The sequence below is a fragment of the Danio rerio genome, chromosome 22 (assembly GCF_049306965.1).
Source record: "Danio rerio strain Tuebingen ecotype United States chromosome 22, GRCz12tu, whole genome shotgun sequence".
NCBI classification, from domain to species: domain Eukaryota; kingdom Metazoa; phylum Chordata; class Actinopteri; order Cypriniformes; family Danionidae; genus Danio; species Danio rerio.
Genome location: NC_133197.1, coordinates 38,443,559 through 38,515,647, shown reverse-complemented (window position 1 = coordinate 38,515,647; position 72,089 = coordinate 38,443,559). Strand labels below are relative to the sequence as shown.

The 72,089-nt window shown below is 40.4% G+C and overlaps 1 long non-coding RNA gene across 1 annotated transcript; it reads left to right on the top strand.

The window, feature by feature from the left end:
• The first annotated feature begins 34,163 nt into the window (after positions 1–34,163).
• LOC141380244 (uncharacterized) lies at positions 34,164–48,753 on the top strand. The gene is made up of 4 exons (XR_012397923.1): positions 34,164–34,261; positions 34,862–34,909; positions 35,791–36,640; positions 48,590–48,753. It is a non-coding gene; the product is annotated as an uncharacterized lncRNA (long non-coding RNA).
• Positions 48,754–72,089: the final 23,336 nt, after the last annotated feature.

Here is a 72,089-nt window from a genome sequence, read left to right as displayed (position 1 = left end):
TGTAATTAGCTCTTATATCTCAACACACACACACACACACACACTGGCAGTGTATATACTGTAAACACCACAGACATGTGTTCGACTAAAACTGGCCCAGAACATTCACAGCCTTTAATGTTCAGGAAAGCGCCGCCCTTTAAACTTTAATCTTGCTTTTTAACTCCAATAACAAAATAATCGCTCTGAAACTCAACAACACACTGAGAAAACTGAATTCTGAGCTTTATTTTTGAAATAGATGTATTGGTGTAAATATCGATCTGTAGGGGGCGCTGGAGTATTTCTAATAGTCAATATTGAATATGTCAAGCTGTAATATCTGGACAAACGCAAACTCGCTGTTATGAGCTGCTTTCAGCGGGAATTTCTGTCTAATAGTTTTATATCATACAGGGGGTGTTTATATCTCGTTTCTTTAGATTTATTTAACACTTCATTCTTTTAAAATACTCTTTTGAGTGTCTGGTATAGGTTTTGGGCTGTTTGTGTTTTCCTAAATATGTTCGTTTTACTTCTCTTGAGCTAAATATTAATCACAGTACACTTTTATACTTGCATTCAATCTAATTACACTGAAAGAATGACGTTTGCTGTTTGTTCAAACTAGTTACTTTCTTAAACAAATTTAATTGTTTTATGTTCAACCCACTTAAATTTGTTAATGAATTAAATTTCTTCATTTTGTTTCAACACAAATCGATTGTGTGGAACCCAGCATTATTTTCAGTGTATATACAGTTTTTATGTCTGTAGTTTTGTGTTTTTTTCTTGTTTTGTTAGGAAAACACAGCTTTTAGTTTTATTTAAACAACGTAATACAATTTTTTTCAGTGCTTAATTTAAAGTATGTTATTTCCTCAAAAAGAATTTTATTTTGCATTTCAACAGTGCAAACTTGATATTCTTAAATCTATTTTGTGATGGTTTTAGCTTTTTAGGGGCAAAAGGGGACAGTTTGTTTATAGGATTTATTGTTTACTAGTTTTATACATGTTATTCCTATTTTTTATGTTTGTGTGACTAATATTTCTATATGCTTTTTTAGTTTTGGGCCTATTTGTGTTTTCCTTTTCTTTCTTTCTTTCTTTCTTTCTTTCTTTCTTTCTTTCTTTCTTTCTTTCTTTCTTTCTTTCTTTTGTTAATTTTTGCAGATTTTAAAAAAACAAAAAATGATGTCTGCTGTTTTGTTCAAACTACACATTTAAAAAGAGTTGAAACAACACAATTTTGAGTTTCTTTTTGGGACAACTTATTTGTTTTTTCAATCCACTTAAATTTGTTAAAACTAATAAGTTAACATAATTTCTTCATGCTGTCCCAACACAAATAAATTGTGTGGAACCCAGCGTTTTTTTTTTACAGTGAAGACAATGTCATTTTTTTCTTCTTGGTTTATTTTTATACACTTTATTTAAATTGAAATTTCAATATGCATTGGGTTATTTTGATAAAATTTGATACAATTCTGGTATTACTATTGCTACTATTACTAGTACTAACATTAATTGTATAATTATTTACATTTTAGTTCCAGACACTTTTGTTAAAATAAATCAAGAATCACGAAAAACGAAGAAACAGATTAAAGTGCAGACAGTTATAAACTGTGCAAGCAGAAAATCGTGTGTTGATGGAGCAGAATATGGAGCTCTGTGTGCTGCAGAGGCTGTCCAGCAGCTGCAGCAGGCTTCACTCAGTGTTCACAATGTACAACACACTTTAACCACATCCAAACGCTTCTAAAAGATGGTCTCGGATGGTGAAACGGATATAAAAAACACGACACCGGGAGGTAATTTGATAAAACATAGTAACAATATTATTTTGTTGTAGCTTAAATAAACTTTTTAATACAAAAAACTAAATTACGCGCACATTAATACAGCTGTTTTGTGTCAATTAAATCAGTTTTAATAACTGGTTAAGTTATTAAATAATTAACCAAATAAAGGTTAAAAATAATCCATCAAAGCACCAAATATGTAACTCAACTAGTTGATTTATTAATAAATAACCTAATAAAGGATAAAAATAACCCAACAAGGCACCAAATATGTTTAACTCAACCTTTGGTTAAATGATTTTTAGAGTGTGTGTGTGTGTGTGTGTGTGTGTATGTGTATACACATATACATTTATTTGTGTATTTAGCTGCTTTGTAACTTTAGATTGTAATATAACCATTTTGTCCATTTTATATAACATTTTATTCCTAAAAAAATGTGAAAAAATTCTATTTTGTGGCTGTTGAAAGTATTTAATAAATGCAGAGTAATTCAACTAAATATCAAAAATCCCCATTTTATCTATTAATAAAATTAAATGAACTATTTAACTTATAAATGTTTGAAATTCTGTGCACATTTAATTTAAATCTTACTTTTTGTGAGCACAATTCAGAGAACTAGCACAAAAACGGTGCAATTCCTAATAAAATCAACAATTTGTAGGCGTATGCTGTAAAAAATATCCATAAATTAGCAATTTTCCATATTTTGTGAATAATGTTTTTATTTTTTTTTCCCAGAGATGGGTTGCTGCTGGAAGGACATCCGCTGCGTAAAACTTGCTGGATAAGTTGGCGGTTCATTCCGCTGTGGTGACCCCAGATCAATAAAGGGACTAAGCCTAAAAGAAAATGAATGAATGAAAGTTTTTATATTTTATTGTTTATTTATGCTTTGAAATTGCATTTAGCCACCTTGATATCTTTCTTCCTAAACTTTTAACTTTAAAAAAAGTTCAAAAGTGACTTTTAGGAACATAGTTATTAATTTGCAGTCATATATTGTCTGTGCTGGTGTTTTATATTACGCTACAAAAACCTTGTAATAAACTGTTATTACATTTACTGTCATTTTACAGTCTTATTTCTCTCTGTATTATTTCCTACACATTCTATTATTTTAAATGTCAATAAAAGTCAATAAAATTTAGTTGAACTGTACAGTTGAATTTTCAACATCAAAAGTCGACAGAGCAGAGATCAGCATCCCATAATACCATTTACAGCTGTAAATAAACTGAAAACACATAAAGTGTATGCTAAATACTAAGACATCTCTTTCATATTTAAGTAAATATTAACCATTTTTATCATCGTTTTTCTTTTGACAACCTTTAAAAGGATATGTTACTCGTTCAGACCTCAAATACCAAAGTTTGAAACTCCGACCCAGTGAATAATAATCCCAGCATAGTCTACTTTTAATTTAATTAGCATTTATGAGATGGTTGAATGTGTAATGTTCATATTAATGGACATGGATAGTTAAATTCTGTCTCCGTATATTGCATAATGAATGGTGGAGATCAGTAGGTCATTTGGGAATGAAAGATGGAGGACGGGATTATTCAGAGAGACGTGGAACGAAGCCCAGATAAATGTTGCTGAAGCCGTTATTCAGACTCTGAAAATGCAGATTCACGGACAAAATTTTATTTATTAATTTTTTTTTGTTTAAAATCATGTTTACATTTCAATTTGCATATAATACATTATAATCAAACACAGAATGCTGACACTACCTGACAAAAGTCTTGTTATTGATCCCAGTTGTAATCATGTGGAAAAGTGGCGGAAGGTGGATTTTTCTGCTGGATCATCTGTTGAACTGCATCCTGATCATCACAAATACTGCAGACCTACTGGAACCTTACGTGTCGTGTCACTTAGGAGATAACAAGACTCAGCAACAGTGAGTGTTTATGTAGTGCAGTAATCAGTCCAGAAGCAGCATCAGCTGTGGGAGTCTAATCAGTGGAGACTTGGAGCTGGTGTGTGTGTGGCATGACTGAATATGTAGTCCATAAATGGCTGATTTGTAGTCCTGTAGCGATCTGCAGCTACTAGAACGCTGGTGATCATGACAATGATAGTTCAGCCGTGAGTTAAGTCGTTGTTTGGGAAATGCACCCCTTGACGATATGATGCCGCCAACTTCTGTTTCTTTTAGCGCTTCCAGCTGACCACTTACCTCCATGTGGATGGCTTTCTCACACAAAAACTGCAAAAAACTTACCTCTTGGGATGTATTACAAAATCTCCAAAGATGTATATAGGGGTATGTATCAATAAGGAAACTGGGTTGCAATATTTGTAACTTTTTTTTTTCATTTTTGACTAAAAACGTGTTTATATTTGGACTATAAATCAAAACAAGAAAGCATTTTTTTTAGTGTATCGTCAAACATTGTGTGCTGTGATCAAGGCAAACACAAAATAAATTAGTTATTAAAACAATTATGTTTAAAAATGTGTTCAAAAATATTGGTTCCTTTTATTTTTGGATTGGTCCCTTTATTAATCAGGGGTCGCCACAGCGGAATGAACCGCCAACTCATCTAGCATATGTTTTACGCAGTGGATGCCCTTCCAGCTGCAACCCATTACTGAAAAACAACCATACACACTTATTCACACACATACACTAAGGACACTTTAGCTTTGTCCCACGCAAACACAGGGAGAACGTACAAACTCCACACAGAAATGCCAACTGACCCAGCCGGGACTTGTACCAGCGACCTTCTTGCTGTGTGGCGATCGTGCTACCTACTGTGCTGCCCTGTTCAAAAATAAATACACTTAATATTTAAAATAATTAAAAGTCCACAGAAGGGCTAATAAATATATAATAGATGCAACGTCTCCTCAGATCCATAAATACTCTAGTAAACGTACTCCTAAAACAATACAAACTTTACATCCAAATAAACAATCCGTTCTCAGTGAATCTCTCAAAACCAAGAAAGAGTGCTGGACAGTTTTTCCTCTCGATCGGCCCCCAGGAGCCCCTTTGTCCGGCCTCAGGTCTAAAATCTCCCACTGCCTTGCCAAAATCCCGTCATCAATCCAGCAGACGCTCTCCGCACGCAGCCTGCGGGCCCACGCCAGTATAAAGGTCCTATTAACCTCTTGGCAAGCTTATATTGCTCTTAAATAATTAACCCCCCTCGCCACGCAGGAAAACCTGCTCCATTATTGATGAGATCGGGGCTCCTTTTTAGGTGAAAGTGCCAGATTAATTATTCAGAATGAAAATCATAGTAAAGACACCTGTTACAGCCCTGCGCTCCACTACACTTACACACGTCAGCCCAGAGCAGCTTTTAGGGAGAGTAAGATGTTTATACCCACAAACTGCTTTTGTTTATTGGACTATTTTCAAAACGTTTCTGCGGAATTGCAGTGAAATTAAATGAGAAAACAGGTTGTGCTTTGGTTGCACTTTTTTTTTCCAGAAAAAACAATGGGCTCTTTTTTAATGGTCTAAGCGCAAAGTCTAAAAAGCAAAAGCATTAAGGGGGCACAAAAAGTACAAAACATACTCAGAAAATCACCTTTGAAGTTGTTAAAACAATGAATATTACTAATCAAAAATTTGGTTTTGATAAATGTTGAACACAATCTTTACTTTAATATCTTGATTTTAGAGACTATAGTTGTGGTTCAGGGTCACATTTAGGCCGTTTATACAAATGCATTTCAGTTTTGGCTTTAAAGAGACTTTAAAAAAGGCCTTTTTCATTTGGAAAGTCTTATGCTGTATCTGAGTGTGGATGGAGCAAAACTGTGACATCCGAAAATCCCCCCTTCCACCCCTGCTCCTCCTTTCCTAGACGGGTTGCATGGTGGCTCATTGGTTAGCACTGTTGCCTCACAGCAAGAACGTTGCAGGTTCTAGTCCTTACCAAGCCAGCTGACGTTTCTGTGCGGAGTTTACACATACTCCCCATGCTCATGTTGGTTCCCCCCAGGTTCCTTCCACCTTTCAACATGCAACTTAATTTCAAGAGTTCACACTTATCTCATGATTAATACATAGCTTGTTTGGCATGCTGTCCCGGGAGAGAGCCCTGAGCTCAAGAGATCCTCGAGCCCAGGGCTCCCCCCTTTTGCAGCGGGAGTGGAGATTGAACTCAGGTCTATCTCAAACTCCCCCGCTGCTGAGGCCAAGGCGAACTTCCTGAGAGTAAGATATTATAAAAAAAGGTTAGGCTTATTTTATCTATAATATAGAGCACATTTGGATGGTGGGAGGAAACTGGGGAACCCGGGGGAAACCCACGCGGACACGGGGAGAACATGCAAACTCCACACAGAAATAACAGATGGCTCAGCGAGGACCCAACACCATTGGTATTCTTGCTGTGAGGCAACAGTGCTAGTCACTGGGCCACCGTGCCGCCCATTCTGGATAAAGGAGGAAGAAGGGGAGGAGGGGGGTTTCTTCCAGACGAAGATAGTTGTAGAAAGGAAATGAGGATATATATATAGTGATTTGGGATCCTTTGATTGGAGGATCATAATTAGCTAATGTGGACCAGCTGGGTCAATCATGAACACATGCTCCTCTCGAAATTAGTTTAAAATTAAACTTCACTTAATTGACTAATCCAATTTGACACCATAGACATGCTCCTAATAAGTAGATAGCTCTTAAGAGCAATCACTATCTGTTCATTAGCTACTACAGCAGGAGAGTTCTCGAGATCTACCAAAGCTCAAACTCCCCTCTCGCCTTGCAAACGGGAGGGAGCCCTGGGCTCGAGAGTCTTGAAATCACGAAATGCCTCCTCAATTATTTGTCACTTTGGACAAAAGTGTCCACTAAATGTGGGTGTAAAACTATTTGCAAACTAACACGCATCAGAAATTTAGTCGTTTTCACAGATGTGTGTGAACATGGGTCATTTTGAAAGATCATCTATATGAGCAATCTTTCCCAATGCTTTTACTACATGATCATAGTCAACCCTTGATGAGAGTTTGGATTCAATCCCAATCAAGACCAGAAAGCAGAACTTTACTGGACATGAAAAGTCACAGTAACAGTTGTCCACCAGCAGACCATCCTGCTGCTCGGTAGTTCCTGAAATGTGAGAATGACAGAAGCAAAGTTGCTCTTGAGTCTGACGCTGTGCTCTCCACATTTCTGACTGCAATAATGGGGCAAACTTCTTCCTCTGGCTGCTCGGCGCCGCACGACTGTGACAGTATAAAACAGGAGTCACTTCCCCTGAGACGAGGAAAGACTTTAACGAGAGTGTTAAAGTGATCGCGGGAGAGGGAAAGCGGTGGCGTTCCGATACGACTCCCATCTGAGGCGTCACAGATGTCAGAGGACAGTTTAATGCAAAGAACTGAATCATTCATAAGAGACGGCACTTTTCCATCTAGCAGGTTTCTAGCTACTTTCCTATCTATCAAAAAACAAGCACACAAGCACACACACAGGATGTAAAATGGAGTAGAAACAGTGACCCGAACAGAATATTAAAGCTAAAGTAATTAGTGCAGAGATATTTATTTATTCCTTTTCGGCTTAGTCCCTTTATTAATCAGGGGTCGCCACAGCGGAATGAACCACCAACTTATCCAGCATAAGTTTTACGCAACGGATGCCCTTCCAGCCGCAACCCAACACCCATACACTCTTGTATTCACACTCATACACTACGGCCAGTTTAGTTAATCAATTCACCTATAGCGCATGTGTTTGGACTATGATGGAGCACCCAGAGGAAACTCACATAAACACGGTGAGCACATGCAAACTCCACAGAGAAATGCCAACTGACCTAACCGGGGCTCGAACTAGCAACCTTCTTGCTGTGAGGCAATTGTGCTACCCACTACGCCACCATGACTTCTCCAATGCAGAGATGTCCTGGTGTTCTGCGTAATTAAATTCTGAGTAATTAATCAGCTGAGAGGGCATGGTGTATACCCTGTACCTGTAAAAACTACAGTATAGACGAATTACCTGTTTGTAAACATTCAGGATGCGCTAGCATTTACAGCAAGGGAATGACATCCGATGCGGTACAAAGTTTGTTGTTGTCTTAGAGATAAGTTATATTAATTGCATATAATATATATATAATTTACACAATGCTTTCACTGTATTATAACAGCTCGTCATCCAGTGATAAGCACAGTTATTCGGCAAAATTAACGTTAAAGTGAGCGGCGTTTGTCTGACAGGTCCATTAGCGATAGCTCCCTCCCAATGGATATTGGATAAGACGAAATGGCCAAGCATCCAGCCCCAAATATACAATCTCATTGAAACACCATGTGAATTTACAGGAGAGAAGTTAAAGGCCTACACGTATTTGGATGCCTGCAATTTAGTTCTATGTGGTCATGTGCAAGAAGTAATGCTCCATGATTACCAGATTCAACACTATGTAGTGATAAAAACCAAGACTCTGCCTAGCCAAAGACAAGGAAAGAAGATGGAGATGTACAACCCTGCTGAGAAATCCAGTTTAAACCAGCCTAGGCTAGTTGGCTGGTTTTAGCTGGTTGACCAGGCTGGTTTTAGAGGGGTTTTGGCCATTTCCAGGCTGATTTCCAGCCATTTCTTCGCTGAAAAATGACCAGCTAAATCCAACTAAAACCAGCTTGACCAGCCTGGTTTAAGTTGGACATAGCTGGTTTTGGCTGGGCTTCCAGTCTGGCTAGGTTGGTCAAGCTGGTTTTAGCTGTTCATCTTCCAGCCTGACCAGCTAAGACCAGGCTGAAAATGGCTGGAAACCAGCCTGGAAATGGCCCAAACCCCTCTTAAACCAGCCTGGTCGACCAGCTAAAACTAGCAAACCAGCCTAGGCTGGTTTAAGCTGTTTTTTTCAGTAGGGAATGCCTGGGTAATCATCAACAAGCAAAACAACTGTATTCTGACAGCAAACTGCACCTGTACTGCAGGGTATGTGAACTTACATGTTTACATTTCATTCTATGCATTCGGTGTCCCCAGTTTATTTCACCATATTCAACTGTTTTGCTGAAATTTTGCTGAACTGTCATTGCTGCAATCAAGTAATGTGTATGATTCAGCATAGCCTGCTTACCTGATATGAAATGAGAACTGCAAAGATTGAGTGAGTCCAGCATTTTTAATTAGGTCCTCACTCCATTCAGCTCTTACGATGGCTGTTAGCCAAAGACGTCTGCGGTTGGCATCAAAAGCGGTGTGATGTACGGTAAAATTAAGGTTTTCTATTTTTTTAGACTTGCGAATTTGGCATCCTACCACACAACACATGTTTGCTATTGCAACCGGTCTTTTTTCGCAACTGCTATGCGCGGTTGAACCCATGCAACGTCATGTGTGACGTGAATTGGTAATTCCTCTATTGGGCCATGTGTTTATATTGCTATAGTTGTTGTATTATCAAAGCAACTACAGCATTACCACAACATATTAAGTGTATTCAAGTATTCAAGTACTTTAGCATAGTTCAAAATCACGGTATTATTACTGTAGTATTTTTCTCATATGGGTGTGCTGTGGTAACATCAACGTGTCAAAACTACTGTATGCCATTTCAAAGTTTTGCTGAGTGAAATATTTAGATTAGTAAGCCTTTCCTGCTGAAAAAATCCAGCTTAAACCAGCCTAGGATGGTTGGCTGGTTTAAGCTGGTTGACCAGCCTGGTTTTAGAGGGGTTTTGGCCATTTTCAGCCTGGTCTTAGCTGGTCAGGCTGGAAAATGACTATCTAAAACCAGCTTGACCATCCTGGTTTAAGCTGGACATAGCTGGTTTTGGCTGGGCTCCCAGCCTGGTTAGGCTGGTCAAGCAGGTTTTAGCTGGTCATTTCCCAGCCTGTCAAGATAAAACCAGGCTGGAAATGGCTGGAAACCAGCCTGGAAGTGGCCAAAACCCCTCTAAAACCAGGCTGGTCGACCAGCTAAAACCAGCCAACCATCCAAGGCTAGGTTAAGCTGGATTTTTCAGCAGGGTTTTCTCTAAATATCATGATTAGCTTAGCATAACTAGCTTATTTCCCAAAAGAACTGTTTGACTGTAGTTAAAATGAGCCTGTAGCTACATGAACTGGTTACACTGCTAACGCCGTGTGTACTGTAAGCCTAGTAGAGATATTATTCGCAGATTTACCTGCTTGTCAGGGCTAATTCCCCTCTCCTTTGTATCTGACCTATACTCCGAGGCTTGTTTTGTTTGTTCAACATTCTCCGAGGCTTCATACTTGTTCCTATTAATAATTAATGCCATGGAACCTGCAATATTCATAAGTCTCAGAGCTCTGGGCACCTGAGGTTTATTTTAGGATTTGTGTTTGGGAGATAGAGGCGGTCAGGTTAACTAGTGTATGTGTGAATGTGTGAAGGATGACGGACAGATCGCATCATTATCATGCTGTACAGATCTACTGTCATACTGAACTGACACTGCATGTATACGGCTTTCATGAATGATGTATGGCGTGTGGAGTAAATTGGTTTACTAGAAATCAACAGCGCTGGATTTGTTCAACTAAATGCTGGATTGTTGTACTCGACTCAGATCTCAGATTTCATTAAAATCATAACTGTGAGCCTGGACCGCAAATCCAGTCTTATGTTGTTGTAGGATCAGCCAAAATCACATTGTATGGGCCAGAATTATTTAATTGGTCTTTTATGCCAAAAATTATTAGTGTATTTAAGGAATAATCCACTTTTTTTGTAAATACCCTGCTGAAAATCCAGCTTAAACCAGCCTAGGATGGTTGGCTGGTTTTAGCTGGTCAACCAGGCTGGTTTTAGCAGGGTTTTGGCCACTTCCAGGCTGGTTTCCAGAATGGTCTTAGCTGGTCAGGCTGGAAAATAACCAGCTAAAACCAACTTGACCAGCCTGGTTTAAGCAGGACATAGCTGGTTTTAGCTATTGGTTGTAGGACCTGTGGGGATACACCAGGGGTGCCAAAACTTTGTCCGGGAGGGCCGGTGTCCGGCATATTTTAGTACCAACGGCAATTAAACACACCTGAACCAGCTAATCAAACTCTAAGTAAATTAAAACTTCCAGGCAAGTGTCTTGAAGGAAGTTGGAGCTAAACTATGCTGGACACCGGCCCTCCAGGATCCAGTTTTGACACTCCTAAGTTACACAAACCATATGCCACCAATGGAAAGCTTATTTATTAAATGTTTAGATGACATATAAATCTTGATTTCTTGCGTCCTGGGGTCAAAATTCGTTTACATGATTCCTGTTCGTTTCTCCAAATTAAGTGCCTGTGAAAACCATGTTCATTTTTTAGCCAAGTGATCCCGGATAGGAAGTGTAACAAGAAGGCAACATGTTGTGCTAGTTTCACATGGTTTCCTGCTGCTAAATTCAATCTTTAAGCCAAAGTATCATGACTTTATGCATTATGTTCCTGCATTAATCCGTCTGCGATTTACATCTGAAATATGCTGCACTTGAACTGTGTGGGCTGCAGACAGACGTTTGTATGATCTCAGTGCTCTGATGAAGAGTTGCTCCATTCTGACTCAGTTCTTTTTTTTTTCCTTTCTGATGGATTCCAGAAACTACAACTAGATCTAAACCACAAATACAAACAAGCTTCACACAAACCCTGTTTTATTTCTTTCTGGCAGACAAGACACTTCTGACACACAGTCAGTGATTATAGCCGCTATTGGGGTTATTAAACGGCAGTGGTGTAAAGTAACTACTTACAAATACTCAAATTACTGTAATTCCTTACTTTTTCTCAGGAATTGTAATTTAGTGAGTAGTTTTAGACTTTTACTCTCACTTGAGTACATTTTTAGTGCTGTATCTGTACTTTTACTCCACTACTTTCCTTTAACCTGCAGTCAATACTTTATTTTTCTCTTGTCTACGGGGATTAGAAAAACCAGTCCTGTAATTCCCATCCAATCAAATCACACATAGAAGGTAAATCATAATGAGCTACTTCAAGAGATGGGTGATTTCTAAATACAGCAAACTGTTTGGAAGCAGTGTCCAAGAAGATGTCCAAAATCTTTACACGCATTGACCCAGAGACTGTTTAGATGCATGTCTCTGATGAGAAGATGACAGATGTTTACTGTATGGGGACCGAAATGGCCTTAAACACCCAGCAAGCACAAGACATCAACATGACGTCAGATTGACGTTGTACCCCAATGTCGTGGGGACGTTGCATTTTGTTTGGTATTTACTATGATCTTCTATGTTTACATTGTCAAAGCGATATACAAATAAAGGTGAATTAAATTAAAATGAAAATTGGGTTGACGTCAGGACTCAATGTCAGACCAACGTCAATGTCCTACCAAAAACCAACCAAAAATCAACGTCAAATGATGCCACAGCTTGAAGTTGTGAACAATACCACTATGACGTCTATCAGATGTTGGATTTTGGTTGCCATACCTGATGAATAAATATCAGTATGTGATGTCAATATGATGTTGGTTTAAGATGTTGGCTCAACGTTGGATTTTGGTCACTTTCTAACACAACCTAAAATCAACTAAATATCAACGTCATCTAACGTTGTTATTAGACATCAAAATAACGTTATCCTCAGACGCTGGCTAGACATTGAATTTTGGTCACTTGAGATCACAACCTAAATCTAACCTAATATTAACATCCTATGACGTTGAGTGCCTGCTGGGCAATAACTACATGCACTACAGAATGTTACGTTTACACACATCCACCAGCATTTTACAGCGTAATACTCAATACTCATGAGTACTTTTAAAAGGGCTACTTTTTACTCATACTTTGAGTAATATTTACAACAGATACTTTTACTCTACTTGCACTACATTCTTAGGCAAGTAATGGCACTTGTACTTGAGTATGATTTTTCAGTACTCTTTCCACCACTGTTAAACGGTTCATAAACACCATTGCTATAGAAGTCCATTTTAAATGCGATTTGTTGATTATACATGTCGTCTATGAAGGAAATGTCCTTCTCCAACAGGGGACACATCTTGTGAGCTACTACTAGCTTTGCAACAGCCTCTTTAAGATCTGAAGTACACTAAGTGCACATTCAATTCAATCAAGTGCACTTCTTTCATTTTACCAAGGGGAAGCCTAGCGACTTTCTTCTCATCGACACAGCCGAAATGGCTGTTTGGGAGTTTGTTGTCGTTCTCAGTCAGCGACGTCTTCCTCTCAGGGTCTGGAGCAGAACCTTCAGCCCGTCCCCACAGATCAATGGAGGGTGAGAAGTTCATTATCTCAGATAAATCTATACGCGTCTCCACCCGGCTCCCTCTCGTCTTTTAATTGCTCCTCAGTCATCAGTCACCGCAGACAGGCCTCCCTGCTCCTCATCCAGCTCTAACGACACCGAGGCTAATTTTACACCCAGCAATTGTTCCATTTAATTACTTACTGTCTTTGGGCTTCAACCTCAATCAATAATGCCCTTGTAGAAAATGAACGCGTTTCTTCCAGTCTTTCATCGCCTGTGCCGCTTCCGAGTGTTTGTAGCCGAACCGATGCCAAGTAGAGCAGAACGTGACGTTATTATGCAGACGACGGATCTGCATTCTAACAAAGAAGATTAGATATCGGGATGTTGGGTTGGATAATTGGTCCATGTGGGTGATGGATTATGCTCACCATGGCTAAAGTTTAAGTTAAGAAAGTAGCTTCCGGTGAGGGACTGGATTGGGATGTTTTTTCAGTTCTACCCACTGATCAGTAAACTCTGCTGCTATTTGGGGATTTCCGCCTGGATTTTGCCTACCCAAATTTAAAAGCTTCCCAAATCCACATAAAGAGGTGTAAATGCAAAAATTTGGTATCATTTTAAAGAAAACCCTTTGAATTTTCATAAAACACTATTGAAAGTGTTTAAAATAACTGTATATGTCATCTGTGTTATAATAAACACCTAAATAAAGAGTTGCTTTTTGTATTTTTTTATAAACTCAAATTTGAAAGTGTACCTTTTAGGTTCTGTGTGCTTTAGCGTGCTATTATTAATGTTGGTGGTTCCTGCACATGTCTGTAATCATAGGAAAAAAGAAAAATGTCTCCACCATAATCTATGCAAAAGGTATTGCATTCCAACTGATGAGAGGTGTTGTACAAGCCACAGGGAGCGATCATTGTGTTCATATTTCACTATTCTTTTGTTTGATCAAACATAATTCACTGTGTTTGGAGCACGTCAGACATATAAAAGGATTACTTATGCACATCAGCTCAAAAACAGAGGAGAATGGCCCTGAAGCGCACAGCATAAGGTAAGAGATGACAGCTGTCTGTGCTATCTGGGGCTGCTTATTGATCATAAATGTATTGTTTACATTTCTGCGCCATGGAAACACCGTGATTCATTCGACAACTGTTTGGCATATGAATATAATTCAGTAAAAAGAATGCTAGAACTGTATGAGCACAGGCTAGAGCTTTCATTTGAGCTATAACTTGTACATGTATCATATGAAAAATATGAAAATGAACCAATGTAAAATACCTTGCTGGGGTATCCAAAATACTGTGTATTTGAGTGTAAATAACTTTCATACAGTAGAATAAAAACCAAAGTGATGCATATGTGCATAAAATATAGATTCTACACTTTTAAACGAAACCACTTACGGGGGTCTGGTGCAATGCTAGCCCTTTAAATCTGAAAGCGAAAGTCGATGACGTCACAGACCGGGTACCGGGTCCGCAGAGTTTAAGTGGTTAAAGTACCCTCGAATGACCTAGAAGGTAGCTATAAATAATTTTTACGAGCTTTCAGAACTGCCGAAACTCCAACAAGGTGATTTTTCTCAGAGATTTTGAGGTCATATGAAGTTGTTCCATGTGCCTGTCGAATGCTTGATTCTGATTGGTTGATGAACATTCTAAGACGTGCCTCTGGCTGCGTCCGAAACCGCGCACTACTCAGTAGGTACTGCATTTGAATTTAAACGTACTACTCGGGCGTTAGAAAAGTACGTTCTATACAGTATGAATGTGAAAAGTATGGAATTCGGACGTACTACATCCGCCAGCGGCGTCAGTTGCGTCGCCTCACTTCCATTCATGAATTTTCTCGTGGAGCATTATGGGATGGCGCAGCGTGCATGGGATGCGCACTCCAGAATCTCGCCGGAAGTAGTAAGTCATCCGGGTACTTCTCGCAGACTGTTTTTCGAATTCTATGAATTCGGACATACTACTCGGCTCACATACTGATTTTAGCGTACTAAAGAGTATGGAAGAATGCGGTTTCGGACGCAGCCATTGTTTTATGTAAACAAACTGTAAAAATATTTGTAAATTAGCATTTTTCATATTTAGTGATTTATGATTTTTTTCCCACTTTTTAATTGCATAATAGGAGCTTGATCTTTGTTCCAACAACTTTAAAAACTTTCAAGGTATTCACCTTATTCTCCGCCTACGAGCGGGCGCTGCCATTTGAATCTTTTTGGCTCGAGACTTCAGATCTCATTCACTTCTATTCATTTTTTTGACGTTAAAAACTGCTCGTTATGCTGCTTGATGCTGCAATTTGATATTTTCTTATTCTTCTACTTGGTCTGTGTAGTCATGCAAACCTTTGTTTGTAGAGCAAGTAGTTTGACAATTTTCTGCTGTTTATTATTCCTAGTCATTTCTCCCATAGGCGACTGAATTGGAAGTTCTAAGACAATCGCGAAAACAGGCGCACTTCCGCATTTTAGAAATAAGGTCAGTAGTAGAGATGACATATTGCAGTGTTTCCCTTACCTGCCTAAGGGGGGCGCCCCGTCACAGCAGCTCAAATATATATAGATGCAGACATCCCAAGTCTCGCGACAGTTCCGGGAGTCTCCCGCAAATGCATAGAGACTCCCAGATGCCCGCAAACGAATGATAATCTCTCAGAAATCACGCGTCTCCCACCCAGTCCTCAAATACGTCCCACATCCCTCCCCGCTCTTCAGATACATCACGCACATACCATGCTGTGATGCAAGCGAAGCTATCTCCTCTATCTTGTATCTAGTTATGACCTCTCCCGGAAGCTCTGCATGCCTTTCGCAATTCATACCGGCTCCGTGATTCCCCAAAATGAATTAAAATACCCGGACATCAAGGCGACGAGAGTGAATGAGCAAGTGAACAGTGTGTAATTGACATCACTTGCATAGGAAGCGTAGTGCCTGAGGGTGCAAGCCCGAAGATGCAAGTTCAACTCTGCAGCCAGACTCTTCTCGTTCATTCTGCTTTGGTGACCCCTGGTAAATAAGGCTCTAAGCTCTTTTAAGCTGTTTCTAAAGCTGCTTCTGGCCATGACATGCTCACATCTACATTTTTATAAGAGACGTAATTAATAAATGACTCAAAAAATGGGCCAGATATTTCTGACTTTCCACACCAAGAGGCTCATGAAAGAGGCCCATAAAGTTACATTGCAGTGACAAAAGCTGCACAGTTTGTGAATAAGAGATAAAATAAATGTTCATTTATAATTTACAAACTGTTTATAACGGTTGTACCCCCCCCCCCCCCCCCCCCCCCCCCCCCCTCCATGATTTCCGCTACATTCATTCTTCCGTGGCAGGGCGGCACACCAAAATTCATCCCGCCACGGTTACATTTCAGCCTATTATTCAAAATATTCTGCTGTTTTTTAAATAGCGGGTTATAATCGCACCAAAAACGTCTTAAAAGGAAAGTGAATAATAACAGCGCAAACTTTTCTGTGACCGTAGTAGTGCTGTGTGTTCTGTTTAACCCTTTAAGGTGATGTGCTGACTGACTGAATGACAGGTGCGTGATGCGTGAGGCCAGCAAACACGGCGTAGCTTTCAGTTATGATGAACACAGTTTTCATAATTATACTTTATTTATAGATCAAGGTCTGTGGCTCTGCATATAATGACTTTATCTTGCTGGAGTTTATAGCCGTTTCACTTTACTTCAGGACGCATTAATGCCGCGGTTCGCTCCACACGTCTATCAAAGACATTCATAAATATTCCTAGCAAATTTAATTAAATGTTGGAGACATACTCGGTATACAAACGCACTAAATCACACTTCAGCCTCGTTTATTTGAGGGCGCGCAAGAGAATCTGCACTTGAGCAGAGTATATTTGAGGGCACGCAAGAAGTTTTGTACACCAACCAACACAATCTCACGACAATTCGTAACTTTTTTTTATTTAGTCACTAATTCGTATAAATTCATTCATTCATTCATTTTCTTGTCGGCTTAGTCCCTTTATTAATCCGGGGTCGCCACAGCGGAATGAACCGCCAACTTATCCAGCTCGTACTTTACGCAGCAGATGCCCTTCCAGCTGCAACCCATCTCTGGGAAACATCCACACATACACTACGGACAATTTGGCCTACCCAATTCACCTGTACCGCATGTCTTTGGACTGTGGGGGAAACCGGAGCACCCGGAGGAAACCCATGTGAACGCAGGGAGAACATGCAAACTCCACACAGAAACGCCAACTGAGCCAAGGCTCGAACCAGCGACCTTCTTGCTGTGAGGCGAACGTGCTACCCACTGCGCCACTTGCGTCGCCATTCATATGAATTCTTACGATCTAATTCGTACAATTTAGTACGACTTGCTCATTCCCTAAAGACGGTTGGGTTTAGGGGTGGGGTTAGGTGCCACGCCTCCTTTTTAAAACCGTTCAATTTCGAAGGACTGAACTCGTACGAATTAGCCACTAAACTGGCAAAACGTAAAATACTTATGTTTTCTTGTGAGATTAGGCTGCATTAACAGAGGGAATCGGCGCTTAAGCAGAGATTGACATGCTCGTAGGCTATTACATGAATGCGATCTCGACTTAATACTGCGCCCACGACATTTGTCAATGAAATAACGCCACATGTAGTGGTAGATCTGTGCAAAATGCCCAACAGAGTCTGCTGCCACAGTAGGAAAAAATCCTTAGGAAACACTGCCCTCCCCCTCCCACCCCCAAACTGTAAACCTAGGGGAAACACCACAGAATGTTTTCCCCTATGCTATTTAATTGGTTCAGCTACTAAATGTAAACGGCACATAAACACCAATCAAATTGCAGTTAATCACTTCTCCTGCATCGATTCAATGTCGATCCTCAATAGGAGACCGGAGTCATCCCATTACGTATTCTTCTTCCCGTGGTCATCATGTGACTCTCCCACACTGAGATCATGAGCCGATAACAGGCCATCGCAGTAGAGCAGGAGCATATGGACGGAGAATGATGAAGCGTTTTCAGCACGGCTAACGGTAATTAGAATGAAATGACTCCACCGCGAGCCGCGTCCCGTCCACGCAACTCATTTATCTTCATCTGCTTGGTGCTGGCAGGACAAACACTTCTGATCTTTCCTCCTCTCCCTCCATCCATTCATCTGTCTTTCATCTTCAGCTCTCTCTCTCTCGCTCCGTCATCTCGCTGTTTACCGCTTTATGGATGCCTCTTTTCCCATCAATGACTTCCTGTTGCCGCTCATTCATTTCCTGCCCCCGACTTTCACATTACTTTTCATTTCTCTCCCCATCGACATCTTCCTCTCTCATCTCTCAGCCACCGGAGGCCAACAGGAAGAGGAAATGCAGTCTGAAAGGAGAGAAAGAGGAGATCGGGGACATGATGAAGCAGGTTGGAGGAGATGAAGACTGACTGAGAGAGCGAATGTGCAATAAAACACGCACACACACACAGAGCCGACTCGGAACAATTTGCTGGATATTTGCTGGTGTCCCTCGCACTGCAGCCATTTTCACCATGGATAATGCGAACAGAAACTGCATTGACCTTATTCTGCAATGTAGAAGCAAGCTTTTTTTTTTACTTTTTATTTGTGCTGTATTTCAGCAAGTGCTCAGGCCATGCTTCCTTGCAAACTGTTGCCAGTTCACCTGCATACCAAGCATTGTTCCAAGAGACTTTCATGACTGCCTGCCTGTGTATGACCCTGCCTGCCTTGATCAAGTGCGTTATCTGTCTTTGCCCTCTTGCTCAGTTTTGGACAGCTCGTTGTTGCCTTGAACTTTTGCCTGCCTTCTTACCACGTCTTTTGGATTTGCCCCTGTGTATCTTGATCTGTTTTGGACTTATTGTTGCACTGATCCTCTGCCTAAAGCCCCGTTGACACTAATGCGTTTTAGGTTTAAAACACATACGTTTTGCTACGGTTTCGCCATCCGTTCACAGTACGCTAGTAGCATCGAAAACGAAGCAATTAGGAAACGCTGGAGAGCCCGGTTTCATTCTGAAACGCTGCTGCTCCGTCTCAGTGTGGATGAGGGAAAACGGAGACATCTGAAAACGGAGACGGGGCTGCTGAGATTTGCTACCTGGGGCCTGTTTCAGAAAGAAGGTTAAGTGAAAACTCAGAGTATTTTAACCCTGAAATGAGAGAAACTCTGGGTTTTCTGTTTCAAAATGGCAGGTTTGTTAAACTCAACAAAGCAGGGTAAGTCAAGCCTGTTTCTGAAAGAGCTAACTTTAACTCAGAATCAGTTACTGTGGTAACTTACTCTGTGAATCTAACCTGGTCCGGAGCAGGTTTTATTCTCTAAACTCTGAGTTTCTGTCGGCCTCCTCTCCTTTTTTAAAGATGAAGCGGTATTTCTCGCCTTAGCCTTACGTCTCTGCACACCTATTTTAGAGCTCATTTTGGAGATGCGCATAAAAACGATTGATGGAAACGTTGTGATTCACATAACTTTTGAAAAAACGCATAATAAAACATGTGCATAACTGAGTAGGTTAAATTTTTATTTGATAAGAAAAGATGCGCATAAACTACGAAGGAAACACTTAACAAATTACAGTATGTGCATTAAAAAAAAGGTTTGTTAGAGATGATGATGAAAATGTGTGTGAATGGACAAACCAGCAGACTGAGCACACTTTAGAACATTTTCATGTTGTTTTTGGTCATTCTAAAATGCCATAACTGTTTCAGTATTAGTGTATATTATTAATTACCTCCGAGCGTCTGGAGCGTGTCAAGATCTCCGCGTCTCATGGCTTCAAACGCCATTCATTGTGTGTCAGCATTGTCTTCTGAGGTGCAAGTACATTTATTAAATAAAAAATACTTGGCGCAGCTTTTTCTACCACAGTAAATTCTGCTTTTACTGTTGATATTTGGCGCAAGTTATTCAGGAAGTGACGATTGTGTTCTCTTTGACTTGTTGGATGTAAACGCTGCTTTATTCACATCTTTTAGGCGTTATTCCAGCTTTGCACAAATTTATGTAATATATTTTGATGGAAACATAGCTATTGCCTACATTTTTGTCACACAAAGAACAAAGTCATGTACGAGAATGGCTTGCCTTGTTTTAGGCGCCATTGTGCAGTTATTCATTTGTTACGTTTAGTAACAACTCGACCTCGTCGTCTGTCCACAAAAATACCTCTCTTGCTTTCTTTGCCATTGCAATTATTGTTCAACCGGTGTTTGTTGACTAACAATAACCAAATGCCGAACGAGACACGTGCTTCCTGTTTATACTCGAACGTGCATGGCCAGAGTGCGCAAATTGTCACGTGATATACGTTTTTGGTGGCGTAGTGTGGACGGAGATATGTTCACAAACGCTAGGTGAAACGCTAGTGTGGACGCGGATCGTTTTTGATCTAAAATGGCGTTTTAAAACTAAAACGCACTAGTATAAACAGGGCCTAAATTACTATTACGTCTCCTGAAATTGCACCTGTGTTTGTTGTTTGTTTTGGACTGCTTACATGTTGCAGAGTCTCTGCGCTTGTTTACCCGTTGATGTCTCTGTCTAATCCCATTAAATAACTTCAGCATATGGATTCTAACACAGACCCCTCCTTACAGTTTTTTTTTTAAGCTAAATGTTTATGTAACTTATCCCCTACTTAAAAAGATTTGTGCATCCACTGCTTTAAAAAAGGTCAGCGTATACTAACATGTGCAGTATTTACTTAAAAATACTTTAAGACAGATGGACATGAAATGGCCGGCTACTCGCTTTCATTTCATTCCTTCAATTTCATTTCAATGCCCATGAAATATGGCATCCTTTTGCAGTAAACCGAGGCATGTCTCTGGCCAGAAGAGCTTTGAACGTGGAGCTAAGTAAAATCATATGACCTTTCCTGTTTGCTCTTTGAGCCGGACATAAATAATAGTAGCAAGAACCAACGATAAATGAAATACACAAGCAGTCAGCACACATGGCCATCAGATCAACAACTTGGAGCTGATCTTCAGACAGTCTTTCTTCGCTCCCTGAACTCTACTTGAAATGCTTTACAGCTCTTCAATGGCGAAAGCTCAGGGAAACCCACGTAGCACTAGATGTAAACTTTTTGGATGCTTTTAAGCTGGAGTTTTTGTTGCGGCATCGAGAGGGGACTGGATGCGGACCTGATGCATTGCAATCCGAGCTGCATCCAATGCTTTTTAATGGGCTCACCTAACCCCACCCCTTACAGTGATGTCACTCGCTCCATTTGAGGGCATAGTGTCTGACATTGCATCGCTGAGTGATGCAATCTCAGCTTGCATCATAGAGGCTGCATTCAAATGCTGTTGGCAGCATCTTAGGTTGGTTATCATGTAATCATTTTTTTCTCAAAATATTTATTGACTAACTCTAAAATACACTTTGTGTCTTTCACTGTTTTATTATGATTACCAACAAAAAAAAAAGTGTGGAAAATTGAAGCCATGTGGTGCGATTAAACAAACTTGAAAAAATGTATTGAAAAGTAACTGAAAGCATTGGAAATTGTCTTTTGCTGTTAAAATCCACAAGATCTCATAGGAAATCGAAAAGTTTTGATTTAGTGGCTAATTCATATGTATATGTACAATATCATTCGTACAATTTAGTATGATTTGCTTATAACCCAATGATGGTTGGGTTTAGCAGTAGGGTTTGGTGCCACGCCTTCCTTTTAAAATCGAATATTTTGATACGGCTGAACTCAAATTTAGTTTTGCTGAAGTACAAATGTATTCAAATCAGCTATCAAACTGACAAAACGTAAAATACTTACGTTTCCTCGAGAGCTCAGGCTGGTTAAAATATGTACAGTGTCTTTGATACAATCTAGGTGTCAGAAACACCAGCGATCTAGCAATTGCAGATCTCTAGATAATTAGAAATATGTCACGGAACTGGACTTCAAATCCCATCATGCACCTCACACACACACCAGTTCCAGTTCTGATTGCACACAAACAGCTGTAATCAAATCAGAGACTGATTACATGGACTATAGATTCACCTCACACACACACACACACTGCTGAGTCTAGTTGTATGTTTACCTGTACCACTGCGAAGCATTTTCTTTGTCTTATCATCTAAATCATCTTCAAGACACAAATTAAGATATTTTAGATGATATCAAGGAGCCCAAGACCAAAACAGTCAAAACAGTTGCTTCCTTTATTGGTACAGCTGTAACCAAAAAAACAAACCAAGTGACGAAGCTCCAAGAACAGTTTTGTGCACCCAAAAAAAAAAACAAAAAAAAATTTTTTTTATTGCTAATGGAGTCAGCGTTGTAACACCCAAGCATTGAAATGTCACCCAACATTTTTACCAATTTTGGGGTTCAAAAAACTTTTTCTTAAAGCTTCGTTTAATTACAGTCGAACCACTGAAGACACATTTTAATGTCTTGGAACCCTTGTTGTATGAAGATTGTTGGAAATTTCATGTGAAATATCTTAATTTGTGTATTGAAGATGAATGGACGGTTTTGAACGAGTAATTAATAGCAAAAATTTTATTTTTGGGTGAACGTTGGAGGATTGGTAATGCAGAGCAGAGCTGACCGTGATGATGGGGTTTGAATTAGCTGAAAAATGGTTCCAGTAAGCAGGTAAGACAAAAAAAAAATAAAAACTCAGGTTGAGAATGTGGTAAAATCTGAAAATTTGGTAGCCGCGAGGGCTTTTCTTTTTCTGAATTGCTATTGAAAATGTTGGTTGGGTTTAGGGAAATGGGTGGGGGCCCTGGTCAGCTGGTGCTTTATAAACACTATTGGTTGGGTTTAGGAAAGGGGGTTGGTAAGGGTGTCAGTCAGTCGGTCAGTGAGAGAAATTTTAGACTTTGAAGGGCACCTAGGTTACCCCTTTTTTCAGATTTAATATAAGTCTTTTGCGTCTCTAGAATGTGTATATAAAGTTTCAGATCAAAATACCCATCAGATTTTTCATCATACCTTTTACAAGATGCTGTCTTATACTGATTTCCAGCAGGGGGTGGTTTTGTCGTACTGCGCCTTTAAGCTTTTTCTTTCCCGCCCACTGTTTCTACATGCCTCCTCCCTCAGCTGGGTCAGACAACAGACAGACTTAAAGGAAGGAGGTCTCACGTAGCGTTTGTGAGATACTACAGTAAGAACTAACCTTTACTAATCAGTATTGTGAAGTTGCATTGATGAGTCACACACAAAATCGTTACAAACACACACACACCGCAGATGATACACACACACACACACGCAGGCAGGCAGGCAGACAGAGCTTAGCCTAGTTAAGGCTAACCTCAAGTGTGGATATCTGTTATGCTAATGTACAAAATAAACCTGATTTAACTTCCACAAACCGGGATTGAAGCGTCTTCTTTTATAATTGTTCTGACACGCGGCTGTGCTGATGAAGTAAAGTTGAAGTAAAACGCTGTAATTAATTACACACATACTCTGTTTTAAAACACTTTAAACGTGAAACTTACTCTTAATCACATTTGATGATGATTGCTGATCCTAGCGAACAGAACAGACCTTTTATTCCCGGTTGCTTTGCGTATGTCTGCCTGGTCTTGTTGACATATACACGCGACTACCGGAACATGTTAATGCGCGCAGCTGTCAATCAATTCGGTGGGCGGGGGGATCGCACACCTACGTAATGGTGCGATCGATTTGAAAACAGCTCCAATTGGCCGACCCTTTTTTTTGTAGTTAAATTGAAAAAAAAGGACTGGGTGTGTTCATATCACCCCAGTATGACGGTCTATACACTATACCAACACACAGATCTGTCCAAACAGCTTGAAAAGTAGATTTTTTTACCATAGGTGCCCTTTAAAAAATATAGAAAGCGGCATCTGGTAGATTCACAAAAAAAAAAATGTAGCTCCTGGAAAGTAATTTGTCCTCTCTCCAGAAATGTATAGGGGTAAATGATCAGAATTAGCCTGGGTTGGGTACCTTAAATGTTCACAGCCTTCATGGAAATATAAAAAAAGAAAATGCTTTGTTTTTTTTCTCATTTTGGGGTGATTTTGGAAAAAGCTACAAAACTTCAAGACAAAAAACATTGTTTTTTACTTTTAAAATGGTGCCTGGATAATTATTTTGACTCGTAAGTCAACAGGAGGGTGACATGTATTGCAATTCATACTCAAAAAAGACCTGCGGCAAAAACAATAGAGCGTCCGGATTGAAAAACCTTCTCAGTTACTCTAGAATAATTCATTAGGTGCAACAGATTTAAGAGTTATAGGTCTGTTCGCTGTGTTGGTAATTGAATTAGCAAGATCTCTAAATAAATAAGCAGCCGGACAATAAATAATACATTTGGCTTTTGTAAAGCCGGACTCAGCAGCAATAAAATGCTAGGCAGAAGGTGTTAATTTATGGATGGACCCATGTGAGTTACCTCAGTATTGGACTTCTCTTTTTGCAGGATGGGACTTGCTTCGGTGATTGATCTGAATCCTATTTAAGAATCGCCCCGAGTGAGATTTTCTCCGCTCTCTCACAGAGAAATAAAGCATTCCTACGGATAATAAAAAATGGGAATGGATTGCAATGCTCACCCAGAAATAATCGGCCAATCAAACACATTACCGAGGATCTATTAAAACGACAAGAAGTTTGGCGCGCTGCAAATCTCAAGGGCCCTGCTTACAAACGGTGGTGTCAAGAATAAGCATTTGTATTGAAGTTGAACTTCGAATATGCTCAACAGTTTAGTCCTTTTGTAATAGAAAAGTGTATTCAAACAATCTGCAATAATTAATCATCAATCTGCAATAATCATGGTCTTCAAAACACTTTTTGAATGCAACCCTACTATATTTAACAAGGCCCTTATTATAGGATAAAAAATAAAAGTTTTTTGTTTCTGAAGAATAAGTTTATTTATTTAAACCATTTTTGTTTCTTTTTCGCGACTTAATCTGTTTAAATTACTGTATAATGTTATTAAATTGATTACTTTATATATATTTTACATGTATGCGTATTATTTGATCAAAATATATATCTTAAAATATATCATCAAGCACGGCGCTGGAGACTTAAAGACTGGTGGGGGCTATCGTGGACTGAAGTGAGGAGGAAGTGGGTGGGTGGTGGCTATCATAGACTTTGGGGGATCCCTAGGCATTCCCAGGTCAGCCAAGAGACATTGTCCCTCCAGTCTATCCTGGGTCTTCCTTGAGGCCTTCTGCCGGTGAGACATGCCTGGATTACCTCCCTAGGTTGGCATCCAGGAGGCATCCGAAACCGATGCCTGAAGCCACCTCATCTGACTTCACATGAAGCGGCTCTACTTTGAGCTCCTCCCGGGTGCCCAGAAAAGCACTATATAACTGTAAGGAATTATTATTATTATTATTTAAAAAGCTTGGGCCCATGTTTTTCATGACAATACAGTACATAAAATTTTAGGTAATTTAATGTAGGTGTGTGAACTTTGTAACCACATTGTGTGTGACTCGTCGTTGCAGAAAGGCTTGAATTAACTCCACAACAAATACATAAAATAATCATTGGGGAAGTTCTTACTGTAGTATTTCTCCCAAACGTTACAGACGATCTACTTCATGTCTGTGCTGTTTATCTGACACAGCCGAGGCGGAGATTGAGGTACACCCTGATGGGAACGGCAGGCGGAGGGAACCAGAATTAAAGGCACAGGCTACAAGCACAGCTACATTGTGCTCAGAGTTGAAAATTTTAAGATTTTGAAAGGTATAAAAATGAATTAAAACTTTATAGACACATTCTGGAGACACAAAAGACTTATCTAAAATCTTGAAAAAGAGGTACAATAGGTGACCTTTAAGTTGTCCCCAAAAAAAAAAAAACCCTCAAGAATTGTGTTGTTTCAGCTTATTTTAAATAAGTTGTTTGAACAAACAGCAAACGTCTTTTTTTTTTGAGTGTACACAGTAAAAAATGTTGGGTTTCACACAATGCTTTGCTGTTGTCTCAACACAAATCGATTAAGTTAACTTAAGTGGATTAAACATAAAATAATTAAGTTGTCCTCCCAAAAAAATCTCAAGAATTGTGTTTTTCAGCTCATTTTAAATAATTAGTTTGAACAAGCAAGAAAAAAACTGGTTTTTAGTGTAACGCATAACAGGTGATACTGTCAGCAACAAGTATTCAAAGGGGTTTGTGATGGTTACTTGCAATGAAACATAATATATCAAAAATTTAAAAAATATGAGATATAAAATGAATGAGAGAGACAAATTCTGAGATGAACATATTTACCTCAACACCTCCGAAATGTCATGTCAGTCAGCTTTGCATCACGTATTCACTGCGTGTGTGAATCGATAATCAACATTCGAGTGTATGACACATCTGTGTGCACGGTTATTTTCGCAGACTCTGGGCACATTAAATAGTCTCTGTAAACATGCTTTACGTTGGCTGCTTTGATACGGTTTCTGTGTGAAGTCTAAAATAAATAAATAAAAAAATCACTCCAGGCCAATTTAACCATAATTTAATTGGCTCATGATGCTGCGGTAGGGTAAAGGGTCAGACTCCCGCTCTCCCACTGGGGATTTCTGCCAATATGTCTTTCCAATATCTCAGTGGAAGCAACCAAGACTCACTTTATGTCACGAGATCTTTGCTCTGAAATGTAGCTCAACGTTTCAGTTTGCTGCTACTCTATTTGGACATTTGGCATGGTTATAAGATGTAGCTCGCAGCTTATGCCGAATATAGTTTAACCATATTTTTACCATGTTTATGCACAGTAAATACTGTACATTTCAGTTTGCTGCTGGCATGTTTTAACAATCTGAAAGGCTTTTTTGTTTCAACATGTAGCCCATAGCATATTTTTAGGCTGTACTAGTAATAGATAGTTTTACTTCATTTTTACCACATTTATATACAGTAAATATTGTATATTTTAGTTTGTTGTTGGCATATATTGAAAATCTGTGAGACTTTTGTTTTTAACATGTAGCACATAGTTTATTTCTAGCCTTTATTAGTGATAGATAGTTTTACTACATTTTTTACCAAATGTATGTACAGTAAATAGTGTATATTTCAGTTTGTTGTTGTCATATTTTGAAAATGTGCAAGGCTCATAGTTTATTTCTAGCCTTTACTAGTGATAGATAGTTTTACAATGTTTTTACCATGGCTATAAACAGTTAATATTGTATATTTCAGTTTGTTGATGCCATATTTTGACAATCTGCAAGGCGTTTGTGTTTTAACATGTAGCTCATAGTTTATTTCTAACCATTACTAGTGATAGATAGTTTTACCATGTTTTTACCACATTTATGTACAGTAAATACTGTATATTCCAGTTTGTTGCTGCCATATTTTGACAATCTGCCAGGCTTTTGTGTTTCAACATGTAGCTCATAGCATATTTTTAGGCTCTACTAGTGATAGATAGTTTTACCATTTTTTTACCATGTTTATGTACAATAAATAATGTATATTTCAGTTTGTTGCTGCCATATTTTGAAAATCTGCAAAGCGTTTGTGTTTGTGCCATGACTTAATGACCAGCTAAATCCAGCTAAACCAGCTTGACCAGCTTGGTTTAAGCTGGATATAGCTGGTTCTGGCTGGACTCACAGCTTGGCTAGGCTGGTCAAGCTGGTTTTAGCTGGTCATCTCCCAGCCTGACCAGCTAAGACCAGGCTGGAAATGGCTGGAAACCAGCCTGGAAGTGGCCAAAACCCCTCTAAGACCAGCCTGGTCAACCAGCTAAAACCAGCCAACCAGCCTAGGCTGGTTTAAGCTGGATTTTTCAGCAGGGTAATCCTAATTGTCTGTAGTGTATGTGTGTGAATGGAAATGTATGGGTGTTTCCCAGTGATGGGTTGCGGCTGGAAGGGCATCCGCTGTGTAAACCATATGCTGGATAACTAGGCAGTTCAATCTGCTGTGGCGACCCCGGATTAATGAAGGGACTAAGCCAGGGGTGGGCAAACTCGGTCCTGGAGGGCCGGTGTCCTGCACAGTTTAGCTCTAACTCTAATCAAACACACCTGCTTATGGATTTCTAGTGATCTTGAAGACACTGATTGGCATGTTCAGGTGTGTTTGATTAGAGATGGAGCTAAACTATGCAGGACACCGGCCCTCCAGGACCGAGTTTGCCCACCGCTGGACTAAGCTGAAAAGAAAATGAATGATTATAAAGCGTAGTAGTTACCAGTGGTTGCATTGGTTATACTTAGGGCGTAGCCTTTAAACCTATTTTAGATGCTTCCCAAATAGTGGACACTTGTGTACATCAGAGTTGAAGAGATTGAGGGAAATTAGCATGGGAAGATGATACAAATTGTGGACTAGAGCACAGCGTAGATGACCACAAAGCTTTAAAAGTCACGAATCCTCTATTTGGATTGCATGGGGACAGTCAGACTGTAACGAACGCCTAAAAATGCAGGACAAACGCCATCGATGGAAAGTGTGAAATGACTTAAATGCTCAGGGTCATCGGGGAGCTGTACAAACTGTTGCTCTGGAACCGTTATTGTGGCGTTGCTTTTAATACAGCGGGGACTCTTTTTCCAGTGGCAAAGCTCTTTCCTTTGATTTATGACAGTCTGCCACACTCATAATCTCTGCACTTTTTCACTGGGCTTGGTCTCAGTTCTTTCAGCCCGGCCCACTTCACGTTCTCTCACACACACACATCTCCCTCCCACCGGAGACTTATTCATCATTATTATTGCTCCGACAGGTCCATTACAAACACAGGCTGTTAGGAAACACACAGACAGAGGGAAACTTTTGGGGGAAACTAAAGCTGTTTGGCTTGGTGCAGTTTCCCATTAGCATCATGGCCAAAGCGATGCGTCCAGCGAGCCAGACGTATAAACTATTGTGGATGAATCAATATATGATGGTTTAATATTAGATATATGCTGATGGCTTGTAAATCACTGCCCAGCGGTCAGTCTGAAGGAGCAAACATTGCAGATAACTGAACTTTAATTTGCCAATTCTCAAATTTAGGATGCCCCCTAAGCTAAACTGTTGTTTGGTTGCAGGAAAAAGCATTGACTTGATAGAAAATAAGTCTATGGGCTGTCCGGGCATGTTGACTGTGACTTATACTCTAAGTTAAGGAGCGTGTTTGATGGTGAAGTGCATTTTTTGAATGGAAATTTATTGTCCTGTCCGTGTTTAATGCGCGGTGATAGCAATACGTCAGCCGTCTGTAACTTGACTTACTGAGGAGTGTAAAATTGTGGCTATGTGGCGTTTTCAAAACATTGATATGTTCGTTTAAAGAGCACATATTATACATGAAATAGGGTCATATCTTGGTTTTAAGGGTCTCCAACAACAGTCTAATATGCATGCAAGGTCAAAAAACACTTTCATGGTCTTATAATCTGCATTTATTTTTACCTAATTATCCCAGCGACTCCCGTATGAATCGTCCAGTGATTCATTTGTTCCCAAACCCCTCCTTAGCGCGAAGCTAATCTGCGCTGATTGGCGTACAGCTAATCAGCTATATAAAAAGTAATCACAATTCATACACGCTCGATAGTGTAGGCGTGGATTTTAGCTGCCACACACACACAAAAACACACACACACCTCCGGACGACAACGCTCCCGCTAACGCCCGCACCCGCCAGGTTTTAGCCTGAGAACCCGCCCCGTTTTCAGCCCGCCGCGCCCAATCCCGCTAAAGAGCGGGGGAGAACAGAATCAAAAATCACCCAGCTATACAGTCCAGACAGCCAAGCTGTCTGTATAAACACACACACAGCACCAAGCACACAAAGCTCTCTCTCGCTCTCTCACGCTCTCTCGCGCTCTCTCGCGCTCTCTCGCGCTCTCTCTCTCTCTCTCTCTCTCTCTCTCTCTCTCTCTCTCTCTCTCTCTCTCTCTCTCTCTCTCTCTCTCTCTCTCTCTCTCTCTCTCTCTCTCTCATACGCGCGCGTGCGCACTAACACACAAGCACCAAGCAGACACCTCTTTCTCATTCGCATAGCAATATCCGTGACATTGCTAGAAAGCCCGCTCCCGTCCCAAATTAAACCCGTTACGGACCGTTCCCGCGATTTATTCGGAAATTTATTCCGAATGCAGACCTCTACCACGGAGCTCTAAACGCGTCGCGTTTTTAACGTGACTTTGCACGCGATAAGAGAATATAGCCAGTTAACCTGATACAGTACACGCGGTTACAAGTAACAAATCACAACTAAACACATTTGCAAGCTAGAGTCAACGAGGCAACTTTAATGGCAGGTACTTACACTTGAGAAATGGAAGAAATCCATCCTGACGTCCATCAGTAAGTTACTCTTTACTGATCCTTCCTTTAACAAACGCAGATGAAGTATTCTTTGTAGCATGTAGCTTCCAGAAGTTTCCAGCAGTTTCCAACTGCTTGGTTATTATGCTGAGGTTTCATCTTTGGGTAGAGACTCGATATAATATCCATCTGCAGTGTGACTTCAATCGACCGGCATGTTTGTGGGTGTGGGTGTGTGTGTGTGTGACTGGGTTTCTGCGTCAGAGGGCGGGGCCTCAGGTTTGAAATCTCCCGGGTTTGCGCGTGCACGTGAATAACTTGGTTTCGTTCATACGTCATGGCGAAACACCTAATGACTCGGTATCAAGGCGACTCGTTTGAAGCACTATGAGTCGACTCTTTTATAGATGAATCAACCGTTTTAAACACTGTACTCTTACAGATTTAAGCCTTAGCTGGATACTTAACTTCGCTTAGAGCTGTGTTACACACTACATGGAGGGGAATTTTCAAAAACCCATAATATGGGCTCTTTAAATGATTCAATATGTCTTCTTTAGGCCAAACTTGAGTTTGGGAGGGTCTATCTGAGGGCATTCCTTTAAAGGCTCTGGGAAAGCTGAAATTACTAATGTTATTTCACGCCAGTTCGTAACTTTTTGATTTAGAGGATAATTCATCCTGTATGAATTTGATCTCATGTTGTACATTTTAGAATGACTTGCTCATCCCTTAATGAAGGTTAAGTTTAGGGGTGGAGTTTGGTGCCACGCCTTCTTTTAAAAATCTTACATATTCATTTGACTGAATTTGTAAAAAATAGCCACTAAGCTGACGAAATGTGTAAAAAAAAAAAAATACAAACTTTCTTCGTGAGATCACTCTGTAAATTACACACTTTAGCTTTATAATATCGAGAGGTGGGTACCGAAACCACTCAACCGAATCAGCATATGAATTCCAGTGCCACTGGTGCTGCTTCAAGGACATAAGAAACATCAAGGAGTGCATCAAAGGCCCCATTTACACTGTCAGGTCTTGATGCCCAATTCCGATTTGTTGCCTACATCTGATTTTTTTGCTTGTCTGTTCTTTTAAAGTGCCATGAAACCCCCTCGTTTCAGCAGGGTGTTTTCACACCTCTACTTTGGAAAAAGTCAGAAAAGTGGGCGTGTCCAGCTCTGTTTAGGGGGGAGTGTCGGAGGAACTAAAGTGGGATGGTGTGGGAGTGTCTATTTGGGCATGCGCGAGTTTCAGTCAAAATACACACACATGAGAAAGTGATGGTGGTCCCGGAAACTTAGATGCACACGGCAGGTAGCGTCAGAAAGCCGCGTGTGTTATTCCGGTCACAAAATGCGGTGCTATGTTTGCACTCAGTGCAATAGTTAACTTAATTCGATACGAACAAACTGAATAAACAAAGAGCACTGGTCGCTCACTTACCAAATCTGTAGAGACAGGACAATCACCAGCAACTAGAGCCGCGTCTTTATGAAGAGGAGACTAACGTTACAAGCGAATCCGGATTTCAGCGTTTGCAGATGAGAACAGCTCTCAGGTAACGTTAAACAATGTTCCTCCTTAGACACGTAAGTTATTGTTGTCGAGCGTCGCGTACACCGTTAATCCACACGTGATCCAGCTGAGCTCTCACAGAGAGAAAATGAAAACAAAACTGAACTGCAGCAAACTATAAAAGCAACACTTCACGCTTGTTTTGTCAACACAACGTGGCGTCTCTGTGGCGTAAACACGGTGACGCTAATGAATATTAATGAAGTTGCACAATAGAGCACGCTGATTGGTTTGAACCAAGCCTTACTCATGCATTAATGCATCACACTGTAAGACGTAATAAGACACACTCTGGCACAGACGTCCAGTCTGCACGCTGGAATACACGCTATTATGTCATGACCGTGACGCAGCTTCAAAAATTCGTTTCGAACCGGAAGTACGAATTTGCTTGAAATAACGCAAAAACAACCAATTTACACTTTTTAGTGAAATATAGGTGTCCTAATAGTGTTTTTAGCAGTGTGGGACACATATACGACTGTCAACAACTCAAAAAATGTGTTTTGGTGTTTCGTGACCCTTTAAGTTCTTTTAATTGTGAACCTTATCCAATTAATGTGTTTACACTTGCTATGCACTTTACAACATTGCATGCTGGTTCTAGCATCTGCGCCACACTGGCCACAATGGGAGATATTGTCTTGCTTTTAGCTCTGCGAAATATGCAAAGTTCGTAGAACTTTAAAATGATTTTGAGGCGAAGATGGAGGAGAAGGAAAAGGAGGGTCATCATTGCAGCTTGCACCTATAGTATCTATATGGTTTCTTCCACCATTCAGAGAAATTTGTGGGTACAAGAGAGATCTCAGGTCTGGTGGGAGCAAATTGTGGCGACTGAACACTTTTCTTCTTTATGCTTCCTTTGTTGTTGTTGTTGTTTGTCCAATGGCGTCTCCACACATGCTCTTCATTCTAAGTCATTAAACCGCAGAGAAGCACCACATTGTCACAAGTTTAATGATGTACAAAACGTAATAGCTTAATAAATCCGATCTTCCGCATTGTCACTTATCCGATTTATATCTGATTTATTTCCACATATGAAGGCAACAAAGGCTCATTCTGAAAACATAGTCCCGTGGACTTTTCTGGAGACAGCGAATTACGTAGTCGAAGGTATGTATGGCTGCATTTTTTTAAGCAAACGCTACAGCTAACGCTATGACCGCTTACCTCCGTGTGGAGGGCTTTTCCGCCGCAATCAGTTGGTCCAGTTCGCTTGTCGTGTATGTCGGCGGATTTGAGACGCAGAGAGGAATTGACCACAACAACCAGGTTGAAGAGCAGTTCCAGGAATCAGGTAAGAAAAAAACTGAATGCAAAAAATAAAATGAACGAGTAAACCACAGGGTGAGAATGTGGTGACATTCGAAAATGGGGTAAAAGTCTGACGATGGCTTTTCTGGACGGCTTTTGTTAACCGTTTAATCAAAATTGGTTAGGTTTAGGGAAGTAAACGGGCGGGTGGGTCAATCGGTAAAATTGGTTGGGTTTAGGGAGAGGGTGGGTTGGTCGATTAGTCGGTCGCTCAGTCAATCACTGAGCCATTAGTGGTTGAGAAACACTTCTTTAATATGTTATAATGATACAAAGAGATAATATTTAACAATTTAGTAGTTTTGTACAGTATATTTAATAGAGTCTTATAGTTATAACCAGCTCTTTGAGGGCAGCTATAATGCTGATATGGCCCTCAATGAGTTTGATACCCCTGCTTCAGCAAGAAAGTGTCCCAAAAATTGTGATGGTAGGATTCCCTATTTTGGTACCATTCACATTTTCTGACAGTTGAAATGTAAGTAATTGAGTACTGTACTCTACCGAATCGTGGGAATTAAATGGAAATTAACCATTAGTAGACAACAATAACAAGCACTTAGTATTAAATAATTTCAATACTGTACAAAGTTATACACTCTTGATTTATCACTGGTTGCTTTTTTTTTTCCGGGACATTATTATATGAAATGTTTGTGCGCTTAAACATGACGCAAACAAAATCAACAGCAATTGGATTTTTTTAACATCGATTACATGGCTGCACTGTAAAAAGTGCTACACTCACAAAGTTGGTTCTATCTACTTTAAATAATTGCAATCTAGTTAATTTTATTTGTTTTATACCAAAAAAATTTAATTTGCTTCCTCTTTACTTAAAATATATCAGTTTTTATATAACTGTATATTTTGAATAAAACTAATGCAATTTATTTGAGTAGATTTTTTTACGTGGTTATTGTGTAGAATAAATGTTATAAAAGTGAGTTGACACAGACAATTTATTAGAGCAGCTGTCGATGTGGGCAGGTGTTCATAAAACGTGATTTTAATAGTTTGGCGTGACTCCTTTTTCATTGCCCGGGATTTAGCAGGCAGACGCAGCTTCTGCAATGGTCGACATTAACTGCTCCCAGCAGCGGATCTGATTAACACGGTAAGTTGCAAATTTAGCCGAATGATAATTGTAAAGTCATGCAAAACTGCTGTCTTCGCTAGGCAGGTGAGGTTTTAGCTTTGTAAATTGTACTGTAGCCTCAGGTATGTTAACAGTTAGACTGCTCTCACATGGAAAGCTAAGTTGGCTAACGCTAACCAACGCTAGTTTATGCTAATGATTAAAAGTGATGTTATTGAGAAAAAATAGTGAAAGTAGTTTTAAAACACTTAGTAGGTATAACTAACGTTGCAGAACCGATTAACAAGGTCACTGGTGGGCGGTCGGGGTGTGGGGGTTCAGTTTGCTAGCGCTAACTTAGCTAAAGTTAGCTCACCTAAGTTATAGCAGCACATTAAGGATGGATATTAAATGCAGAAACGTATGCAACAGTTAAGTAGTTTGTGTTTAACGTAAGAGAAAGTATAACTTAAAGTTTGTGTTTTAGAGATTTAGTCCATAAGTTTTTTTTAATGCTGCATAGTGAATAAATTACAGATTTACAATTTATTTTAACTTAAATTACATTTACTACTGATGTTTACAGAACCATTTAAACTGTATGCACCTCATTCTAAAAAGCATGTTCTTGGTCTTTAGATACCAAAGTGATTTTGTTACCTGTGGATCTTCAAACTTCACATCCAGGTAAGAAAAACATTAGATACAACTACAGCTATAATTATTTGCAGGCAAGTAAAACATTGGTAAAATTGCAAACAATAGTGGGCTCCATAGAATTAACTTACATTTGATATCTGAAGTGCAACAGTAATTTTTTACTGTTTTTTTTACACAGATATTATGTGTGCAACAGTAAAAACAGTATAAAAATATCCTAATGCAGTTTCTTATTATCTGTCAGTCTTTCAATAAAGCTAACTGATAACACTGAATCCCTGAACTGTCATTTGCCAGTGACATTAAATTTGAAGAAAAAGTCAATTAAATGTAGCTTTAGCAAAAATTTAATGTAAACCTTAATGTAATGTGTACAATGGCAATGTATTTATTTATTTATTTAATAAAATTTGTATTATGACGTGCAAAGTTTGGTGCAAAATGAAGATGACATTTAAATTATAGAACTTGTATTCTATAATTTTCATATAGCCATTTTCAAACAGTTTTAATATCTAAATTAAATACACATTCTTATGCTTTATAAGTTGCCAAAATAAACAAAAAATGTAATACCTAAATTTTAACAATTCTTTGACAGGAAAACACAATGACATGCACTGTTACACTGAGTAAAATCACAGTTTTCTTTAAAATTTGATAACTAAAAACACCTGAAATAATGTAATTACACAACCTCTATAACCTTTTTTTAATTTTTAAATAGAAGTTAGGTATTTTTAACTAAGGTAATTTTTAACTGATAAACTAAGGTGTTTCATCCATGCATCATTCTCACTGGACTTTTGTAACTTCACTTGTAGTTATTTTCTATTTAGTATTTAGCTATTTAATGTTGTTTGGTAGCAACCACCTGAACTCCTGTTTCTTTTTGTCTCTACCAATAGAGTTGTGAGGAATCAGAGGTGCATGCGGCTGCCCACGGGAAAAATTTGCCATCAGCCCAACACAGTTTGGATTATCATAGGACTGTCAGAGGTTTGCCAAACCTGTCAAATGCATGATGGCTCCTGTTTGGACTTACCGATGTCCTCGACTTCAAGTATCCATCAAAACTGTATACATTTGAGATATATTAGAGACTCTTTGTGGGACTGGACATTATGCATCCTAAATCTTCATCAAAATATGCAAATCTCCTCACTGAGTTGCCTTGGATGATTTCTCAATAGGATCTGGTATTATTAATGTTTTTATTTATGTATTGTGTATGTGTAGCCACATTAATGGCCTATTTTGTAGTCACTATTAAAAGGAACATCGATTGATATTGAATACATGTTATGGTCTTTAATCCATCTTCCCATTCTTATTTAATTGTTATTGACAGGAAAGTCTGTTTATCTGTTTTTACTAGTGTATATTGTGCTTACAATATAGAAACGAAGATTTATTTTCTGAGGTTACAGCCAGAAGTCAATTAAATTAGTTTTAAATGACATATGCATGGTTAATTTTATTTAGATCATTAAGTTCATAATACTTAATTAAAATGAGTACAGTCAACATATAGCAATGTATAAGTAAGTTAAGTTTAACAAAAAAAGTAAGTTTATCTGATTTGAGTAATTTTAGAAATATTAGTTGGCTCAACTTAATTTTATTGCATTTGTTTTAAGCAATGTTTTAGTGTTTAAAATACTTAAAAAAGGCTGGAAGTTGAATCAACCTAAAACGTCCGATGCAACCACTTGCCTCACTTTTTATAAGTTAGATCTAAGTAACATTTTTTACAGTGTGTCATTAGACAATTAAATTGATTTTACTCATTGAACTTTGTTGGTTTGATTCAATTTGACCACTCATAGAATGCTAATGACTTCACTTTTGCATAAACATCCCATATGGGTTTGATTTGGGACTAAATTACCTGTAGAGTACAGCACTGGAGTCTTGGCAAGAGGAGCACAGAGAGACCCGATTGCAGGCTATTAAATCAATGTGATATTCCAAGAAAAACCATGAACTCACCAAAGTATTACAACGCACAACAATTCTAGACGATCAACATTGAAAGCAGGGGAAAATGAACCATAAATATACAAGACATTAACAAAAAAAATAAATAAAATAAACATCTGGAAATCATCAAGAGGGGAAAAGGGAAACAAGATGAAATTGGAATTTCAAAATAAAAGTCTTGAATTTTAGTGATTTGATTTATAACTTGATTTATAACTGTATTTATAACTTTAAAACTATATATATATATATATATATATATATATATATATATATATATATATATATATATATATATATATATCAAACACATCAGGAGGTCAAAAGGGCCACAGAGAGTGTGACAGAAGAGAGTTTACAGCTTTCATTTTGTCATAGCTGGGTTCTGATGTACTTCCCTATCAGCAAAAGATTGTCCAGCAAACTCACAAGCAGTGAATCTGCTTTTTAAGTAATTTTTAATTACTCGTGTTCTCCTCCCTCACCATAGTAAACTACCGCACTATGATGCAAGGAAGAGCAAGGAAATGTTATTTGGGAAATAGCTAAAAAAGAAAAAAAAAATCAAAGGAGGGCTAATAATTCTGACTTCAACTGTATATATGAAAAAAAATCAGAATTATTAAAATGTTTTACATATATATATATATATATATATATATATATATATATATATATATATATATATATATATATATATATATATAAGTAGGTTTAAAAAAATCTATATGACAATACATAATTATAAGTATATTTAAACACATAACATACAAGCATTTTTCTATTTTTGTTATTTTCTATTTTAGTTTATTCGTTCATTATCACCTGCAAATAAGTGTTAATGAAATATAAAACAGTTTTGTGCATTTAGACAATCTCAATTTGAATAAATGTCATTTTTTTGAGCTGGAACAGTTTGTTGTGTGTTTTCCATCAACACCAACTTGTTTTGTATTATAAGATCCAAGAACATTTGATTTTTTTCGTGACACGAGCCCTTTAATAACTCATCAGAAGGATCTAAGAACTCTTATATTGCATTTACTGGCTTCAGTCTGGTTGCTTTTCCTGCCTCTTATTACATGTCCTGATAATCTCACAAATCAGAAGACGACCGTATAAATACTTCCAATATATATGCTCCTGAAAAAAAATAAAAAAATTAAAAAATATTCCAAAATCATACTATGTAAAAATATAAAATATAATAAAATAAAATATAAAATCTGCCATTCATATGATTATCTGTTAATAATAATGATTCTTCACACGATTTTGTTCAGTTTATTTCTAATGTGATGCTAAATTGCTGGCATTTGTTGACATTTCAGCAAGAAAAACACTAATGTAAGTTAAAGCGGTGGCTTATGAATATTAATTAGGCTATACAGCTAAACCACCATACAGTCAAATCACCTAGCAACATTAGTGTGACTGATTAATATTCATGAGGTATGCTCCCATCAGCAGGGCTAACGCTTTTTCTAAATGTATTCAGCTTGGCTCTGATGTAATCATCATGTTGTCATGTTCTCTTGTCATTTATTTTTGTAGTTCAGTCTTGTCTTCCTGTTTCCTGTCATGTGCTCGATTCTTGTGTCATGTTTTCATTCATTCATTCTCCTTTTGGCTTAGTGCCTTAATAATCTGGGGTCGCCACAGCGGATTGAACCACCAACTTATCCAGCACATTTTTACGCAGCGGATACCCTTCCAGCTGCAACCCATCTCTGGAAAACATTCACACACACACTCATTCACACTTATACACTACGGACAATTAAGCCTACCCAATTCACCTGCACTGCATGTCTTTGGACTGTGGGGGAAACCGGAGCACCCGAAGGAAACCCACGCAAACGCAGGGAGAACATGCAAACTCCACATAGAAACGCCAACTAACCCAGCCGAGGCTCGAACTAACGACCTTCTTGCTGTGAGGTGACAGCACTACCTACTGCGCCACTGCGTCACCCAATTTTATTTATGGTAAATATGAATATTTTTAATAATTCCAATTCTGGTTTTGTCCATATTTTACCCAAAGTTGGGGTAAACATGTCGGGGGGCACAAAGTATATAGGGTGGTTCACCCAGGTTGCCATTTAAGCCAGAACCACCACTGCTTATTATGGCCCATTTCCACTGAGTGGTATGGTATGGTTTGGTACACTTTTATGGCCGCTTCCACTGTCAAAAGGTGTACCAAACAGTACCGTACCACTTTTTCAGCACCCTTTTGAAAGGGTACCAAACGCGAGAAAGGGTGCCAAAAGGCGAAGCTAGACGCACAGCTGAACTCTATTGGTTTACATTGATCCGTCATTCGCTTACGCAACAAGCCAGAATTAAAACAAGAGAGCCGCCATGTTTAAAATACAGAGCCGACTGAGCGGAGATTACATTGTAAACACATATAATAACGTGCCATGGTTAACCCGGTGTCACATCCGTCAGTGACCACCTGAGGGCGTTGTAGTGCACCAGGACTCAATTGGCACTACAGCGTCCCAATGAAAAAACTACATTTCCATACATACCACGCACATACACCGGAACATATACACTGACCTGTCATCACATCTGTTTTGTGTTACTGTTGATTATCTGGACTATATATTCAACCATTCCACCCATGTTTATCATTGCGTCGTTTGTCTTCCTTGTCTTTCCTGCCGCAGTGTTTCTAGTAAGTCTAATATTCGAGTTTTGATTCCTGAGCCCTGTCTCTGTTTTATGTTTCTTGTTTTGTTGTTTATTTGTACTTTGAGCACCTTGTTTCTCTGTTGATGCGCACTGTAAATAAACCGCACTTGGATCTGCACCCTTTTGGTTTCTGTTTCAATCCGTAATGTGACACCCGGGCTCAAACAAACCTTGTCGTCGTCTTTATGAACAGCCGCAAAGCCAAAAAGAAGGAGAGGGGTCTGTATGCAGACCTGGGGCCTCATGTACGAAGACTGGGTGGAAATCATACTAAAACATTGCGTACGCACAAAGCTGTAAATGTGCGAATCCCACGCATATTCTTTTGTACATCCGAATGAACGTGAAACTGAGCGCAACATGCACGAGCGCAAAACCCCTCCCAGCCTCCTCCCCCGTATGAATATGCTAATGACTCTACTTTGGCAAAACCCAACGATAAAGCAACGGCAAAAGCAAGCAAGAGGAGAAACTTTGAACAGAATGTGAATTGGAGGTGCTGCTTTCAGAGGTAGACCGGAGGAAAACGTTGTTATTTGCAAGTTTGTCCTCCGGAATTAACAACAAAAGAAAAAAATAGAGTGGGAGAGTTTAGCTGATGCGGTTAACACAGTTGGGGCTGAACATCGCACTGTTGAGTTAAAAGAGAAATAGTGTGATTTATAGGTGTAAAATGTTGTAGCAGTCTTAATAGTCTCAGTGGCGCAGCTCGTAAAGCGCATGATAACATGTTTTGACACGTTTGAGAATGAACTCGGTTCGAATCCAGCGTCTGATGAACTCATTCTTCTTTTTTTCCCCGCTACATATCAGATTTTGCCAACTATCACGAGAAAGAAAAGTAGGAAACATTAATAAGTCTGTGCATCATATTTTATTTGCACATTTATTGAATGGAAATGTTTCTGATTCACGCATGCAAATTCATCTTCAGATGGTGCCTTTACAGCAATGTGCATGCGGTAGATCGCTCCCATTACAATGGGAAAACAGGCGATCGCTGCAAATTGCGCTTTAATGTTTAGCTGGTCAACTGTATGGTATGGAAATTTTATATACCTACTAGATGAACCCGTCTCATACAGCTGCAAGCTCAAACACTTTGTAAAGTGCAATTTAACACAACTGCCTCTAGGAGTCGCCAATGGAAATAAAACAGACACGCACAAAAAGTGTGCGTACGCCTGCCATGAAGCTGGCGTGGAGCTGCGCACATTCCCACGTTCAGTTCATCGTTAGTAAATCCAAGCGTGAGCGATTCTGAGCGTGAAACCTGGCGTACGCACAAACTTTTTTTTTTGCGTACGCAGCGTTGATACATGAGGCTCCTGGTGCAGTGTTTTCGGCGCTCGAAAACTCCAGCGTATTGTGGACGGATGGCGTAACCTTAGCAAAACTTATGCATTTTAAAACGAAAATGCACTAGTGTAAACGAGGCCTTGGAGTGCAAGTTCTTGAAAACAATACTCTTTGTAGACTACAAAACATAATTCATGCATGCATAATGAAGCCGCTTTTGGGCCTGATTCACTAAATGTGGCTCATGTCAGTAATGTGTTGTGAAATCTGGCCCTTGTTGTTTTCTGGGACCCTGTGAACGGAGATCGTTTTGACAGTGTCTGTACACACAACTTCAAAAAAGCCAAGCGATATTGTCCTTTTTAGTGCATTGTTGTGTAAATGTAACCCGGCTTGCTTTTATCCAGTCACATCCAGTACGAAGCTATTTGAGGAAATGGCCATTCTCTGACCCATGCGAATGCTCAAACGTCTCTTCAACTTCTTATCCTAGAAGCCTTGTATTATTGTAGCACCTTCATTTGGGGTGCTTAAAAACAAAGAGACGTCTCTTTTTGTACTGAAATGAATCGCCGCTATCTGCTTGTGAAGGACTGGGCATACGTATCTATGACAAGAATTCAGAAATGCAAAGAAAATTACCATGACATAAGCTTCACAGGCTTGAGATGGATTGATAGACAGATGGAGAAAGGGAGAACGGGACGGGAGAGGTGTTTGAAGTTTACATGAATGGTTTTTTTTGATGGATAGTGTTTGTACACAGACCGAGCTGTCCTCGCCAAAGCTGTGAATGCATGACACAGAGCTTAGAAGGTGATAAGGGCTGAGCGAGAGGATGGTGTGGAAAGAGATAAGCTTACCGAGAGCGAGAGAACCAGAAAAAGAGAGAGAGGAAGGGAATGAAACAGGCCGACTGTGAGCAGATATTGGGCCGTGGATGCCCTGATTTTGCATTAGGTATGGCAGGCTTTAGCCCTTTGCTCCAAATGGCTGAGAATGATAGCATGTTTTTTTTTTTTGGAGCTCCAGGAGCAGGATCCATTGAAAAGATTTGTATTTGCAACGCTTTCCTTGTTTGAATTTCTATATTTCAGCTCCGTTCCACTTTTTTAGGGTGACACATAATGCTATACAACAGTTGCAATACAGCATGGTTGTATTTTGGGACACTTCTGAAAGTAGTTTCATTTTAAAGGTGCCATATGATGACAATCTGAGTATACCTAGCTTAGTGATAAGAGTTCAGTACATGGAAATAGCATACCGTTGGCCTCAAACACCACTGTCTCCTTGTTCTCATGTAGATCCTGTGTAGTCGCTTTGCTCCAATTGGCCTGTTTTACACTTGGATATTACATAGTCCTATTATCTACACTGCAAAAAACGATTTTTTTGTCTTGTTTCTAGTTCAAATATCTAAAAATTCCTAAATTAAGAAGAATTTCCTAGACAAGCAAAACATATTGTCTTGTTTTGAGAAATAATATGCCAATATTAAGTGAGTTTTTTCTTAAAACAAGCAAAATAATCTATCTGCCAATGGGATAAGCAAAATAATCTTACGTCAAAAGAAAAAACAAGATTATTTTGCTTACCCCATTGGCAGATTATTTTGCTTGTTTTAAGGAAAAACTCACTTAATATTGGCATATTATTTCTTAAAAGAAGACAATAGGTTTTGCTTGTCTAGAAAATGCTTGTTGATATAAGAAATTTTAGATATTTAGACTAGAAACGAGACAAAAAATCTAAGCAAGAAAAGCATTTTTTGCAGTGTACATAGGATCATTAGTATGACGCCCCAGAATGCGTTTGATTGGCTGCAACACTTCCTAGTCAGATTAATCATTCACGCATTTTCCTTTGGCTTAAGGCTGACTTATATTTCTGCGTCAAGTGCACGCATATGCTTCGGCATAACATAGCCCTTACCGTACGTTCACACCGAAAGCAGCGAGAGCGTCAAAGTAGCCGGAAGTCATTCATTTTCAATGAGAGGCGGCGGCGATAGGTGACGATAAGCGGCGAAGAGCAGAGCGGCGCGTCTTCGCCGGCGTGAGCGTCGAGGAGAGTTGAAATGAAGTCAACTTTATGGTAATGAGCTATGACGCGGTTCGGCGGCAAGCAATCAGAATGAAGACGTCCACAGCTTGATAGCAGTTCAGGGAACACAGACCCGTGAACTTTGGTTCCGACCACAGTTGTTCCCAAGGGTTTGATTATTGCGGTCGCCGGATTTCCAATTTCCAATGTTTTCTTACAGGAACATACATTAAATAAGTTACTGGCGAGTTACTGATGTTCATTAATGTTATATAAATTTATCTTTAAAAAGCGGGAACAGTACAGTACAAAACAGTACTGCTGCTTCAGGATATTTCAGACATATGGACACATATTGGAAAAATAGAGCAAAGCCACACCAGACGCAACTTGATCTTCCATTGTTATATGAATTTGATAAGAAGTGCGCAACATTTTCACGCTAAAAACAAGTCTTATGCAGGAATGTAACTAATATGCTGCAACGGCTCCTTTAAGTACGAGATCAATGTAGCGAGTTTTGACGCTCTCGCCGCCGGAGCTGAAGGCAGACAGCGTTGTCGCCAGGGCGGCCAGAGCGACCTTGGACGCTTTCGCCGCTTTCGGTGTGAACGTACGGTTACTGTGGCGGTCGCCAACGCTGACGCGCACCTCTCAAAGAATTTAACTACACGCAAGCTCTGTGATTGGTTGGCTTGGTAGCGCTAACCACTGTGGGCGGGACTGAGAGCCACGGCAAACCTTTTTGGAGCGAGTGTTTACAAGTGTTGAGTCCTGTGAAGGAGCTCCTGATGGAAAGTTTTGTTTTGCGTTTACCATATGATTAAATTTCTTGCACATCTGCTGTTTCATACCTCAAAATGAGCAAGTTTAAGCTGCTTCTACATTAAGGTAGCATTAAAAAAAAAAAAAAAAACACCAGCGACAAAACTCAACACAGAGGAACATAAAAACCTACTGCCAGCTAGTGGTGGTCATGGAGGAGGGGAACCTGTGAGCCTTCAAGTGGTTAAGTCTTTAAATCACACTGTAAGCTGATTTCTACTGTAGCATCTTGCAGAATTACTAGTAAAATAATGTATTCATCATAGCAAAGACAAAAGAAATAAGTTATTAGAAGTTAGTTATTAAAACTGTTAGGCTTAAAATGGGGGGCAACACTGTGGCGCAGTAGGTAGTGCTGTCACCTCACAGCAAGAAGGTCGCTGGTTCAAGCCTCGGCTGGGTTAATTGGCATTTCTGTGTGGAGTTTGCATGTTCTCCCCGCATTCGCGTGGGTTTTTTCTGGGTGCTCCCGTTTCCCCCACAAGACCAAAGACATGTGCTACAGGTGAATTGGGTAGGCTAAATTGTCTGTAGTGTATGTGTGTGTGTGGATGTTTCCCAGTGATGAGTTGCGGCTGGAAGGGCATCCGCTGCGTAAAAACATGCTGGATAAGTTGGTGGTTTATTCCGCTGTGGTGACCCCAGATTAATAAAGGGACTAAGCCTAAAAAAATGAATGAACAAATGTTTAAAATGCTACAAAAAAAGCTTCAGAATATCCCTATTGGTACCTTAAAGAGAAAAAGTGAAGTGTGCTTTGAAGAAATCAATACCACCAGCTTCAACACGACTTCCTAGAGCACTCATCAGCCCAGTGAAATGTCACCTTACTCGTGAAATTCTTTAAGTACTTCTCTTTCAGTCTGTATTATAATTCCTGGCAGTAGCCCAAAGGCCAGGGCTCATTAAATATTTATATTCCATTCCACCCATCCAATTTATGCATTCATGAATATGAGTATCCTACTTATGTGTGAAGAATAAGTGTCCAAATAGTAAAAAAAGTGACTCTATAGTGAAAAATGTCACTCTGTAATACCTGAAGACAGCTAGCATTAGCATTCAGCTCGATATGTGCTCATCCATGAGGCTACTCAGCCTACGTTTACATGACAATGACGTAGCCAGTAAGGGGAAAAGTATTCCCCCTTGCATTTTAAAGCTTTTTCAGATCTATACAACATTTTCAAAACAATCTGCATTGAAACAATCATGAAAACATCCAAAAAATGCTACATTACGTATGCTAGGTCGGTGTTTGGCGCTGTTACCTACAGTACCTTGTGTGTAAGATGTGTCTCAACTGTTGTAAAGTGAATTAAATCCACATGTTGATGATGAAGTGCTAGTAAACACATACTCCGCCATTGCTGTGTGTGTTTGCACTCGACTTTAATCTAAAATTCCCTAAATGCGTATCGTGCGTCGATTTCATAGAATATCATTTTCGGGTGTTTACATGTTCACGACAGCTATGGTATTTTTTTTAAATCCACTTTGTAACCAGTTTTCAGATTTGTGCACTTACAGTTCCAAAATCATGTGAAGAAACAGAAAAAAAACACCTAAATCCGGCCGCTAGCTCAGCGACTTTTACATGGTCATCCACTGAAGTTAAGCAGGGCTGTGCCTGGTCAGTATCTGGATGGGAGACCACATGGGAAAGCATAGTTGCTGCTGGAAGTTTTGTTAGTGAGGCCAACAGAGGGCGCTCAACCTGGAGTCTGTATGGGTTCTAACGCCGCAGTATATTAATGGGGACTCTATACTGCGCTGTGAGCGCCGTCTTTCGGATGAGACGTTGAACCGAGATCCTGCCTCTCTGCGGTCATTTAAAATTCCTGGATGTCCATTGAAAAGAGTAGAAGTTTAACCCCAGCATCCTGGCCAAACTTGTCGACCGATCTTTGTCCATTATGGCCTCCTAACCATCCCTATATCATAATCGGCTTCATCACTTTGTGTCCAGAAAAGTGCTATATAAATGTAAGAAATTCTTATCATTAAAACATTTCCTGATTCTGGCTAAAAACATTCATGTCTAAATGTCCCCTCTGTTCTGGACAAAGTTATACTGATGAGAAAAATGTAATGTCAGCATGGCCGCCCTAGCAAAGGAAGTTCTGTCTATAACAAATCATTGATTGCTATTGACCAGGGGTGCCCAAACTCAGTCCTGGCGGGCCGGTGTCCTGCATATTTTAGTTCCAACCCCTATTAAACAACCCTGAACCAGCTAATCAAGCTCTTTTTAGGTATATTAGAAATTTCCAAATAGGTGTGTTGAAGGAAGTTGGAGCTAAACTATACAGGACACCGGCCCTCCCGGACAGAGTTTGGACACCTCTGCTATAGACTGATGATTTTCTGGGCAAAGGGCTTGATCCAGACGCAGGTCCGTAGCCAGCCTATTAAAACTTTATTTTTTCTTAAAAAGTGGAGCGTTTTGCAGTTATTTAAGGTTAAATACTGCATTTCACTGGCATTGTGAGCACTAATGTGCTTGATTAACTTGACGGAGGGCTGTCATTACCACACTTTTTGATGCAACAAAAATAAATCCTACATTTTTGTCAAAGTGCTTATCATACTATTTTTTGTTTACAAAAATTTATGTTTATTACAAATATGCATTTTAATTGTAAGCTATTAGTTTTATATGTAATGTAATGACATTAGAATTTTAGAAATATGAAAAAATACATTTTTAACAAAATGCTAATTTATTATCATCTTTCATGAATAAACAAACAACAACAAACAATTTGGGATGCTGTTAAAACATGTTTTAAATGAAAAACTGTAGCCTATAGGCAAATAACAAACTGGCCAGCTCATTTCCCCAGTCAGAATTTGTCAATTTAAATAATAAAAGCCTTCTTTTATTGGTTATTCTTCTTAAAGCTTTCTTCTATTGGTCATTTTCACAATTTATGATGGCATACCATCAAAAATGGGACAAATGAGCTCATATAGGAGCCAAATTCTGGGCTTTCTTAGAAGGGGGGTGGGTCTTTCGAACCACCTGAACCCCCCTGAATGCCGGCCTGAGACAAGTGTTTTTAAGACTCTTTTTAAGAATCTCTGGAAATACTTTTGTCACAGACATGAGAAATACATCTACATAAAGGTTAAAAGCTATACTATTAAACAATCTACACAGCTACACTTGAAAACAAATGCTCTCTGGTTTTGTAATCCGGATTAAATGAATGCGATGCACAGTATGTCCTATCTGACTTGCTTGAACAAACTTGAGAGGGGATTTCCAGTCAGAAAAATGTTTGAAATTACTTCAGAAAACCAGCTGGATTGGATGTGGCACTACTTATAGGAAGATAACGTGTACCGCGAAAGTTATTAATTCATTCATTTTTTTTTTCGGCTTAGTCCCTTTATTAATCTGGGGTCTCCAAAGCAGAATGAACCGCCAACTAATCCAGCGCGTTTTACGTAGCGGATGCCCTTCCAGCTGCAACCCATCTCTGGGAAACATCCACACACACTCATTCACACTACAGACAATTTAGCCTACCCAATTCACCTGTACCACATGTCTTTGGACAGTGGGGGAAATCGGAGCACCCGGAAGAAACCCACACAAATGCTGGGAGAACATGCAAACTCAACATAAAAAAGCCTAGGCTTGAACCAGTGACCTTGCTGTGAGATGACAGTGCTTCCTACTGTGCCACTGTGTCGCCCAAGTTATTCTTACGATATATACATAGTTTGATTGACAGGATGACATCTGAGCTTGTCTTTCAGAAACAGCCCTCATACAGGAGTTTGGTGTTGTGATCTTGTTTCCTTTAAGTGTGCATTAGCTTGGGCAACATGACCAAAAGCTTTTTTCTTCTTCATTATTCTAATGTTAAGAAAGAAAATTTAAGAGACAGTTGAATGACAGGTTTCACCGGTGTTCCCACATACAAATTTAAATGTAAGCTTGGCAGCTTTGAAGACTTCAATGTTTCCCCATTGAAAGAGATAGATACTGCACTTGTATGCCTCAGAGGTGTTTCAAAGATGGCCGCCGAGTGAAATGACTTGCCTTAAAGGGACTTTGGATGTAGTTCAACTCTATGCTCTCATTCACTCGAGGTTGAGAGCCTGCAAGATTATTTTAAGCAGTTCAATGTCAAAAGTGTGTGAACTTCACTAGAGATACCAGCTATCATAAGAGCTCTCTTTGTCTTTGAAATCCAAGTGTTCTCCAAGGTGGACATGACTGGAAATCAAAGCTGAAGTGGCGACTGTTCTGTCTGTGTGCCTGAGGCGAGAGCGGTGTGTGCGAATGCTCGGGTCTTTGAGAATCGTAGAAAGTTTTGCCTTGTGATACCATCTATGTTTAATGTCGAGCGCAGAACTTGTGGAAGAAAAAAAAAAGCCTTATCGTGATGACGAGATGTAGTCGGATCGACTGAAAAGAGTAACCCGTGGGTCAGACAGCTGTCTGTCTATGAGGACAAACGAACGAAAGTTTGCTCTCTGCCTTCCTCTAGTTAAAACAGCAGAGAATATCAATATCAAGGTCTGGAGTGCAGTTCACGGGAATGCAAGAACTGATAAAATGTGTTTGTGTGTCTACCTAGTTACTATTACTTTCTGCGGACCACAACCCTGCAGAAAAATCCAGCTTAAATCAGCCTAGGCTGGTTGGCTGGTTTTAGCTGGTCAACCAGGCTGGTTTTAGAGGGGTTTCAGGCCATTTCCAGGCTTGTTTCCAGCCATTTCCAGCCTGGTCTTAGGCTGGAAACTGACCAGCTAAATCCAGCTAAAACCGGCTTGACCAGCCTGGTTTAAGCTGGACATAGCTGGTTCTGGCTGGGTTCCCAGCCTGGCTAGGCTGGTCAAGCTGGTTTTAGCTGGTCATCTCCCAGCCTGACCAGCTCAGACCAGGCTGGAAATGGCTGGAAACCAGCCTGGAAATGGTCAAAACCCCTCTAAAACCAGGCTGGTCGACCAGCTAAAACCAGCCAACCAGCCTAGGCTGGTTTAAGCTGTTTTTTTCAGTAGGGAAGTACCAAAAAAAGTTGACCTTGTGGGGAGGTTTTTGGGTCCACATGAGAAAAATGGCTCATAGATCACTCAGTTGAGTATTTTGAAAATGTAAAATTGCTGATTGTTTTCTGTGAGGGTTGGGATTAGGGGTAAATTTCGGGGATAGAATCCCCCCTCTTACTTTACCCCTGAATAGGAGTGTCTGTGGTTACCAGCTCTAAAGCCTGGTTTATACTTCTGCGTCAAGTGACCGGCGTAACCGTGCATTTATACTTCTGCTGCTGTCTCTGTCGGTCTGCATTAACACTTCCGAAACGCTAGTAGGCAGATAGCAACTCTCACATGGTCGCCAACTGAAGCTAAGCAGGGCTGCGCCGGAAGTGGTGTTAGTGAGGCCAGCAGGGGGCGCCCAACCTGCGGTCTGTGTGGGTCCTAATGCCCCAGTATAGTGACGGGGACTCTATACTGCTCAGTGAGCGCCGTCTTTCGGATGAGACGTTAAACCGAGGTCCCGACTCTCTGTGGTCGTTAAAAATCCCAGGATGTCCTTCGAAAAAGAGTAGGGGTTTAACCCCGGCATCCTGGCCAAATCTGCCCACTGGCCTCTGTCCATCATGGCCTCCTAACCCTCCCCATATCATGATTGGCATATCATCACTATGTCTCCTCTCCACCAATCAGCTGGTGTGTGGTGTGCGGTCTGGCGCAAAATGGCTGCCGTCGCGTCATCCAGGTGGATGCTGCACACTGGTGGTGGATGAGGAGATTCCCCCCCCCCCATTGTGTGTAAAGCGCTTTGAGTGCCCAGAAAAGCGCTATATAAATATAACGAATTATTATTATTATTATTATTAAGGTATAAATGTTCCTCTGTGTCAAGTTTCTTCGCTGCTTTTTTGCTTTTCCTGAACACTTCCGGGATGTACAAGTGGCTCAAACTCGGTCATTTTGAGGCAGGAACCGGCGGACGTGCAGCAACTTTAACTATGAGGTAAACACAAAACAAAACTTTCCATCCGGAGCTCCTTCACGGTACTCTACAATCGCTCGCGCCATTCGTGCGGCTCTCGGTCCCGCCCAGACTCGTCAGCGCTACCAAGCCGACCAATCACAGAGCTTACGCTACGCGTCGTTGGGACGTGTAGTTACATTTTTTGAGAGGTGCACGTCAGTGACGGCAACGGCCACGGCGAAGGGCTATGCGTCAGCACCGTAGCATACGCCGGCGTTTGACGCAGAAGTATAAATCAGCCTTAAGGGTTGTACTACAAGGGCATACACCTGTGAAATTTATGCCAGTATTTGGTAAATCATTCAGCTGTGGGGCCCTTGATGAAGCAGGACATAAGATGAAGGAAAGTGAGTTTCATAACGTTAAATTCTAACGTTTTATAATATTCTCTGAACATTATTTGAAATGTTATTAGAACGTTCTATCCACAATTAATAATGGGTAGCAGTTTAATTTAGGTCACTATTCACGGTATTAACAAACCACTAGCTAAAACTACTAGCTTAATAAACTACCAATTCTCCCGCACATCTCGCTGCGATGGAGGTCCAGCATTCTGCAGCTCCGCACAGAAAGTTTGGCCAGAAGAGAATGGTTGTGCTCAATCAAGCTTGGTTTCTCTCAAGTTTTTTGTTTCCCTTCACTTTCATCAATTGGTGAAGTTTGTTCCTCGGCACTGTCGCCACTTGGTTTGGGATTTGTGGAGCTGTGCATCAATGGATTTGCTCTTCAGTGTTTGACTTTGCACCTCAACTATGAACACTGGACTGACACAATTTCAATTTACTAGAACGTCTATGTTAAGGTTCCTACACACCAAGACGCTTTTTGTTTGCGTTTATCGTCAGCGTTTTACGAGACGTTTTTCCAGATTCAAACCCAAGCTATTTTCTCTGGCGTCAAGCAGAAGAGTATGCAAAATCACTCCTTGACTTTAGATGGCACTACACAACTCTAAGCTTTTGATTTCCGCTTGTAACACAGAAGAAGACAAAGTTGACACGCATGTTGTTATAGATGGTTCAAGCAGCAGCTCCAGCGATGAAGAAATGATTATTGTTCACCAGAGCAATAAGCAGCTCCATGTTCATATCACCTCTCGGCATCTTCTTCAATGTGTGCTCGCAATGACAGTTTTGCGCTTGAGCGCCTCCAAGTGCCGTTTACTGTAACTTCAGCAGCTTCGTGCATGTGACCAAAAGTGCCACTCTGATTGGTGGAGAAGGTTTTGATGCTGCGTTTTTTTTTTTTTTTAAATGACGCTTTTGCGCTTGACGTTTTGCGCGTTGGTGTGCACGATCACATTAGCGCCCTTTTTTTAGTCACGAGGCGTTAAACGTCGACCGAAAACGCGAGCAAAAAACGTCTCGGTGTGCACGGGCCTTTAGGCTGCTTTGACAGTCTACATTGTAAAAGTGCTACAGAAATAAACGTGAATTGAATTGAATAATTAGCTGTTTATTAATAGTTAGTAAGGTAGAAGTTGTGTTTTGAGTAGTTTAGGGATGCAGAATAAGATCATACTACTAATGAACAGTTAATATTTTAATAATAGGCAGGTAATGAGTGAGTAGTTAATAACATGAATTGTGACCTAGGCTAAAGTGTTACCAATTAAAGCTAACAATGTTTTCTTTTATTAGCTTGAAGGGATGTCAAATTTGGTTCCCTTAGCTCTACTATTTTAGCACCCCTTTCATAGAAGCTTCTAGTTAGAGTATGATTAGCTGGTTTAGATGTGTTTAATTACGGTGGGAGCTAAAGTCTGCTGGATACTGTCCCTCCAGGACTACGTTTCTGTATTTTGACAACCATGATATAATCTTTTGTGCACCACATATGAGCCAAAGTCGAACTATTCATTTAAACGCTAGTGTATTCGCTGAAAGCACACTACACAAACACACACACATACACACCAGGTCTGGGGTTTCTCAGAGAACATGGCATAATTATTAATCAAAGACACCTCTGCACTAACCTGACTGCCCCGAGGCTCCATTAGATATTCAGGATCACTTCTCCGCTCACCTGTCTCCAGCAGCACCTGTTCTTGCAGCTGAATCTTCATCAGTATTCCTCTCACTCTCCTCACTCTCCTGCTGTCTCGGGGCCCCAGATGAGCCGTTGGGTGAAAAAAAAAGAGGAAAAAAGAAGGAAGGCAAGGTAAAAAAAAAGTGATTGGATCTACCTTGTTTACTGCCCTCTTCATGGTTCTTTAAAGGGCGGATTTGTATCGAATCTAATCTCCATCTAATATCAGTCCTCTGATATAAAGTCGTATAACTCAAGCACTTAAAAGGCCCGAAGGGGTGGCGTACTAATGCTCCATCCCAGCCAAAATGACTTCCTCGCTGGCGCCTGTGATTGGCCATACTTTGGTCCCCTGTGTGAAATATCTAATTCATCCACCTGCTGGATCGTCCCCACAGATGCACTTCGCATTCTTGCGACGGAAAATTTCTACCTCGCATCCCCCCCCCCCTCTAAATCACAGGTGCGCAATTGATTTGTGCAAGTCACCGAAGGTCAAGCATAAACTTTCCACCTCGCTTCTATTTTCATTAAGTGACGCTGCGTTTCCTGTTCACGTCAATGCATTTACCACGTTTGGAAGATAAAGATTGTCGTTAAGGGCTCTCCAGGGTTAGCTCTCCAGCTTGCTTGCATTTCCCATGTGCTTCCTTTTCCAAATGTTCCCCAATTCATCCTTGACAGGTGTAGAAGGGGCGGCGCAAAAGAAGCTTTTTGGAATGCCGCTCAGGTTTTCAATTGGCATTTTTAAAGTCTGCGGCTGACTCTTCGAGACGACAGAGTGTCTCTGCAATTCCTCTGGAAAGCGGGAGCGGAATAAGGCTACGGGACGGGATCTGTAGCGAGAGGGTGGAGAGGATGATGGATGGCGGCTGTTAGATACAGTAATTGTGCTCAGGTAATTGCCCCTCCCTCGCCATAATACCCCTGAAACCTTCTCCATTTCCACGGCAGGGGAAACTATCAGCAATGCATTTCGCAGGCCGAGCGGGGTTCGTATGCAAGCTGCGAGGAGACGGCTGTTTAGTTTGCTAAGCAGGTTTGACTGTTCCTGAATTCTGACACTGATAGCTTTGCTATTACACAAAGAATGGTCACACTATATTCTAAGGTACAATTCTCACTATCAACAAACCATTAATAACTGCTTATTAATAGTTATTAGGGTTGTGGTTTAGGTATTGGGTAGGGTTAGAGTTATTAATTGCTAATAAACAGCCAATCCCTACTGATAAAAACAGCTTAAACCAGCCTAAGCTGGTTGGCTGGTTTTAGCTGGTTGACCAGGCTGGCTTTAGAGGGGTTTTGGCCATTTCCAGGCTGGTTTCCAGCCATTTCCAGCCTGGTCTTAGCTGGTCAGGCTGGGAGATGACCAGCTAAAACCAGCTTGACCAGCCTAGCCAGGCTGGGAGCCCAGCCAAAACCAGCTATGTCCAGCTTAAACCAGGCTGGTCAAGCTGGTTTTAGCTGGATTTAGCTGGTCATTTTCCAGCCTGACCAGCTAAGAGCAGGCTGGAAATGGCTGGAAACCAGCCTGGAAATGGCCAAAACCCCTCTAAAACCAGCCTGGTCGACCAGCTAAAACCAGCCAACCAGCCTAGGCTGGTTTAAGCTGGATTTTTCAGCAGGGATATCTTACAAATATGAATGTAATTAGCCACTAGTTTACTAGTATAGGCTCATTCTGAAAGCGTAGCCCTATTTACATTTCTGGAGATCACGACCTATGTAGCCAGAAGTATGTATGGCTACATTTCATCTTTAAAACGAACGCTATGAGGCGGTAGGATGTCATTCATGTTTGAGCTGACCAGCTGACGGATTACCCCTATATAGACGGCTTTCCTGCTGTTACCAGATTCTCCAGTGGCTCGCTGTGTACGTTGGCGGACCTGAGACACAGAGAGGAGTTAACCGCGACAACAGAGTTCGAGTCAAGTGAAGAAAGGATCCAGAAGGCAGGTAAGTTAAAAACAAAAGATAAAAGAAACAAGTAAATAACAGTGTGAGAATATGGTAAAATATTAAAATGTGGTAAAAATTAGGGGGCTTATTTTCTAGATTGCTTTTTTTTTTGATTGAGTGGCTGATTCGGATGAATTCGTACGATCTAATTCATACAATTTAGTACGATTTGCTAATCACCCAATGACAGTTGGTGTTAGGGGTGGGGTTGTGTGCCACGCCTCCTTTTTAAAATTGAACAATTTTTGACTGAACTCTTACGAATTGGCCACTAAACTAAAAACGTAAAATACTTCGGTTTCCTTGTGAGATCAGACTGGTCAAAACATATGCCACAGTAATTGGTGGTTCATTCCACTATAAGGCAACACCTGATAAACATAAGACTAAGCTGAAGTGAGCGAGCGAGTAATTACTAATAAAGATCCACTGAGAGTTTAATAGAATTGCTTCAAGTACAATCATAACAACGGTTTAATTAATGTTGCTGATGGCTATATGATCTCTGTTGTTTACGGAGATGCTCCTCACACCCTTATTTAATTAAGTGGAGATTATTTAAGGATTATACATGTTTATTGTCATTTATCCTAGACTTTGCTGTAGTCAAGCAATTACAGTGATTCACAGCTTTATTGTTTACGCAATAGCAGCGAAAGGACACCTTGCTGAATTGGATTAGAGAGCCAGCGTGAGTCATCTGCATGTTACTGTTGCTAATAAAAGGATTTTTGTTGTATCCACAGCAGTTAAATATGTCATCTACGGATACATGACGCACATATGCATACCCTGCCAAAATATTGCAACTTGCTGGTATGAAGGCTGATACATAAATAAATAAAAAACTCCTCTATTAATGTATCCTCTATTAATGCACATGTACATTAATATAATTTTAAAAAGCCCTAATGATGTATGAAAGCTTGGCAACTATGATATGCCGTGTTGTTTTTAATCCTGTTTACGTTTCCTTTATCTGTTGAACACAAAATATGTTATTTTGAAAAATGTTGGAAACCTGCAACCATTGACTTCCATGGTAATTGTTTTTCCTAATATGGAAGTCATGGCATTCTCCAAAATAACTTATTTTGTGCCCAACAACAAAAAAAAAAAACTAGAATCAGTTGAGGAAGAGCAAATGGTTAGTAAATATTCTCATTTGTAGGTGAATTGTTACTTTAAATAACTTGGGCAACATTTAATAACCTGGCTTTTATTTAAGAAAACTCAAATTGCGTTCATGTTAATAAGACTTACTGTCACGATCAACAGATTCCAGAGATCGCTGGTAAATACACTCACGTTCACATGAACTATAAATCCGCCATGTTATGGACTACAACACCCAATCATGCAACACACAGACACAACCGGTTCAATATCCTTACTGATTACACTTTCAAAGCTGAAGCTGCTCAAGGACTGATTCATGGACTATATAAGCAGCACAAATGCACACAATGGGGCTGAGTCTTCTGTAAACAGAGAAGTAATGCTGACAACGCATGTGCGGATCCAAATGCAGGTTTATTGGTGAGGTCAGGCAAGCAGTGGTCAATACAGGGGCGAACAGATGTATAAGTTTCAATCCAGAGTCGTAGTCAAAATAACAGGCAGATGGTCAGAAGGCAGGTAGCGAAAAGAATTAAACAAATAAACGAGGTGAGGATTGCAAAACAAGACAAAGGAAAACATTTTAGTGTCACTAAAACAGTAGACAAGACTCGTTGTGTGTGTTTGTGCTCCTTATATTGTCCATGAATTAGTCCTTGAGCAGCTTCAGCTGTGAGAGTGTAATCAGTCAGGATCTTGAACCGGTGTGTGTGTGTGTTGCATGACTGGGTGTTGTAGTCCATATGAATGTGAGTTTATTTACCAGCAACCTCTGGAAGTTAGATCACTGATGATAGTGACACTTTCAAGGACTTCAGAGCAAGTACATTAATGTGCAACTGAAACTACTATTTTAAAGTCTTCATGAAACAGAAAATTTCCCTTTTTTCCACTATCATAACGTACGTTCACTTGAAATGGTCGTGGAAAATAAAAAGTAGGGCGGTACATGATTTCAGTCTTTGGGAAACGGTTGAATTGCTAAAAGACAAGCATTGCAAACAAGATGGAGGAAGATTGATGAATAGATAAATTCAGAACAGAAAAGAGACACCCACTAATAGCCCTGCCCTAAGGGTCTGATAACTCAGCCTCATCTGACAGCTCTTGCTCTAAAATTCCGATAGCCCCGCCCTGAATAACTGATAGTCCTGCCCTAAAGATCTAATAGCCCCGCCTTAAATGTCTGACAATTCTGCTGTAAATGTCTGATAGCTATTCCCCAAAATGTCAGATAGCCCCACCCAAAATAACTCATAGGCCCGTCCTAAAGGTCTGATAGCCCCACCCTAAAGGTCTGATGACTCTATTTTAAATAACTGATAGCCCCACTCTAGAGGTCTGAAAACTCAGCCGTGAAGGTCTGAGAGCACTTCCCCTAAATGTCTGATAGCCCCGCCCCTAAATGATTGATAGCCCCAGCCTAAATGTCTGATAGCCTAGCCCTAATGGTCTGATAAGTCAGGCCTAAAGGTCTGATAGCTCTTTCCCTAAATGTCTGATAGTCCTGCCCTAAATAACAGATAGTCCCAAAGGGTCTGATAGCACTTCCCTAAATAACTGATAGCCCACCCTAAATGTCTGATAGCCTCGCCCTAAAGGTCTGGTAATTCAGCTGTAAATGTTTAATAGCTCTTCCCCTAAATGTCTGATAGCCCCGCCCTAAATGATTGACAGTCTCGCCCAAAAGATCTGATAGCGCTTCCCTAAATAACTGATGGCCCACCCTAAAGGTCTGATTGCTCTGCCCTAAATAACTCATAGCCCCATCCTAAATGTCTGATGGCCCCGCCCTAAAGGTCTGATAATTGAGCTGTAAAGGTCTGATAGCTCTATCCCTTAATGTCTAATTAATAGCCATACCCTAAACGTCTGTTAGCCCAGCCTTAAATGTTGGGTAACTTGGGCCTAAAGATCTAATAACTCAGCCATAAAGGTCTGATAGGCCCTCAACTAAATAACTGATAGCTCCGCCCTAAATAACTGATATTCCCACCTAAAAAGTCTGATAGCATTTACGGATAGCTCTGCTGTAAATAATTGATAGCCGCACACTAAAGGTCTGATAGCTTCTCCCTAAATAACTGACAGCCCCACCCTAAGTGCCTGATACCTCCACGCCTAAATGCCTGAAAACCACACCCAAATGCTCCGCCCTAAAAGCATTCCATGTGACCAGAAGTGAAGAAAACTTATTTTGAGAGGGTAGGATTGATTATGGTATTTTATTATAGTTTATCAGGGAAAATTATAATAATTTTATTTTACGAAGTAAATCGTTTATAATAAGCGCTACTATGAACGTATAAAAATAAGTCAAGTAAATTTAGATGTCATGGCGACTTTAATCCAAAGCATAACCTCCAGACTAGCACTTCACCGGTCAGTCACAGTTTAATGCTGCTCAGATTTACTGACCTAGAAAGAAGGCCTAGAATGATGTCATGCTGTTTGCTGTAAACACTTTTTAAGGCCACTTCATAGTGCTGTCCAATCTCACCCTGCAGGACCTGGAGATAAAGCGGCCCAATGTCATCCTTCAGCGCTCGGTGTAAAAGCGAGCCGTTTCTCAAGTGATCTCATCAGGACCTCCAAGCTTCCCGGCCGCTAGACATCACTCTTTTTTCTGGCGTCCACACTGTTTTCTTTTTCACTGAGATAAGTGTGAAGCTTCACAAAGAAAAAACCTTTTCATGCTATAAATTATTGCTCATTTGATATAAAGGCTGACCGGGATGTGTATGGCAAGCTGGAGTAACCTTAAGATATTAATATTATTCATACCCATTCAAGCTACTAGATTTATTTTGGCAAGGCTTTATTTTTATGGTCTCCTTTTTACACGTTTCATGTACTTACTATAGTGATTACAATTAATAACATACAAATAACCCCACATCTAAGGCACATTCTATCCCTAACATTATAGTGGTTGCAACATAGGCTCATTTGGAAAACAAATATCATATATATATATATATATATATATATATATATATATATATATATATATATATATATATATATATATATATATATATATATCCAATATACATTTCTGGGGATAACGAATTATGTAGCCAGAGCTGCATTTCTTTTTAAAATGAATGCTATGGGAGAGTATAAATTCGTTGCTTTTCATGCTGACTTGGCCTGATCTCACGAGTAAACGTAAGTATTTTAAGTTTTTGTCAGTTTAGTGGCTAATTCGTACAAATTTGTACGAGTTCAGTCATATGAAAATGTACGATTTTAAAAAGGAGGCGTGGCCAGTGGTGTAGCGGACGGGCCCGCAGGGAACGCACCGCGGGGGGGCCCTGCGTGATAAGGGGGCCCCGCGTCGTCGCGATTTTCAATAATTGAAAATCCAGAAACCGCAATAATCAAACTCTTGGGAACTGTGGTCGGAACCAAAGTTCACAGGTCTGTGTTCTCTTAACACCTCTCAAGCGGTGGACTACTTCATTCTGATAGCTTGCCGCCAATGTTGTTGTAGATTTAGCGACTTTTCAGACCCCCCTAGCGACAAATCTAGCGACTTTTTTGTGTGTTGTTGGAGATTTTTTTTATACTGTCATTTGTCCATACTGTACCGTCCCTTCTCTTCTCAACGAGCTGCGTGTGATGCCGCCGGCCCCTCCCCCGCCTCACTGTATTCAAACAGCAATAAATTTAGTTAAATAAACATGCTTATATAAAGTGTAGTGCAATTATAAATACCCCTTTATTAACCATAGGCTGTTAAACAAACAGAAACGGTAGAACGTGATGTTGTCAGTGATATGCAAATTGACGTATGAAGTATCCCCCCCCCCCCCACTTCATCAGGGGGCCCCGTCAGCGATCCCTGCAGGGGGGCCTCCGCATTTTGCGCTACCCCACTGGGCGTGGCACCCAATACCACCCCTAACCCTAATTGTCCTTGGGTGATGAGCTAATCATACTAAATTGTATTAATTAGATCATACGAATTAGCCTCTAAATCAAAAAGTTATGAATTGCCGTGAGACTGCATTGGTTGACACACTTACCTATGTGTGGATGGTTTTTCTACTGTTACTAGAAAGAACGATATCTCTACTTTTCTTATAGCCGTATATACACTGTGATATAGCCTGGTTTGTTAGTTAAATGGATCGTATTGCTTTCTCACTACAAAACCACTCCAGAGTTTGTGGATCAGAGCTCAATTGTGGGTTTCACATATGCCCAAACCAAGCAAGCTAAGGGAGCAAATTTGACAAAATCTGAAACAAACGTTTAGGAATGAAAGAACCCTTAGGCTTGTCATAGCATGTAAATACTGCTACTCTATAATGATTTGAAGTTCTTTTATCCTCATTTGTAAATTGTTTTAGACAAAAGTGTCTGCTATATGAATAAATGCAAATGGAATGTCACTGTGTAGGAAGCGTGTCAAGCTGAACACTTATTTTCAAAACCCAAAATCATTCTGGAATCGTAGCCTCGCGGACGTTTCTGGAGACTGCGATTTACGTGGCTGGAGGTACGTATGGCCGCGTTTAGTTTTTTTCAAGCGAACGATGCGGGGCAGTGTGGCGCCGCTCCACTCCGCTCCTCCTCTTTGGCTCGCCGGCTGACGGCTCGCCTCCGAGTGGAGGGCTTTCCCGATGCAACCAGTTTGTCCGCTTAGCTCGCAGCGTTACGTCGGCAGAGCGGAGGCCCGGAGGAGGAGGAAGAAGAGCGGAGAAGTCTGGGGAAGAGCGGTTCCAGAAATCAGGTAAGATGAAAAACAGAATACAAAAAATAAGGGCGAGAACGCGGCGAGATCCGAAAACGCGGTCGAAATCAAAGCTTTTTTTTTTTTTTTTTCTGGATGGCTTTTGCAAACCGTCGCTTTAGGGAAGGAGGAGGAGGAAGAGGAGGCAGCCAGGTTGGCCGATTGGTCGGTTAGCCGCCCGGTCGATCGTTCGGTCGTTCAGCCAGCCAGTCGGACGGACGGTAGCTCCACAGCGACCTCCGGTGGCTTTTCGTGCGAGAACAGCGTGGGCGCGAACAGGGCGCTCTCCCGAGGAGCGCCCGAGACGCGAAAAAACGCGCACAGTGGCCTTTCGTGGATCTGTGAAAACAAAAACTGATCGAATACATACCTGCCGGGACGTATTTCGCGGTCTGCAGAAACGTCCGCGGGGCTACGTTTCCACAATGAGCCCGGGTTGCATTTTCCCCATGGAGCTCTATTCTAACAAACTGGTTATCTAATCAGGGTGTTAAAAAGAAAAAAAAAACATGTAAAATGTTGCTAAAAAAAGCTTATAAAATTAGCTCTTTTGTTAAAATTGGCTTCATAACATCTTTTTTTCATCCATCATGCTTTTTTATTTCCTATCTAAGCTTTAATTTGAGCGTTTTGATCTGCTTGGCTGTGTTAATATCCCATCTCTTTGACATCAGTGTGGCACCATTAGCCTGAGCACGAGGAGTAAATTACAACAGCAAGTGTCGCCGCTAGGATCCACCGCTGCTTATTGATTCAATCACTCCATTATTAACGCTCGCAGGAAAAGCTGCCCGGGGTGCATTTCTTACAACTCGGCTCTATTTCGTTAGCGGTGGCATGCTGTACCTCTCGGAGAGATTCATTTACCACAGACCTCCTGACCAACAAACAAACATCCACAGAGATTTGTCACTTGTAGACATACAGACTCAGAAACACTCGACTCCTGAGGTTTATTGAAATGGTCTGCAATCTATCATTCGTGGATTTCAGAGAAATCTCAAATTGTGTTTTAAACTTGTCCAACCATCTTCTCCTCAGATGTAGACATCATCTACTTTTTCAAGTCTATTTCAGCTTTGTTGTACTATATATATGTTCTGGTTTTCTCAAGATTGCTGTCAGGGGTCTGGAAGGTGAACCCAAATGCAGAGTAAGGGGGTTTATTGACAGATAAAGTGGAAACAGGGGTCACTGTATGTGGCAAACAGTCCAACAGGTGATGGTGGATAGAGTTGGGGAGCCCTGGATAGTGTGGAAGACAATAACAGATAACAACTGGCTGGGAGACTGAAAAGAGGTGGCCAGGATAGGCTGAAGGTAGTGAAGATCTTAGATGAGGCCCAGCAGAGCCTCATTAACGGAGGGTAGTAGGCAACCCAGGCTCATTACAACGTCCTTGTTGCGCACATGCCCCTGAGAGAAGCCGGTCAGATTGTTGTTTTACATAATAGATCAGCTAGATTTCGAATGACCCACACATACTCTTCTTTAAACCCACCCAGTAGTGTTTTCAAAAGCAAACTAGAAAAGAAAAGCCATTGCGACGGTGTGCTTCTACCATGATTTCACACATATTTAGATTTTGTTTTAGCTGTCTTCTGGAATAAACTTTCGCCAGACTCAAACCTTGGTCCCCTCTGCTTTCCGAGTCTACCACTACAAAACGTTCGTTTTGTATACAAAACACTGCCATATATGTACCTCTGGGCGCACATTTCTCGGTTCTCAAAAACGTATCCCTGGGCACATATTCCCATTGAGCCAGTGTTGTTTTAGTCCCATAATTCACCATGCTAATGCTAAACGTCCATATGAATGAATTCAAAATGCTTGCTGCATCATTCATATATAAGTTGAGCGTAAATATTCACATGGTGCATTATGGGATTGGAAGCAGCATGGAGAAAGCATTGAGAACAACCAAAAGCTTAAAAAAATTTGGGCATTTCTTGTCTTTTTGCAAACGTTAACCAAACACCAGGCGACAACCAAGCACACCAATAGAAACGCACCATTGGAGTCGTCTTAAACTTAGCCTTGTTAGTGTCGAAATGTGCACAGCATGCAAAACTCTTTCAAACATCATCCAGTTGCAGTTTGTGTTTCAGCCGGATGAGCCTAATAATCTCTTCTGGAGTGCTATGAAACTGCTGCAGTTTATAGCTTATAAATCACAGTATTTATACTGCACTTGACCAAGGCAAATTTAATGAAGCTTTAAATGACTGGAATCCTCTGCACGGCTGTTGTAACTGTGGGAGTTTAGTGTTGCGCAGACACTTCACAGATTGAGTTTTTGAGCGTATACTGATTGATTTAAATACTGCATATTAAACAACTTATGATCATTTTACATGTTAGATACAAACACAGTGGCATGGTGGTATTATTTTACAATGCTGTTATTGTAGAGGAAAGCTTAAAATAGTTAACTCACACTGGAAACCTCAACAGTGTTAACAAAAGCTACTTTGAAAGCACACATTAATCTATGATTTCAACACTAACAAATACAACTTGTTTTTAATTGTATAAGAAAATATTATTTAATGCACATGAGCTAACAGGTTTCTTAACTAACATTAGCAAAGATGAATGAATACTGTTAGACATTATTATTGTTTATTGGTAGGTAATATGTTAACTAAACCTATGTTAATTAATTGAAATGAATTGAAAACAAATTTTGCCAGGGTAAATTCTAAATAAGATAACAAATAGTAATTGAATGTTAATACATAATAACAATAATAGTAATAATAATATAAATATAGTTAGAAATTATTCATAACCTTGTTAAATTCTGATGTAAAGTTATTTTTATTCAACAAGCAAATGACCGGGCTTGACAAAGGCTTTTCCCAAAATATATTAAGACAATGTACAAGAGGCTTCATTCTGGAAAAAAAAAAAAAATATATATATATATATATATTTCTCAGCTTTTATTTACCTATTGAACAAAAAGTGGCATGTCCAACATAATTTGTATGCTTTACAAACCATCATAGTCTATGGGAAAATCCAAAGACCTATACCATCCCATAAAGTCCAAGCTGTTTTAAAGCATCATAAATTCCAAGATTTACTGTCATCCAATGCCATCCAAACATTGAACCATCTAAACTAACAACCAACCAACCAATCAAACCAATCATCCATTTATCCATCCAACTGACCGACCAACCAACCATCTATCCATCTAGGCAACCATCCATCCATCCAACCAACCAACCAACCAACCAACCAAACCACCCAACCAACCCACCCACCAACCAATCATCTAGATGACAAATCAGGAAAGAGCTATAGGACAATATCTATTTTTTAAAATCCAGTGGCTGCATTGTAAAGTATGTCTCACTGTAAAACAATCTCAGCTAACTGCCACCTTTTCCCTTTTCTATCCAACCAACCAACCATCCATCCAGCTCACAAATCAGGAAAGGGCTATAATACCATATCTAAATGTTTTAAAAGTCTAATGGCTACATTGCAAAGTATTCTTAAAAATATAAGATGTCTCGTACTGTGAAAAGTCTCAGCTGACGTGGACTGAAGCCAAAAGTAACAACTGTGCTATATGTTGGAGAAAAAAACAAAAACAAACAAAAAAACAAAGCAAGAAAAGACTGTTGGATCCAATCTCATCCATCAAACCAACTATTCAAACAACCAACCATCCATTCAACCAAACAATCATTTATCCATCCTACCATCCATCTATCCATCCATGCATCCAACTGGCCAACCAACTGACCAACCAACCACCCATTCATCCATTTTACGAACCAACCAACCATCCATTCAACCAACCAACCAACCAACCAACCAACCAACCAACCAACCAACCAACCAACCAACCAACCATCCATCCATCCAACTGGCCGACCAACTAACCAACCATTCATCCATCTAGCTAACCAACTATTCATTCAACCAACCAACCATCCATCTAACAAACCAACCATTCATAAAACCAAACAACTATCCATCCACCCAACCATCTACACATCCATCCATCCAACTGACTAATCAGCCACCCATTCATCCATCTAGCCAACCAACCATCAATCCAACCAACTAACCATTCAACCTACCAACCAACCCAAACAAACCAATCAACCAACTAAACCCAACCATCTAACCAAAGGTCCCTTATCTACTGAAGAAATACACAATGCTCAATGTTAATTGAACTGTGACGTAACAGTCTAAAAGAGGGCCATGGGCTAAAACAAACATTAAACAACACTAGATGGATTTTGGCTTGGCTGGTATCTCCACAACAGACTAAATGGAGTTTTAAATGCTTGCTAACAGCAGACGAGCGCTACACTGAAAGCCATAAGTGTGTGGTGTGCTTGCCTTTTGATTAACAGTGTATTAACTGGCCATTAACAGCACAAAAGCTCAGGCAAAAGAGCCTCGGTTGCCTCGCAATCAGTTTGATGTCAGTCAGCAATTACCGCAGTGATACAGGCCATTGAGGAGAGCTGTGTGTGTATGTGTGTGTTTACTGAACACTTTAACACTCTCTGATGCAGGAGATGACTGTTGCACAAAAATAAACGCATTAGGTTAATAAGCTTTGTGGCAGAGAGCATATTTATTTACCTGACTTAGCTGTTGTTAGCAAAATGACAAACATGGAAAGTGTATGTATGTATAGCTGGTGACCAGATTATTAGGTCCCCTATTATTTTTAACAACCACAAAGAGTCAGGACTTTGGTTTAACCTCTCATCTGAAAGACGACGCTCACTGAGCACAATAGATTCCCATTCAATATACTTGGGGGTCGGGACCCACACAGACCACATGTTGAGCGCCCCCTGCTGGTATCAATAACACCACTTCCGGCAGCAAACTAGCTTTCCCATGTGGTCTCCCATCCAAGTACTGACCAGGCGCAGCCCTGCTTAGCTTCAGTGGGCGACCATGAGAGTTGCAGAGAGCTCGTTGACAGTAAATTACAACATGAACATTTTACCGATGCAACATTTACAAAAGTTACTCGCATAATTCACATCATGTGGTGTGGGAAAAAGTGGATAGAAGCTGTTAGTGTGGCTGTATGTGCTGTTGCCCACCTGGCAGGATACTTGTTGGAGGGTAAGAAAACTACAGCGGATTGATCCAGGAGCCCGAAGCTGGAGGTGTTGAGCATTTAACCATCACAACATGATCAGAGCTGACAGTCCAGCAGCTCCACACCTGCTCCTCCAGACGCACAGATGTGAGCCGGCAGACGAACACTGACCACTAGGGAAAAGCTGGCACTGTGGCTGTCATGGCAAGTGGAGTTATGGGACAGGGTATAGCTGCACAATTAATCGAAAAAAGATTGCGATCTCGATTCGACCCCCTTAGATCAGGGGTGAGCAATCTCGGTCCTGGAGGGCCAGTGTCTTGCACGGTTTAGCGCCAACCCTATTCAAACAGACTATAGAGTTCAAGTGATCTTGAAGACACTGATTAGTTTGTTCAGGTGTGTTTGACTAGTGTTGGATCAAAACTCTGCAGGGACACCGGCCCTCGAGGATCAAGTTTGCCCATCCCTGCCCTAGAGCAGGGGTCACCAATCTCGGTCCTGGAGGGCCGGTGTCTCTTCAGGGTTTAGCTCCAACTTGCCTCAACACACCTGCCTGGATGTTTCAAGTATACCAAGTAAGACATTGATTAGCTTGTTCAGGTGTGTTTGATTAGGGTTGGAGCTAAAATTTGCAGGACACCGGCCCTCCAGGAACAAGTTTGGTGACCACTGCCCTAGAGGATCTTAATTTAGCATTTCTACGATTCTGCCAATCATATTTTTAAGTTCAGGAGAGAAGCAAAGGTGGCAGACGAGTCTTTTCATTGTTTCACACATAATGCTCAGTGACATGGACACCTCACAAATGATGTTAACAAAGTCACATACTATATTTATAAGGTATAATTAATCCAAAAAATGTCATTTTTGTCTTTATATAATGCAGTATTCGCGGCCGGGAAATCAGACGTGAGCTGCTGACCGTGACCTGTTACCACAGAGCGGGCGGGAATGCGTCCTACTTAATGATATACACGCGCATGTCTACTTTAGTCAACAGAACCTGCTTTTGCTGTGAGTAACAGGTAATAAAGTTGTAAATAATATTCAGTTGGTGGCACAGAGTGATCGTTTGAAAGTGGGAACAGCACTTAGCAGTGAAAATGAAATCGAAAGCGCGCATATCATTTAAATAATCATATCGCATTTTAGAGTTATGACTGCGACAAGTATTTGATGCTTTTTTCTTTCATAGCGAACACGCAGTTGTGCATGAAAATAAATGTTTACAGTGTCAGTATAACTACTCTAGCCTATGTAATGTTGATTTTACCAGTGAATTAAATGGTCTAAGGCGAGGCAGTGGCGCAGTAGGTAGTGCTGTCGCCTCACAGCAAGAAGGTCACTTGGTGAATCTTGGCTCAGTTGGCGTTTCTGTGTGGAGTTTGCATGTTCTCCCTGCCTTCGCGTGGGTTTCCTCTGGATTCCCCCACAGTTCAAAGACATGCGGTACAGGTGAATTAAGTAGGCTAAATTGTCTGTAGTGTATGAGTGTGTGTGTGAATGTGTGTGTGGATGTTTCCCAGAGATGGGTTGGGGCTGGAAGGGCATCCGCTGCGTAAAGAAACTTGCTGGATAAGTTGGTGGTTCATTCCGCTGTGGCGACCCCAGATTAATAATGGGACTAAGCCGACAAGAAAATGAATGAATGAATAAATGGTCTAATAATGTTCTCAATGACAGAATGCAGGCATGTATCTCAAACATAATTCAACATTAGAATTATAAGTAGAATATAATCATGTGTAGAAACCAGTAGACCCACACACAATATTAATATTGTAATTAATATTAATAATTACAATATTAATATTGTATCTAATATCTATATATTAAAATGATATATTATCTATAATATTATATATTTATATATTAATAATTAATATTAATATTGTTGTTTTACTATATGTTTGAGAAAAAACAACCTCATATTAAGCTTTACTTTACATCTACAGAATCGTGAGAGAATCGTGATCTTTATTTTAAGCAAAAAAATCGTGATTCTCATTGTAGCCAGAATCGTGCAGCTCTAGGAAAGTGTTGAACTATATACAAACTGGGTAGTAACAGGTTGTATGTTTGGATGCCTAAGTACCTCCTGAATTATTGGCCACCCTGTATTGTCCCCATATTTTCTGTTTAACAGAAATAACTAGTATTGAGTAGTGATGGGAAGTTCGGATCATTTAACTGACTCGGATCTTTGAGTCTCACTCATCAAGATAAACGAATCTTTTTTCGAGTCATTTCGTCCATTTGGTTCAATTTGCCAAAATATTATTAAAAGGTTACGAATTGTTTCCAAACACATCTACAGCTAGCCCAAAAGGTTGATCACACGACAAATAAGTCATAAATAGAATATAAGCAGGAGAAAATAATAATTCAATGTTTACCTGCTCTTTTGTCTATGAAGGTGTAAGGCTTGAAGCTTACGCTGCTATTCTGAACCTATAATCGGAAACAGGAAGCAGTTGAAGGATAGCGTGTTTAAATCCATTATTTATCTGACTCCATTGTAATTAATCTGACTCCATTAAAGTTATCATCATTGATAAAGAGAAAGAATCTCTACGTCTTAAAGCAGGCAAAGCTGTTTATTAAGTTACATGATCAAATATACAGACATTAGAATGACACAAACTAACATACTGTATAAAGAAATTAGCTGTAACATATGCACTGCTGAGGAACAAAGACAGTGAAACTGCCTTTGTTAGCATATGAGGCTACGCACTGGTGTGCGGGAGATGCAGAGTAAAAGCCATTCTCCCAGATCAACAGTTACCTTTCCCTATTATACCCTGAGCAAAGCATTGTCAAACATAAGTGAAAACCAACCCCCAAAACCAGCTGAACGTGAGAGCAAAGTTGAAGAGATGAAGTGGGGGAGAAGTACATTAACATACTCTCCTCAGGCCATGACCCAACAATAGTAAATATATTGTAGATTGAAACACAATTAATCGATGTCTCTGTTGATTTCATCACTACAACACTGAAGTCATAAACTGTCAAATGACACCAAACATGACAAAGTTATCTGAAAGAAGAACACAAGCAGATGAATTGTGTATGGTGAAGAGCACATGGTTACTGTAAGCAAATGGCAGAGATGTGTATCGGAGCTGTGAGGAACTCTGCCTCACCAGGAGGACCCATCCCATGCTTGGAATGTCTCAGTAGTCCTTCATTAGCATAGAAGGAAATATATATGATATTTTCTCAGTTTACAAAGGTATTGTTGTCTCTTTGCTCAGCTCACCTCTTAATGTCTTCAAATGTCAGTGGTTCATTCACGTTACACTGACGGTCACATATAATCTTAATCAATGCACAGTCTAAGCCGATAGGAGCCATGATCGTTCGTTCATCACGTGACAGAATGACTCAAACCCGAGGACTCGAGAGATGAACGGATCAATTGTTTTTCCGGCTCTAAATGCGTATGATTGGCCCGTGAGGAACGAGTGACTCAGACCCGATAGAGGACTCAAGAGATGAACGGATCAATTCTTTTTCCGCCTCTAAACGCATGATTGGCTTCTGCCAATGTGATGAAGACTTGAAATTAATGATACTACCTGCACAAATGTGCGCACGCGCGGATGAACGAATCACTCCCTGAGAGGACTCGTAGTTCCCGAGTTATATTGAAGATTCGTTCAAAATGAATGAATCGTTTACGAACGACCCATCACTAGCATTGAGCTTAAAGTGACATTTAGAGGCTTCGTTAATTAGGTTGAGTAAGCAAGTAAGGGTAATTAGGCAGGTCATTGTATAACTGGTTTGTTCTGTCGACTATTAAAAAAAATACATATTGCTACGGAGCTAATAATATTGACCTTAAAATGGCTAATCATTTTGACTTCAACTGTTTTTGTTTGGATCGGTATATGTTTAGAGATATTAAAAAAAGAGTACATATCATGCAGATCAATTGACTGCATGAGTCAATAGATCATGATGTAGATCAGGGGTGTCAAACTCAATTCCTGGAGGGCCGAAGCCCTGCACAGTTTAGTTCCAACCCTGCTCCAACACACTTACCTGTAGGTTTCAAACAAGCCTGAAGGACTCAATTAGTTTGATCAGGTGTGTTTAATTAGGGTTGGAACTAAACTGTGCAGAGCTGCGGCCCTCCAGGAACTGAGTTTGACACCTGTGATGTATATGATCTACGTCTACAGCAGGCGGATGTGGAACACCTACTACTGTACATCAAATCAGCTTGCAACAGAAAATAACTAGCCACGCCCACTGTTTTCTGATTTAATGTTATACAGCAGCTTTTGGATATTGTTCTGTTTCGTTGTAAGTCAGTGATCACCCTGATGCATTAGACATTCAATGGAGGGAGTTGTATTGTTTTCCTCATTGGTGGGGGTGTAGCCTAAACATGCTCTGTCAGTATATGCAAATCTTTATTATTAGTATTCAATGATTATGCATAAACAAACAATAAAAGAAGGCATATTTCAGTCACGGACAACTCCAAATGTTGATCCCCATGCACTGACAGGACTGGAAAATGACACCTTGGCTTTATTTATTCCACTCAGCACAGAAGTGGGTGCGAATCCTCGAGCTTAAACACCGGGAGTGTGTTGAAACACAATCTCAGCCAGCTTTTCTCCATGACGTGCTCCGAGTGCCTTGCTTTCAGGTGCAGCACTTTGTTAAGACAGGTGTTTAATTGGAAAGCGCACACACACAAATAATGTCAGGCAGCCGTAGAGAATCGCCGTAAGCAGGTCGTCGGCACACAGGAACGAAAAGCCTTGATCCTGGCTTTGTGCGCTGATTTGCAGAGATTAAGGGTTTTTTCTTCTCATTGTTCGGCATAATGGGACGGAAATTTGCGTGTATCCAAACGCTCTGACTTCTATAGTGTGTCGGTGAAGTGCAAGTCATGCGGTTTTACAGGATTAGCCGGTAAAAAGGGTCGGGCAGGAGATATTGGAGTATCAAATAGGACAAAAGAGGTCTGATATTTGGTCTTATTAAGAGAGACACACATAATCTTTTTAATTGCTTACACTTTATTTTGGTGGTCAGTTTGTTGATTTTAAGTTACATTGCAACTAATTCTCATTAGATTATAAGTAGGCTGTTAGGTTGGGGTTAGAGTTAGAGTAAGTTGACATGTACTTGCAAAGTTTCTTATAGTCAGTTAAATGTCTGTTGAAGGAGCCGTATCAACCTACTAAGTTTCACCCTTGCTAAAAAATCCAGCTTAAACCAGCCTAGGCTGGTTGGCTTGTTTTCAACCCAAGCTCATTCTGGAAACGTAGCCCCGCGGACGTTTCTGGAGACAGCGATTTACGTGGCCGGAGGTACATAAGGCCGCGTTTAGTTTTTCCGAGCGTATGCTGCGGGGCGGTCGCCTCCGAGTGGAGGGCTTTCCTGATACAACCAGTTTGTGCGCTTAGCTCACAGCATTGCGTCGGCGGAGCGGAGGCCCCGGAGGAGGAGGAGCCGGCCGCGGGGACGACGACCAGGATCGAGTCCGGGGAACAGCGGTTCCGGAAATCAGGTAAGACGAAAAACGGAATCCAAAAAATAATGGCGAGAACGCGGCGGGATCCGAAAACGCGGTCGAAAATGAGGGCTTTTGCTTTTTTTTTTTTTTTCTGGACGGCTTTTGCGAACCGTCGCTTGGGTTTAGGGAAGGAGGAGGAGGAGGAGGAGGAAGAGGAGGGCGGCCGAGTCGGCCGATCCGGCGGCTTTTCGTGCGAGAACGGCGCGGGCGCCAACGGTGCAAGCTCTGGAGAGGCGCCCGAGACGCGAAAAAGGGCGTACAGCGGCCTTTCGCGGATCCGCGAAAACAAAAACCGCTCGAATACGTACCACCCGGGACGTAAATTGCGGTCCGCAGAAACGTCCGCGGGGCTACGTTTCCACAATGAGCCCGGGTTGCTTGTTTTAGCTGGTTGACCAGGCTGGTTTTACAGGGTTTTTAGCCATTTCCAGGCTGGTTTCCAGCCATTTCCAGCCTGGTCTTAGCTGGTAAGGCTGGAAAATGACCAGCTAAATCCAGCTAAAACCAGCTTGACCAGCCTGGTTTAAACTGGACATAGCTGGTTTTAGCTAGACTCCCAGCCTGGCTAGGCTGGTCAAACTGGTTTTAGCTGGTCATCTCCCAGCCTGACCAGCTAAGACCAGGCTGGAAATGGCTGGAAACCAGCCTGGAAATGGTCAAAACTCCTCTAAAACCAGGCTGGTCGACCAGCTAAAACCAGCCAAGCAGCCTAGGCTGGTTTAAGCTGGGTTTTTCTGTAGGGACTTCAGACTATTGAAATGTACCACAGTTGATAGTTAAAAAGAGATGGGCTGTAATGGTATTTGCAGTGATGTTTGTTTCATTTCAGCAGGGATTTTAGACTGAAGATGTTAAAAACGACACCTGTGTGTTTCCCCACAAACAGTCACGCATAATGGCCTTTAAAACACCTGGCTTCACTTAAACGGCCATGAAACGGTTTCAGGCTTTTTTACACCTCTACTTTGGAAAAAGTTAGGAAAGTGGGTGGTCCAGCTTGTTTAGGGAGGGGGGGGGGGGGGGGGGTGTCGGAGGAGGGGAAGAGGGAATGTCTGTAAAAATTTGCATAAAAATGGGAGTGTCGGTTTTGGCATGCGCTGATTTTCACAGAGGCAAAACAAACACACAGACGCAGAGCAGAAAGACAGTGATTGTGTCTACAAGGACATCAGTAATCCAATTATTTGCCAAATTATTAAATGGTGGACTTCAACAGCAGTTTGGCTCTTTCATTCAGGAATTTCATTCATGCCCCTGGTGACAAACGAGATATTTGATTCAAGGAATTGCTGTAAGTGTGCATTTTTCATGTAATGTTTGTTACCGCATGGCGAATCAGAGTAAAAAACCTCTGCATTTCTGTAACTTAGATGCTCTCGGTAGGTAGCGTCAGAAAGACGTGTGTGTTATTCCTGTCGCAAAATGCGGCGAAAATCCTACACAACGGTAATAGTTTGAACATGTTTACACTCGGTGAGCAGCATTTACAGCTCATTTTTCAGTCCATAATATTGTAGTGATATTAGCTTATGGTAAACTTTAGCAACTTAGAAATTATTTGACCAACGTCTGTCTTTAAACACTGAAAGAATACTGCTGACAATACCAACTAACTTTGCCTTTGAACAAACAAACAAAGAACACTGATCGCACACTTGCCAAATCTGTAGAGACAGGTCAATCAACACCAACTGGAGCCGCGTCTTTATTAAAAGGAGACGAGCAGCAAATCCGGATTTCACCATTTTCAGATGAAAAGAACTCTCGGATAAACAATGTTCCTTAGACACGTATTTCTGTCGCGCGCACTGAACCACACCTGAGTCCAGC